At 43.2% G+C, this 72,089-nt stretch overlaps 1 protein-coding gene across 1 annotated transcript; it reads right to left on the reverse strand.

Moving 5' to 3' along the window:
• Positions 1-45,670: 45,670 nt before the first annotated feature.
• LOC127341062 (probable leucine-rich repeat receptor-like protein kinase At1g68400) lies at positions 45,671-48,215 on the reverse strand. The gene is made up of 2 exons (XM_051366836.2): positions 46,680-48,215; positions 45,671-46,582 (listed from the first exon to the last, which is right to left on the reverse strand). Exons 1-2 carry the CDS (start codon positions 48,004-48,006, stop codon positions 45,915-45,917), a joined length of 1,995 nt encoding a protein of 664 aa, XP_051222796.1. The 5' UTR covers positions 48,007-48,215; the 3' UTR covers positions 45,671-45,914.
• Between the last annotated feature and the right edge of the window lie 23,874 nt (positions 48,216-72,089).

Here is a 72,089-nt window from a genome sequence, read left to right on the forward strand (position 1 = left end):
CTAAAGGGGATGGATGCATGGCTTCACGTCGTCGTCACTTTCATCGTCAGTATCTTCGTCGTCTGAGTAGTAGTACTTCCTGCACATTGTTCCGTCGAACACCTTCACTGTGAGCACATCATCGCCTTCATATTTGAAGTGTACGTAGCAGCCGAAATCCACACCGTGCGCGATGGCGAAATTCTCCCAGCCCTTGTCGAGATACATCCGGCCTTGTCCGTCAAATAGGACCTCCACGGTCCAGAGACGAGGACCGCGATCATTGCTCGCAGATACACCTTAGCCGGCTCTGGCCGTCAAGATAGTCCGCAAACTTTTTTGGGAGTGCCTGCAAAGAGATCGAGCGCCGATCGTTTGAAATTAAAGGTTTTTTAGAACATGCCCATAATTAATCACATGCATCATATATGTGGGAACGCATACGTACCTTCTTGACCAAAGGGTCTTCATAGATGACGATGAAGAACTCCTCTATGATCAATGGCAGTGTTGACGACGGTGGTGGTGGCAATGATGATGATCCACCACCCCGGCCGCCCCTTCCCCTTCCCCTTCCCCTTCCCCTTCCCCTTCCCCTTCCCCTTCCGTTCCGCGTCCGAGACGTGGAAGCCATGGCAATGGATGATCAACTGTATGTGAACGAAGAAGAGAGAGGCAGAACCTATTGACACAAGGGATGGCCGTTGTGGGTGTTTATAAGGGAGAGATGACCGTTGTAGGGGTTTACACAATAAATTAAGGAGGAGGTGACCGTTGTGGGGGTTTACACAATAATTTAAGGACGAGATGACCGTTGTGGGGGTATATATCTCAACAAAAAAGTAATGCGGACTATCTTGACGGAAATGGAACTTCGTGATATAGTTTATCATTTTACCGTGAAAAGTAATGCCTAAAAGAAATGGTAATTCGTGATAGTTTATCATTTACCGTAATGGCTACAACAAATCGTTGATGGTTTATCATTTTTTGCGTGAAAAGTAATGGCTACAAGAAATGGGTGATGGTGTATCATTTTTTGCGTGAAAAGTAATGGCTACAACAAAATCGGTGATGGTTTATCATTTTTTGCGTGAAAAGTAATGGCTACAAGAAATGGGTGATGGTGTATCATTTTTTACATGAAAAGTAATGGCTACAACAAAATCGGTGATGGTTTATCGTTTTTTGCGTGAAAAGTAATGGGTACACGAAATGGGTGACGGTGTATCATTTTTTTTGCGTTAAAAGTAATGGCTACAACAAAATCGGTGATGGTTTATCGTTTTTTGCGTGAAAAGTAATGGCTACAAGAAATGGGTGATGGTGTATCATTTTTTGCGTGAAAAGTAATGGCTACAACAAAATCGGTGATGGTTTATCGTTTTTTGCGTGAAAAGTAATGGCTACAAGAAATGGGTGATGGTGTATCATTTTTTGCGTGAAAAGTAATGGCTACAACAAAATCGGTGATGGTTTATCGTTTTTTGCGTGAAAAGTAATGGGTACACGAAATGGGTGATGGTGTATCATTTTTTGCGTGAAAAGTAATGGCTACAACAAATCGGTGATGGTTTATCATTTTTTGCGTGAAAAGTAATGCCTAAAAAGAGTTTATAATTTAGCTCGTGAAAAATAATGCAGAAAACCAAACTTTGCGTGAAGCTAACCGACGACAGAGAGAGAGAGAGAGGGTGGTGGCCCCGACCAGAGAGAGAGATAGGGGTTATCCTGCCCGTTAGATCATACGATCAACGGTCGGCGGGCACGATCCGCGTGACATGGGCTAGACCAATCAGGGCAATGTTGGGCGTCTGTGAGAGTTTGTGAAGGGAGAGGGCAAAACTGAGTACTATCAAGAAACCAAGGGCACCCGAGTAGTAAATAGACTAAGGGATTCAAATATGAGATTTAAAAAATGGAAAATGCGTGTTTTGTACAATGAAACCCATCTTGGCCTACCTCAAACTATTTGCAATACAAATCTACATCAGTGTGAGAATTGTGGCCTCATTCAGACAAAGTATGTTTTGGGGAAAGCTGTTTTGGGAAGGGCTTATTATGGAAAACCATGCACCTTCATAGCTACTAGGTGATTTGAGAAGTGGCAATTTGTGGTGAAACTTGATTTATCTAGGATTTATCTATGATTTGAGAAGTGGCAATTTGTGGTAAAGACTCCATGAGTAAGTGCCACTCTTTTTCGGATTTTTTTGCACATTAAATGACTCATTTAACTAGTTAATCCCATTTGTTGACTCTCTGTTGACCAGCCACTTGAGGGTAAAACTGAGTATATTGCACTAGCCAGTATTAGCACTCGAGGGGAAAATTGAGCACACAAAAAATGCTAGTATAAGACTCGAGGGTATACCTGAGTATATCTAAATTTCCAGGGTTAGACCCGAGGACACGTGCAATTGTTGACGCGTAGACGCGGGTCGCGGTGGAGAAGTCTAGACGTGCAATCGTGGACGCATGTCGCGTTGCAGAAGTCCAAGACATGCAGACGTGCACCTGTGCACGCGTAGGACGCGGGTCGCATTAACCACCCTTCGCCTTTATAGACGCCTCCTCGCACTCTCTCTGTCACTCTCACTCGCTCACGCATCGCCAACTCTCTCACGTCCCATCATCTTCTCCAAAGCAAAAAAACCCTCTCCCTCTTCCTCTTCATCCGCCGGAGAGATGGACAAGGAGAATGCCAATCCCATCATCGAGGTAGGCTCGAAGCGCGACGCCTCCATCTTCGGCGCCGTCCCCTCTACGGACGTCGCCTCCGCCGCCGCCGTCGCCGGTGCATCGGAGGCTGCTGCCGCCGGTGGCAGTCAGATCCCGGCGGGATGGGACCCCTACGACCCCGTGCCGTACGTCCCGCCCCCGAACCCCTACGACACCTCCCTGGAGGACCCATGGAACGAGGTAACTACGGTTTGCTTCCTTTTTTGTTCCCCATTCCTTTTTGAACCCTATTTTTGCTGGTGTAGATGGATCTGTAGATGGATGAGTATTGGGCTAATATTTGCGCCGATTTTATTCCATTTTGTTTTGATCACTTCTTGATTTCGTTTAAGATTTGGGGTTCGGCTGTTCGGTTAATTTATGCAAGTAATATTGGATCTCAATCAGTTAATTTATGCAAGTAATCATGGGATCTCAAGCAGTTATTTTATGCACTAATCAAAAGATATCAACCGTTTAATTTTGCAAATAATCTCGAATGTGTTCAAGTTCAGATCTAGTTCAGATCTAGAATCTGTTTCTTTGCCTATGATGAATGGTTGGGCACAAATTTTTACAGGGAGGGTTCAGCGAACCATTGCTGTGTACAAATCTGTTGTGCATGAGCTTTAGTTCGCTTACACCTTCCCTGTAGATATATAATCATGTCCACTCTAACTGAGGCTGACTCTGTTTTTCTTAACTTTGTTATCATGTACGTTAGTCATCGTTGCAACTCATTGACTAGTTTCGTTTGATATGGATCGGATGTCCGGCAGCGACGTCGGCAGCGACGAGGAGGAGGAGGACGTCAAGACTCGCCAGTGCCGCGGAGGCTGCAGTCGGTCGGCCAAGACATCTCCTACTTCGCCAAGGAGGTCTACAGTGCCCCTTCGCACCAGGAGACTCGGCGCCACGGACTTCAATCGCCTCGTCACGCATGCTGAGAACATCAGCACCACCTTCCCCAAGGTCGGCACGACGGTGAACGTCCACTCCTTCCGCGCCAAGCACAGGGCGCTCGGCATGCACCTCCGCAGCTTGCAGCGGGTGGAGATCTCCGCCGGGCGCATGCCTCCGCTCAAGCCCAAGGCTCCCAAGGGGAGCAAGAGCAACAAGTGGAGGCAGAGCCAGATGGGGTAGGCGGAGGCCGGGACGTGTCTTCGCTGCTGCCTCCTAGTTTGTTGTTGGGATCCCTTTGTTGTTAGCTAGGGATCCCTTGTTGTTATGTTAGTATGATGGTGCTGTGAAGAACCTGTTACTATGTTGGCTGCTGTGTATGCAGCTTATTATCTATCCATATTATCTAGGGATTATCTATCCCTAGTCTACTATATTTTGTTGGCCGTACTTAGTTTTCTTGATTTACTTTGACTGTGAATTTATCGTACATTATCCTGGAGATTTGCTTCTAGATTTAACTACATACATATGGACCAGAGGGAGTACTGATTTGCTGCCATATTGGGCAAACAACGAGGGTCAAAAGGCACAAATAATTGAAGAAAGTCAGAAATGCAAGCTTCTCTAGATTTTATACTAATTTGGTGAAAAGGACAGAGAGAAAGAGGGGAAAAAGGTGCACTTAATAATGCCAATTTGGGGCCGAGAGAGACAGAACCCAGCTCCTGCTCACGTGCAACCAAACGCTTCTCGTCCTGTCCCACGCGGTCCCTTTCTACCAGCCCCACGCGACGCGGGCCCACACGACGCGGCCCCACACGATGCGGCCCCACACGTGACAGAACGGTCAACTAAACGGGAATCCTGCCGTCTGAGCTGCTTCTGCGGGTTTCAAACAAGGGCTTGGGGAAAACTGAGGAAAAACTAAGGAGCTGGGGAAAACTGAGTACAACTAAGGACCTGAGGGCACGAAAATAGAAATCCCTTTTTATTATTATAGTGCCTCTTACTTGTTGCTCAACTATTAGTTTGTTGCAAGTGTTAAGCTTATTTTTCTATCTATGATCTATTGCAAATGTTTGAGTTTTAAATGGTAATGAGGAAGTGAGGATTCCATGTTATGCATATTGTATTCAAATGCAACATTTTATTTTATGCATGTACCTTGGGGAGCGTCCTCATTTGATTTAGAGCACTATCTTTTGGTGATCATTAGAGTTTGATTCACTTGGTATCTTTTGTTTTTTGAATGATATTATGGGAGTGATGATTCCATGTTTGTGCACTTTATACTCCAATGCAAATTGTGTAGTTTTGTGCACAAATCTTGGGGAGCTTCCTCATATTATTTAGAGTAATCTTCTTAATCTTATCATAATATCTATCTTTCTTTTGGTATCTTCTTTGTGGTTCATTTGGTTGCTTGCTTCATTTGTTGAAGCTTCTAGTCTTTGTTATCTTTTTGCAATCTTTGATCCTATCTAAAGTGTGATTCCTTCCGAATATTCGTCATTGGATACGTGCATTTGATTCCACTCAAATTATGAGAAATGCACACGCTATGGAGGAACTCTCACTATATTGGCCTTCTAAATTTTTCACCCATTTCGGCAATTGGTGCCAATGGGGGAGAAGTTTGGAGGGTTTAAGGGAATTTGGTTATGTCTTTGCTTTGTGCTTAAGCATGTGCCTTTATTGCATTGCATCTTGTTGCTTTGCATAGTTGAATAGTTAGAGGAAACTCCACTAGGCTTTGAATGCCAATATATGCAATGAAAGTCAAGATCATTCACACACGCATATATTATGGGGGAGTTTTCTCTATATATTCAACTTGTTTGTTACTTCAATTCCTTATATAAACCCTCTCAAAGATATTGTCATCAATTACCAAAATGGGGGAGATTGAAAGTGCATGGAACCCCCATGTGTGGTTTTGGTAATTAATGACAATCCATATGGACTAATGTTTGCATTGAGTTATATTTGTAGGAGGTGTCCATAGGCAATTCTTGAACCATATGTTGGTTTCAAGGTTGCAATAAGAAGAATTTTATGAAGGATATCAAGTGTCAAGTTGAAAGTGCATGGAGCCCCCATGTGTGGTTTTGGTAATTAATGACAATCCCTATGGACTAATGTTTGCATTGAGTTATATTTGTAGGAGTTGTCCATAGGCAATTCTTGAACCGTATGTTGGCTTCAAGGTTGCAATAAGAAGAAATTGATGAAGGATATCAAGTGTCAAGTATGTCTTGAAGATGAAGATGAAGTGAGCCCTCAAGTTACTTCAAGACATCAACATGATGAAGTGCAAGTTCAAGATGAGCCAACTCGAAGAGTTCATAAGCTTGAAGCTTGCCATGGAGAAATGAAGTGCAAGTTCAAGATGAGCCATCTCGAAGAGATCCTTTGCTTGAGTCTTGCCATCCATATGGTGATCATGGATATGTGAAGATGCGCCGAAGAAGAAGCTCTCTCATGGTGGATTATGGGGAGCAATCCACATGGTGGTCATGGTTATGTGAAGATGCGCCGAAGAAGAAGCTCTCCCATGGTGGATTATGGGGGAGCAATCCACAAGACTTCGTCAAGCAAGCACAATCAAGAAAGGCATTCCATCTTGTTGCGGTCAAGACCATCATCATCAAGCTCAAGTGGAATGCGCAAGGTTAAGGTTTGCTCTTGATAGGGTTTCTTTCTCACCGGTCTCATGGTGTAGTTGGAGACCGGTTTATAGTTTAGTTGCCGTACTATCAAGAGGGCTCTCGAGTGAGTAACTCGATCGTATCGTTCGGAGAGAGCTCAAACCTTTGCATCCTTGCATCATCTTTCTTGGTTGTTATTTGGATCTTATCCATGTGATGTTTTAGAGCTTGGGCTTATTTTCATGACAAGCTCTAGTTCATCGAAAACGGATTTCGCATAGATCACTTGTTGCGTTTTCGAGTTTGGTTCATCATCATATTTCTTGTTTGTTATTTGGATCTTATCCATGTGATGTTTTAGAGCTTGTGCTTACTTCCATAGCAAGCTCTAGTTTATCGAAAACGGATTCCGCATGAATCACTTGTTGCGTTTTCGATATTGGAGTTTTTCTCGGTTTCTCGTATTGAGAGGTTTCACTCTAAAATACATAGAAAAACCTACCCCAGTTGTTCTTAATCTTTTCACTCTTTGTGGGGTATCTCTTGTCATCCCCTTTACAAAAAAATTGGTTTCACATAAATCCGAGTTTCCTAACTCAACTTGTTGCATTTTCGAGGTTGAAGGTTTTACCGGTATGTCCTTTTTAGATAGGTCAAACCTTTCGTATTTTATTTCTATCCTACCTTACTGGACTATGATGGTTCCATACATGATCTTGTAGAGCTTGTTACTAGCTTCGAAACGAGCCCAAGATCATCAAAATCGGAGTCCGGATGCAAAAGTTCTTGAGGTTTTCGTATCGGGTGTTTGGAAAAAAACAGGGGGGCCGGAACTGCCGCCGGGAACACCCCGGCACTGCCGCCGGGCCGGCACTGCCGGTGGAAAAAGGCTAGCACTGCCGGCCACCCGGCACTGCCGATGGAACAAGGCCGGCACTGCCGGCCTGTCGCGATTTTGGCCCCAACGGGCAGAAATCTAAGACCCATATTTAAGGCCTTCTTCCTCCTCTTTCTCCCCACTTCTTCTTCCTCCTTTTGCTCTCCACCATTGTTGACCTTGAGAGCTTCCCACATCCCTCTACTCCTCCAATGATTCTTGAATCCATTTGAGGGAAAAGGAAGAGGAGATCTAGATCTATATTTCTACCAATCAAATCCATCTCTTTGTGAGTGGAACTCTCTAGATCTTGATCTTGGTGTTCTTTGTGAATTCCTTTGTTCTTCCTCTCTTATTCCCCCAATAGCTTTTGTAGCTTTGTTGGAATTTGAGAGAGAAGGACTTGAGCATCTTTGTGGTGTTCTTGCCATTGCATTTGGTGCATCGGTTTGAGTTCTCCACGGTGTTTCGTGGAGTTGAAAGCAAGAAAGTTGTTACTCTTGGGTTCTTGGAACCCTAGACGGATTCTAGACCTTTGTGGTGATTTGTTGGGAGCCTCCAGTTAAGTTGTGGATGTGTGCCCCAACCTTTGTGTAAGGCCCGGTTTCCGCCTCGAAGGAAATCCCTTAGTGGAACCGTGACCTAGGCCTTTGTGGCGAGGGTCACCGGAGATTTAGGTGAGGCGCCTTCGTGGCGTTCGGTGTGTGGTGTGAGTACCGCATCTTGGGGTGAGGCCTTTGTGGCGTTGGTGTGCATCGAGCAACCACACCTCAAGGTGAGCCTCTTGTGGCATTCGGGAGCACTAAGCAACCGCACCTCTCCACCGGAGATTAGCACTCGCAAGAGTGTGAACTCCGGGATAAATCATCGTCTCCCGCGTGCCTCGGTTATCTCTATACCCGAGCTCTTTACTTATGCACTTTACCTTGTGATAGTCATCGTGCTTGAAGTTATATATATCTTGCTATCACATACTTGCTTGTATTGCTTAGCATAAGTTGTTGGTGCACATAGGTGAACCATTGCTTAGAATAAGTTGTTGGTGCACATAGGTGAACCATAGTATATATGCTTTGGGCTTGACAAAGTAAACGCTAGTTTTATTCCGCATTTGTTAAGCCCATCTCGTAAAAGTTTTAAATCGCCTATTCACCCCCCCCCCTCTAGGCGACATCCGTGTCCTTTCAATTGGTATCAGAGCAAGGTCTCTCATTCTTAGGCTTCACCGCCTTGAGAGTAATGATGTCGGTTAGGGGATTAGTGCACAATAACTTGTTTATATTTGATGGAACAAATTATGCTCTATGGAAAATTTATGTGCTTAAAATTTTACGGGGTATGTCCCCGGACATGGAGCGATTTCTTGACATGGGTTTTTCTTCTCCTAAGGATCCTCAAAATTTATCTCTTGAGGAGGAGAAAAACTCTTGCCTCGATGCTCTTGCTTCTCATGTGTTTTCCATTGTTGTGAGCAATGTAGTTACTTCTTCAATCATGCCTTTTGGGAGCTCTCATGAATTATGGACAAAGCTTCAAGACAAATATGATGTGTCCAATATTATTAAGGATGATTGTATTGCTTCCACTTCCGGCCGTGATGAGTTCTCATCTTCATCCACTTCACCAAAGTGTGTCAAGACACAAGGTAATGATATGGTGAGTGGTGATGAAAATTGCAATGTTGATATTGAGCTTTTTATTGATGATTCTTCATCTCTATCTCATCGCAATGTTTCATCTACGGACTCAAACACATCTAGCACTAGAAATGATTTACATGCTTGTGTTGATAGTCCTTGCATATCATGTGTAAGTTGCTTGAAAAAATCTAATGATGATATGCTTGCATTGTCTTGTGGCCATGATAAAAATGATTCTATTTCCTCTAGTTGTTGTGTGTCTAACAATGTAGAGGAAACCAAATATTCTATTGGTCAAGACAAGATCTTGAAAGGAGCCTCAAGTAACTCCTCATCTTTATCTCACGGTTCTCATATATGCCTTATGGCCAAGGGTTCCACGGTACATCCTACCATGGAACCTAATATTTCTCGTGGGGATAAGGATGAGGAGGAATATGAAGAAGATGATTGGGTTGTCTCTCTACGCGATAAGTGTAAGAGTGTATTCAAGGTTCTTTGCAAAGATAAAATTGCTAGCTCTCACTTCTTTGAAATCTTGACTACCGCTATTGAGAGCCAAAAACTTATTTGGATGCATGAGAACACCATTGATAAAATGGGTGCTCTTGAACGAGAGTATGCCAATGATGTGGCATCTCTAAAGGATGAACTTGAAGAAGAACAAACCACCAAGGAAGCTCTTGAGGAAACCTTTGCTCTAGAATTGTCTAGAGAAAAGGAAAACCATGATAGAGCTCTTGAGGTGGCAAATGAACTAAAGCTAAAAAATGATTAGCTTGTGTTTGTTAATGCTAAACTCCTTGAGGATTTTGAGCAACTCAAAAAGGGCTCAAGGGTTATTGAGAGTGCGCTCACCAAACTCACCGAGTCGCATGAGCAACTTAAAGCTTCTTATCTAAAAGAGCATGACAAATATCCTTCTCCCATTGCTATTAATAATGATGTGTGTGCTACTAACTCTACTTCTTGTGAAGCATCTATCTTGAAGGAGAATGTTGAGCTAAGGGCTCAACCTAAATTGCTAACTAGCAATTATGGGAAATTGGAAGAAAATCATGGAAAGCTTTCTAGCTCCTATGAGGATCTTCTAGCCTCTCATGATAGGCTAAAGTTAGCTTATGAGGCTATAATATCTAAGGCAACACCTTGTGAGCCTCATGTGGGTACTAGCACTACTACTCAAAATGTTATATTGGCATGTGCTAGTCCTACTAATTCATCCACTCATAATATTGCTAAATCTTGTGATGAATCATCTTCCTTGCCTTGTTGCTCTAATAATGAAGGTTCTACTTCCTCTAGTACTTGTGTTGTTACTAACCATGTAGAGAAAATCAAAGAGCTCAAGGCCCAAGTCTCTTCTTTGAAGAACGACTTGGTAAAGGGTCATGAAGGGAAATGCAAACTTGACAAGATGTTAAGTGTGCAACAATCCCCCAATGACAAGAGTGGACTTGGATTCAACTCCAACAACAAGAACAAGTCCAAGAACAACAAGATTAAGAAGGGCCAATTACAAGTCAAAGACCCGGCCAAGATTGTTTGCTTCAAGTGCAAAATTGAAGGGCACCATGTTAGATCTTGACCTTTGAACAAGAAGCAAAAAGGGAAGTGGCCTCAAGCTCAAACTCATATTCAACCTCAAGTTGAAGAAATGCCACTTCCCAAGAAGAATCAAGCCAATGCTCCCATTGTGGAGAAATCTAGTGAGAAGAAGGAGAAGAAAAGAACTTGCTACATATGTCGTGAGAAGGGCCACATCTCCTCCTTTTGCACTATTGGTACCTCATCCAACTCTATCACCATTGATGATGTTTATTCTCTTCGTAAGGATGAGGGTGGCAATGTGTTTGCCAAATATGTTGGTGCTCAAAGTGGTGTCAAGAAAAGAACCATTTGGGTTGCCAAGCCTATTGTGACTAACCTCTTAGGACCCAACTTAGTTGGGGACCAACAATCCAAAACTTGATCAATAGGTGCTTGTTGGAGGGCATTGGAGACTTGGCTACATCATGAAGAATTAAGGGATCTTCATCATTTATATTATCTCAAGCCAAGTCTTGGTTATCTTGATTCTATCATATATTCAATGTTCCTCCTTGCGGTAACATGTTCTCAACTCATTTATATTGAAAGTTACTCGCCCCTTTGCATGTGTTAGTTTTGTTCCTAACATGTGTTTGTATATGTTGTGCTTACTAATGGTTTTGCTTGAGAAATCAAGTCTATGCATGTTGGCTTGCACACCATGTATTTGTGTTTGTGTTGGAGCCTCTTTGCATCTTGTTGTATCTTTTATGGCTCTTATGAGCGATTAATGGACAATCCCATTTTGAAGGAGTGATATTCCTTTGGGAATTTCATGATCCTAAACAATGTGTGTACATGAGGAATATCACTTAGAATTGATATTGCGAGATTATCTAGTCGCTATGTGGTATGTCATCTTCATGAGAAATTCAAATTCTAATGTCCATTAATATCTCTACTTGGATCTTATTTGCCTCTTGTGAAAATAATTTCCTTATCACATTATGGGGGAGTAATAAGCTTTGTGCATATTACAAGCCTAGAAAATGTGAACATTTGAGGTTGTGTCACATAGAATTGATACCGTAAATCATCTCTCCCCTATGTGGCATGTTTGCTCAAACAAGCTCCAATTTGCTTAAATAGCTTCATTGCTAATATCTTTATGGATCTTATTTGTGAAAGTTTTTCTTGGCATGGTTTTTCACAACGTGTCCCTCAATACATTTTTGGAAAACCATGTGCTTCAAGTCATACTATTAATTGCTTTGCATGTTGGTATGAATACTATTAATTGCTTTGCACGTTGGTATGACTAATTGAAGCTATCAAGAAACTCTCTTTGCATGATGGTTAACTCTTATCTTTTACCATATGCTTTATTTGTTGTAAATATGATCTTTCGTATACTTACAAACTACCGCCGGGAAATATTTCCTAAAATCTCTTGTCCAAGGACAATTGGTAATCTATTATGAGGTAGATTTTTATTGATCATATTTAAATTGGCTCTTGTGTTCAAATTGCCTTATTTATTGCCATGAATTTGTTTTGCTTTGACTCCCATGTGTCTTCCTTGCATCTTATGGATCTAATGTGTCTATTCAAACTTTCTTAGCATTTTAGTAGATATAGGTAGTGTGATGATCCTAGTGTTTGTGCATTTTGTATTCATATGAAAAATCCTAGATAATGCACTAATCTTGGGGGAGCTCTTCTATATTTGTTAGAATGCTTAACATCTCTTGATCATTATCAAAAATTTGGTTTTGGGAGACTGCTTGCGCACAATTGATGTGGCGTAGTAGCTTCCTTGTGACGGTAAAGCACTCGTTCGTTGGGAACCCCAAGAGGAAGGTATGATGTGTACAGCAGCAAGTTTTCCCTCAGTTAGAAACCAAGGTTTATCGAACCAGTAGGAGCCAAGAAGCACGTTGAAGGTTGATGGTGACGGAGTGTAGTGCGGCGCAACACCAGGGATTCCGGCGCCAACGTGGAACCTGCACAACACAACCAAAGTACTTTGCCCCAACGAAACAGTGAGGTTATCAATCTCACCGGCTTGCTGTTACAAAGGATTAGATGTATAGTGTGGATGATGATTGTTTGCAGAGAATAGTAAAACAAGTATTGCAGTAGATTGTATTCGATTAAAAGGAATGGACCGGGGTCCATAGTTCACTAGAGGTGTCTCTCCCATAAGATAAATAGCATGTTGGGTGAACAAATTACAGTTGGGCAATTGACAAATAGAGAGGGCATGACAATGCACATACATGATATGATGAATATTGTGAGATTCAATTGGGCATTACGACAAAGTACATAGACCGCTATCCAGCATGCATCTATGCCTAAAAAGTCCACTTTCAGGTTATCATCCGAACCCCTTCCGGTATTAAGTTGCAAGCAACAGACAATTGCATTAAGTATGGTGCGTAATGTAATCAATAACTATATCCTCGAACATAGCATCAATGGTTTATCCCTAGTGGCAACAGCACATCCACAACCTTAGAACTTTCTCACACGTCCTGCATTTAATGGAGGCATGAACCCACTATCGAGCATAAATACTCCCTCTTGGAGTTACTAGTAAAAACTTGGCCAGAGCCTCTACTAACAACGGAGAGCATGCAAGATCATAAACAACACATAGGTAATAGATTGATAATCAACATAACATAGTATTCTCTATCCATCGGATCCCAACAAACACAACATATAGCATTACAGATAGATGATCTTGATCATGATAGGCAGCTCACAAGATCCGACAATGAAGCACATGAGGAGAAGACAACCATCTAGCTACTGCTATGGGCCCATAGTCCAGGGGTGAACTACTCACTCATCAATCCGGAGGCGACCATGGCGGTGTAGAGTCCTCCGGGAGATGAATCCCCTCTCCGGCAGGGTGCCGGAGGCGATCTCCTGAATCCCCCGAGATGGGATTGGCGGCGGCGGCGTCTCAGTAAGGTTTTCCGTATCGTGGCTCTCTGTACTGGGGGTTTTGCGACGGAGGCTTTAAGTAGGCGGAAGGGCAACGCGGGGGGCCACACGAGGGCCCCACACGCCAGGGCCGCGCGGCCAAGACCTGGGCCGCGCCGCCCTGTTGTGGCGGCGCCTCGTGGCCCCACTTCCTTCCCCCCTCGGTCTTCTGGAAGCTTCGTGCAAAAATAGGACCCTGGGCGTTGATTTCGTCCAATTCCGAGAATATTTCCTTACTAGGATTTCTGAAACCAAAAACAGCAGAAACAAAGAATCGGCTCTTCGGCATCTCGTTAATAGGTTAGTGCCGGAAAATGCATAATAATGACATATAAAGTGTATAAAACATGTGAGTATCATCATAAAAGTAGCATGGAACATAAGAAATTATAGATACGTTTGAGACGTATCAAGCATCCCCAAGCTTAGTTCCTACTCGTCCCGAGTAGGTAAACGATAACAAAGATAATTTCTTAAGTGACAATGCTACCAACATAATCTTGATCAATACTATTGTAAGCACATGTAATGAATGCAGCGATTTGAAACAATGGTAAATGACATGAGTAAACAATTGAATCATAAAGCAAAGACTTTTCATGAATAGTACTTAAAGACAAGCATCAATAAGTCTTGCATAAGAGTTAACTCATAAAGCAATAATTCAAAGTAAGGGTATTGAAGCAACACAAAGGAAGATAAAGTTTCAGCGGTTGCTTTCAACTTGTAACATGTATATCTCATGGATATTGTCAATGTAAAGTAATATAATAAATGCAATATGCAAGTATGTAGGAATCAATGCACAGTTCACACAAGTGTTTGCTTCTTGAGGTGGAGAGAGATAGGTGAACTGACTCAACATAAAAGTAAAAGAAAGGCCCTTCGCAGAGGGAAGCAGGGATTAAATCATGTGCTAGAGCTTTTTAAGTTTTGAAATCATATAGAGAGCATAAAAGTAAAATTTTGAGAGGTGTTTGTTGTTGTCAACGAATGGTAATGGGTACTCTAACTACCTTATCAACCAGACTTTCAAGAGCGGCTCCCATGAAGGACGTTATCTCTACCAGCAAGGTAGATCATCCCTCTTCTCTTTTGTTTACACATGTATTTTAGTTTCATTATTGATGACACTCCTCCCAACCTTTTGCTTACACAAGCCATGGCTAACCGAATCCTCGGGTGCCTACCATCAATCTCATACCATGGAGGAGTGTCTATTTGCAAAATTAAGTTGCTTACTGATGAATCAGAGCAAAACATGTGAAGAGAATTATTAATGAAGTTTGATTAATCGGGGCTGGGAACCCCATTGCCAGCTCTTTTTGCAAAATTATTGGATAAGCGGATGTTCCACTAGTCCATTATGAAAGTCTGTCAAAAGTAAATGACAAGGTTGAAAGATAAACACCACATACTTCCTCATGAGCTATAAAACATTAACACAAATTGAGAAGCATTTTGAAGGTTTAAAGGTAGCACATGAAGCAATTTATTTGGAATGGCAGGAAATACCATGTAGTAGGTAGGTATGGTGGACACAAATGGCATAGTGGTTGGCTCAAGGATTTTGGATGCATGAGAAGTATTCCCTCTCGATACAAGGTTTAGGCTAGCAAGGTTATTTGAAACAAACACAAGGATGAACAGGTGCAGCAAAACTCACATAAAAGACATATTGTAAACATTATAAGACTCTACACCGTCTTCCTTGTTGTTCAACCCAATACTAGAAATTATCTAGACCTTAGAGAGACCAATTATGCAAACCAAATTTTAGCAAGCTCTATGTATTTCTTCATTAATAGGTGCAAAGTATATGATGCAAGAGCTTAAACATGAGCACAACAATTGCCAAGTATCACATTATCCAAGACATTATAGCAATTACTACATGTAGCATTTTCTGTTTCCAACCATATAACAATTTAACGAAGCAGTTTCAACCTTCGCCATGAAAATTAAAAGCTAAGAACACATGTGTTCATATGAACCAGCGGAGCGTGTCTCTCTCCCACACAAGCATTTATTCAAATAAAAACAAAAACAAACACAAACAGACGCTCCAAGTAAAGCACATAAGATGTGACCGAATAAAAATATAGTTTCAGGGGAGGAACCTGATAATGTTGTCGATGAAGAAGGGGATGCCTTGGGCATCCCCAAGCTTAGACGCTTGAGTCTTCTTGATATATGCAGGGGTGAACCACCGGGGCATCCCCAAGCTTAGAGCTTTGACTCTCCTTGATCATAGTGTATATCATCCTCCTCTCTTGATCCTTGAAAACTTCCTCCACACCAAACTCAAAACAAACTCATTAGAAGATTAGTGCATAATCAAAATTCACATATTAAGAGGTGACACAATCATTCTTTATACTTCTGGACATTGCACAAAGCTACTGAAAGTCAATGGAACAAAGAAATCCATCTAACATAGCAAAACAGGCAATGCAAAATAAAAGGCAGTATCTGTCAAAACAGAACAGTTCGTAAAGACGAATTTTTAACAGGCACCAGACTTGCTCAGATGAGAAAACTTAAAACTAATGAAAGTTGCGTACATATCTGAGGATCACTCACGTAAATTGGCATAATTTTCTGAGTTACCTACAGAGAATTTTACCCAGATTCGTGACAGCAAAGAAAACTGTTTCTGCGCAGTAATCCAAATCTAGTATCTTACTTCTATTAGAGACTTTACTTGGCACAACAATGCAATAAAACTAAGATAAGGAGAGGTTGCTACAGTAGTAAACAACTTTCAAGACTCAAATATAAAAACAAAAATACTGTAGTAAAAACATGGGTTGTCTCCCATAAGCGCTTTTCTTTAACGCCTTTCAGCTAGGCGCAGAAAGTGTGTATCAAGTATTATCAAGAGATGAAGCATCAACATCATAATTTGTTCTAATAATAGAATCAAAAGGTAACTTCATTCTCTTTCTAGGGAAGTGTTCCATACCTTTCTTGAGAGGAAATTGATATTTAATATTACCTTCCTTCATATCAATGGTAGCACCAACAGTTCGAAGAAAAGGTCTTCCCAATATAATGGGACAAGATGCATTGCATTCAATATACAAGACAACAAAATCAACGGGGACAAGGTTATTGTTAACGGTAATGCGAACATTATCAACTCTCCCCAAAGGTTTCTTCGTAGAATTATCAGCAAGATTAACATCCAAATAACAATTTTTCAATGGTGCCAAGTCAAGCATATCATAAATTTTCTTAGGCATAACAGAAATACTTGCACCAAGATCACATAAAGCATTACAATCAAAGTCATTGACCTTCATCTTAATGATGGGCTCCCAACCATCTTCTAACTTCCTAGGAATAGAAGTTTCGCGATTTAGTTTCTCTTCTCTAGCTTTTATGAGAGCATTTGTAATATGTTTCGTGAAAGCCAAATTTATAGCACTAGCATTAGGACTCTTAGCAAGTTTTTGTAAGAACTTTATAACTTCAGAGATATGACAATCATCAAAATCCAAACCATTATGATCTAAAGCAATGGGATCATTGTCCCCAATGTTGGAAAAAATTTCAGCAGTTTTTTCACAGGCAGTTTCAGTAGTTTTAGCAGTTTCAAGCAGTTTTTCACGCTTTGCATTAGAAGTGGAAACATTGCTAACACCAATTCTTTTATTATTATTAGTAGGAGGTGCAGCAACTTGTGTAGCATTAGCATTGCTAGTGGTAGTAATAGTCCAAACTTTAGCTACATTATTCTCTTTAGCTAGTTTTTCATTTTCTTCTCTTTCCCACCTAGCATGCAGTTCAGCCATTAATCTTATATTCTCATTAATTCTAACTTGGATGGCATTTGCTGTAGTAATAATTTTATTTTTATTATCCCTATTAGGCATAACTTTCAATTTCAAAAGATCAACATCAGCAGCAAGACTATCAACTTTAGAAGCAAGTATATCAATTTTCCCAAGCTTTTCTTCAACAGATTTGTTAAAAGCAGTTTGTGTACTAATAAATTCTTTAAGCATAGCTTCAAGTCCAGGGGGTGTGTTCCTATTATTGTTGTAGGAATTCCCATAAGAATTACCATAACCGTTACCATTATTATAAGGATATGGCCTATAGTTGTTACTAGAATTGTTCCGATAAGCATTGTTGTTGAAATTATTATTTTTAATGAAGTTTACATCAACATGTTCTTCTTGTGCAACCAATGAAGCTAACGGAACATTATTAGGATCAATATTTGTCCTATCATTCACAAGCATAGACATAATAGCATCAATCTTATCACTCAAGGAAGAGGTTTCTTCGACAGAATTTACCTTCTTACCTTGTGGAGCTCTTTCCGTGTGCCATTCAGAGTAATTAATCATCATATTATCAAGAAGCTTTGTTGCTTCACCAAGAGTGATGGACATAAAGGTACCTCCAGCAGCTGAATCCAATAGGTTCCGCGAAGAAAAATCCAGTCCTGCATAAAAGGTTTGGATGATCATCCAAGTAGTCAGTCCATGGGTTGGGCAATTTTTAACCAAAGATTTCATTCTTTCCCATGCTTGTGCAACATGCTCAGTATCTAATTGTTTAAAATTCATTATGCTACTCCTCAAAGATATAATTTTAGCAGGGGGATAATATCTACCAATAAAAGCATCCTTGCATTTAGTCCATGAATCAATACTATTCCTAGGCAGAGATAGCAACCAATCTTTAGCTCTTCCTCTTAGTGAGAAAGGGAACAATTTTAATTTTATTATGTCACCATCTACATCTTTATACTTTTGCATTTCACAAAGTTCAACAAAATTATTGAGATGGGCAGCAGCATCATCAGAACTAATACCAGAAAATTGCTCTCGCATAACAAGATTCAGTAAATCAGGTTTAATTTCAAAGAACTCCGCTGTAGTAGTGGGTGGAGCAATAGGTGTACATAAGAAATCATTATTATTTGTGGTTGTGAAGTCACACAACTTAGTATTCGCAGCAGTATTCATTTTAGCAACAGTAAATAAAGCAAACTAGATAAAGTAAATGCAAGTAACTAATTTTTTTTTGTGTTTTAATTTAGTGCAGCAAACAAAGTAGTAAATAAAATAAAGCAAGACAAAAACAAAGTAAAGAGATTGGGATGTGGAGACTCCCCTTGCAGCATGTCTTGATCTCCCCGGCAACGGCGCCAGAAAAAGAGCTGCTTGCGCACAATTGATGTGGCGTAGTAGCTTCCTTGTGACGGTAAAGCACTCGTCCGTTGGGAACCCCAAGAGGAAGGTATGATGTGTACAGCAGCAAGTTTTCCCTCAGTTAGAAACCAAGGTTTATCGAACCAGTAGGAGCCAAGAAGCACGTTGAAGGTTGATGGTGACGGAGTGTAGTGCGGCGCAACACCAAGGATTCCGGCGCCAACGTGGAACCTGCACAACACAACCAAAGTACTTTGCCCCAATGAAACAGTGAGGTTATCAATCTCACCGGCTTGCTGTTACAAAGGATTAGATGTATAGTGTGGATGATGATTGTTTGCAGAGAATAGTAAAACAAGTATTGTAGTAGATTGTATTCGATTAAAAGGAATGGACCGGGGTCCATAGTTCACTAGAGGTGTCTCTCCCATAAGATAAATAGCATGTTGGTGAACAAATTACAGTTGGGCAATTGACAAATAGAGAGGACATGACAATGCACATACATGATATGATGAATATTGTGAGATTCAATTGGGCATTACGACAAAGTACATAGACCGCTATCCAGCATGCATCTATGCCTAAAAAGTCCACTTTCAGGTTATCATCCGAACCCCTTCCGGTATTAAGTTGCAAGCAACAGACAATTGCATTAAGTATGGTGCGTAATGTAATCAATAACTATATCCTCGAACATAGCATCAATGTTTTATCCCTAGTGGCAACAGCACATCCACAACCTTAGAACTTTCTGTCACTGTCCCAGATTTAATGGAGGCATGAACCCACTATCGAGCATAAATACTCCCTCTTGAGTTACTAGCAAAAACTTGGCCAGAGCCTCTACTAACAACGGAGAGCATGCAAGATCATAAACAACACATAGGTAATAGATTGATAATCAACATAACATAGTATTCTCTATCCATCGGATCCCAACAAACACAACATATAGCATTACAGATAGATGATCTTGATCATGATAGGCAGCTCACAAGATCCGACAATGAAGCACATGAGGAGAAGACAACCATCTAGCTACTGCTATGGACCCATAGTCCAGGGGTGAACTACTCACTCATCAATCCGGAGGCGACCATGGCGGTGTAGAGTCCTCCGGGAGATGAATCCCCTCTCCGGCAGGGTGCCGGAGGCGATCTCCTGAATCCCCCGAGATGGGATTGGCGGCGGCGGCGTCTCAGTAAGGTTTTCCGTATCGTGGCTCTCTGTACTGGGGGTTTCGCGACGGAGGCTTTAAGTAGGCGGAAGGGCAACGCGGGAGGCCACACGAGGGCCCCACACGCCAGGGCCGCGTGGCCAAGACCTGGGCCACGCCGCCCTGTTGTGGCGGCGCCTCGTGGCCCCACTTCCTTTCCCCCTCGGTCTTCTGGAAGCTTCGTGCAAAAATAGGACCCTGGGCGTTGATTTCGTCCAATTCCGAGAATATTTCCTTACTAGGATTTCTGAAACCAAAAACAGCAGAAAACAAAGAATCGGCTCTTCGGCATCTCGTTAATAGGTTAGTGCCGGAAAATGCATAATAATGACATATAAAGTGTATAAAACATGTGAGTATCATCATAAAAGTAGCATGGAACATAAGAAATTATAGATACGTTTGAGACGTATCAGAGACATAAAATTTTCCTTTTGGTACTTTGTGCCATCATAAAAAAATGTTGAGGGTTTGGTTTATTTGTTGGAACCTTGCTCTCTTGGGAGTTGGTTATCTCATTCCTTGTGTTTAGGTTTAATTAGCTTCTTATAATGAGATAAGTATTTGGAGTCAATCTTTTGTTGATTTGATTCTTTGATATAATTTGGGCAACCATTGTCTCTTGATTTATTTGGTGTTTTGTCCAAATTGTATCTTCCTTTGGTTCTTGAAAGTATTGTGCATGCATATTTAATATATGTATATCTTATGGCATGTGTTACTTTCTTTGATCCAATATATAGGGTAAACTTCATCAAATCCTAATTTGATTAAGATGTGCATGAAATTCAATTTCATATCTATATGCACATAATATTGTGAAGTTTATCCTATATGTTGTAGTGTGTCTAACTACTTCAGACCCAATTAGTTTGGGGACATTTTGTACTTACCTTTGTGTTAGGTACAATGGATATGCATTGGATGCTTGTCTCACTCTTGGAAAGAAGTGGTGACTCAATGGTAACTTGAGGCAAGCTAGGATGGTCAACGAACACATATCTACTACATCCACACCAATGCTATCTTGGTAACAAGTATCTTCTCATGTATACTTTTCTTGTATCCAACCTTATGGTTGCATCTTGGCATGAATCTCTTGATTTGCAAATAGTGTGCTTCTTACAAAAGTCTTAATGAAACCTCTTTTTTGTGAATGTGAGTAATTTGAGATGAGTGCATTTGTTGGGAAGTATATTAAATCATGCTCATGATTCATCCATCCCAACTATGCCTATCTAGCAATTTTATTGCATATCAATTCCTCAAGGCTCTCACATGTGCAATATAGATGAAAGTGCAAATTTAGTTATTTCTTTTGGTATCCTCGTTTGTGATACTTGTTGACTTTCTCAATGCATCCCAACTATCTTCTTTCCCTTGTTGATATTTGTGATGTATTTTAGATGTTTGTGGTTGAAGTTCATGAATGTACAATAAGATAAAACTGAGCCTTTGGCCATGCTATTAAGCAAAAATTCTTATTGGTATATTGCATGACTTCGTCTTGGATATCATGCTATATTTGTTGCATATCTATTTTTTGTGTGCATGTTTCTTTGTGGATAAATATCTTTGTGATATTACCCACTTAGAGAAACTTATACACATAAGAGATGATACATCTCCTTTTGATATCTTATTTATTTATTGCGTGTTGATTGGTCATGCTAAGCAATATAATTCATTGAAGACTATGATGATGCTTTTTGCTCATCCTTGTAATAGTCTTATAATATGCTTTATCATGCCTTTCACATATCCTCTTGGTTGAGCCTTTTAATTATGGTGCCTCTTACTTGTTGATCAACTATTTGTTTGTTGCAAGTGTTTAGCTTATTTTTCTATGTATGATCTATTACAAATGTTTGTGTTTTAAATGAGGAAGTGAGGATTCCATGTTATGCATATTGTATTCAAATACAACATTTTAATTTATGCATGTACCTTGGGGAGCTTCCTCATTTGATTTAGAGCACTATCTTTTGGTGATCATTAGAGTTTGATTCACTTGGTATTTTTTTTAATGATATTATGGGAGTGATGATTCCATGTTTGTGCTATTTATACTCCAATGCAAGTTGTCTAGCTTTGTGCACAAACCTTGGGGAGCTTCCTCATATTATTTAGAGTAATCTTCTTGATCTTATCATAATATCTATCTTTCTTTTGAAATATTCTTTGTGATTCATTTGGTTGCTTGCTTCATTTGTTAAAGCTTCTAGACTTTGTTATCTTTTTGCAATCTTTGATCCTATCTATAGTGTGATTCCTTCCGAATATTCGTCATTGGATACGTGCATTTGATTCCACTCAAATTATGAGAAATGCACACGCTATGGAGGAACTCTCACTATATTGACCTTCTAATTTTTTCACCCATTTCGGCAATTGGTGCCAATGGGGGAGAAGTTTGGAGGGTTTAAGGGAATTTGGTTATGTCTTTGCTTTGTGCTTAAGCATGTGCCTTTATTGCATTGCATCTTGTTGCTTTGCATAGTTGAATAGTTAGAGGAAACTCCACTAAGCTTTGAATGCAAATATATGCAATGAAAGTCAAGATCATTCACACACGCATATTTTATGGGGGAGTTTGCTCTATATATTCAACTTGCTTGCTACTTCAATTCCTTATATAAACCCTCTCAAAGAGATTGTCATCAATTACCAAAATGGGGGAGATTGAAAGTGCATGGAGCCCCCATGTGTGGTTTTGGTAATTAATGACAATCCCTATGGACTAATGTTTGCATTGAGTTATATTTGTAGGAGTTGTCCATAGGCAATTCTTGAACCGTATGTTGGCTTCAAGGTTGCAATAAGAAGAAATTGATGAAGGATATCAAGTGTCAAGTATGTCTTGAAGATGAAGATGAAGTGAGCCCTCAAGTTACTTCAAGACATCAACATGATGAAGTGCAAGTTCAAGATGAGCCAACTCGAAGAGTTCATAAGCTTGAAGCTTGCCATGGAGAAATGAAGTGCAAGTTCAAGATGAGCCATCTCGAAGAGATCCTTTGCTTGAGTCTTGCCATCCATATGGTGATCATGGATATGTGAAGATGCGCCGAAGAAGAAGCTCTCTCATGGTGGATTATGGGGAGCAATCCACATGGTGGTCATGGTTATGTGAAGATGCGCCGAAGAAGAAGCTCTCCCATGGTGGATTATGGGGGAGCAATCCACAAGACTTCGTCAAGCAAGCACAATCAAGAAAGGCGTTCCATCTTGTTGCGGTCAAGACCATCATCATCAAGCTCAAGTGGAATGCGCAAGGTTAAGGTTTGCCTTGATAGGGTTTCTTTCTCACCGGTCTCATGGTGTAGTTGGAGACCGGTTTATAGTTTAGTTGTCGTACTATCAAGAGGGCTCTCGAGTGAGTAACTCGATCGTATCGTTCGGAGAGAGCTCAAACCTTTGCATCCTTGCATCATCTTTCTTGGTTGTTATTTGGATATTATCCATGTGATGTTTTAGAGCTTGTGCTTATTTTCATGACAAGCACTAGTTCATCGAAAACGGATTTCGCATAGATCACTTGTTGCGTTTTCGAGTTTGGTTCATCATCATATTTCTTGTTTGTTATTTGGATCTTATCCATGTGATGTTTTAGAGCTTGTGCTTACTTCCATATCAAGCTCTAGTTCATCGAAAACGGATTCCGCATGAATCACTTGTTGCGTTTTCGATATTGGAGTTTTTCTCGGTTTCTCGTATTGAGAGGTTTCACTCTAAAATACATAGAAAAACCTACCCCAGTTGTTCTTAATCTTTTCACTCTTTGTGGGGTATCTCTTGTCATCCCCTTTACAACAAAATTGGTTTCACCTAAATCCGAGTTTCCTAACTCAACTTGTTGCATTTTCGAGGTTGAAGGTTTTACCGGTATGTCCTTTTTAGATAGGTCAAACCTTTCGTCTTTTATTTCTATCCTACCTTACTGGACTATGATGGTTCCATGCATGATCTTGTAGAGCTTGTTACTAGCTTCGAAACGAGCCCAAGATCATCAAAATCGGAGTCCGGATGCAAAAGTTCTTGAGGTTTTCGTATCGGGTGTTTGGAAAAAAACAGGGGGGTCGGAACTGCCGCCGGGAACACCCCGGCACTGCCGCCGGGCCGGCACTGCCGGTGGAAAAAGGCCAGCACTGCCGGCCACCCCGGCACTGCCGGTGGAACAAGGCCGGCACTGCCGGCCTGTCGCGATTTTGGCCCCAACGGGCAGAAATCTAAGTCCCATATTTAAGGCCTTCTTCCTCCTCTTTCTCCCCACTTCTTCTTCCTCCTTTTGCTCTCCACCATTGTTGACCTTGAGATCTTCCCACATCCCTCTACTCCTCCAATGATTCTTGAATCCATTTGAGGGAAAAGGAAGAGGAGATCTAGATCTATATTTCTACCAATCAAATCCATCTCTTTGTGAGTGGAACTCTCTAGATCTTGATCTTGGTGTTCTTTGTGAATTCCTTTGTTCTTCCTCTCTTATTCCCCCAATAGCTTTTGTAGCTTTGTTGGAATTTGAGAGAGAAGGACTTGAGCATCTTTGTGGTGTTCTTGCCATTGCATTTGGTGCATCGGTTTGAGTTCTCCACGGTGTTTCGTGGAGTTGAAAGCAAGAAAGTTGTTACTCTTGGGTTCTTGGAACCCTAGACGGATTCTAGACCTTTGTGGTGATTTGTTGGGAGCCTCCAGTTAAGTTGTGGATGTGTGCCCCAACCTTTGTGTAAGGCCCGGTTTCCGCCTCGAAGGAAATCCCTTAGTGGAACCGTGACCTAGGCCTTTGTGGTGAGGGTCACCGGAGATTTAGGTGAGGCGCCTTCGTGGCGTTCAGTGTGTGGTGTGAGTACCGCATCTTGGGGTGAGGCATTTGTGGCGTTGGTGTGCATCGAGCAACCACACCTCAAGGTGAGCCTCTTGTGGCGTTCGGGAGCACTAAGCAACCGCACCTCTCCACCGGAGATTAGCACTCGCAAGAGTGTGAACTCCGGGATAAATCATCGTCTCCCGCATGCCTCGGTTATCTCTATACCCGAGCTCTTTACTTATGCACTTTACCTTGTGATAGCCATCGTGCTTGAAGTTATATATATCTTGCTATCACATACTTGCTTGTATTGCTTAGCATAAGTTGTTGGTGCACATAGGTGAACCATTGCTTAGAATAAGTTGTTGGTGCACATAGGTGAACCATAGTATATATGCTTTGGGCTTGACAAAGTAAACGCTAGTTTTATTCCGCATTTGTTAAGCCCATCTCGTAAAAGTTTTAAATCGCCTATTCACCCCCCCCCCCTCTAGGCGACATCCGTGTCCTTTCACAAGTATGTCTTGAAGATGAAGATGAAGTGAGCCCTCAAGTTACTTTAAGACATCAACATGATGAAGAATGAAGAAATGAAGTGCAAGTTCAAGATGAGACAACTCGAAGAGATCATAAGCTTGAAGCTTGCCATGAAGAAATGCTTGAACCATATGTTGGCTTCAAGGTTGCAAGAAGAAGAAATTGATGAAGGATATCAAGTGTCAAGTATGTCTTGAAGATGAAGATGAAGTGAGCCCTCAAGTTACTTCAAGACATCAACATGATGAAGAATGAAGAAATGAAGTGCAAGTTCAAGATGAGCCATCTCGAAGAGATCCTTTGCTTGAGTCTTGCCATCCTTATGGTGATCATGGATATGTGAAGATGCGCCGAAGAAGAAGCTCTCCCATGGTGGATTATGGGGGAGCAATCCACAAGACTTCGTCAAGCAAGCACAATCAAGGAAGGCGTTCCATCTTGTTGAGGTCAAGATCGTCGTCATCGAGCTCAAGTGGAATGCGCAAGTATAAGGTTTGATCTTGATAGGGTTTCTTTCTCACCGGTCTCATAGTGTAGTTGGAGACCGGTTTATTGTTTAGTTGCCGTACTATCAAGAGGGCTCTCGAGTGAGTAACTCGATCGTATCGTTCGGAGAGAGCTCAAACCTTTGCATCCTTGCATCATCTTTCTTGGTTGTTATTTGGACCTTATCCATGTGATGTTTTAGAGCTTGTGCTTATTCTCATGACAAGCTCTAGTTCATCGAAAACGGATTTCGCATAGATCACTCGTTGCGTTTTCGAGTTTGGTTCATCATCTTTCTTGGTTTTACTTGGATCTTATCCATGTGATGTTTTAGAGCTTGTGCTTATTCTCATGACAAGCTCTAGTTCATTGAGAATGGTTTTTACATGCGCAACTTGTTGCATTTTCGAGATTGGAGGTTTTACCGGTATGTCTTTTTTAGATAGGTCAAACCTTTCATTATTTGTTTCTATCCTCCCTTGTTGGACTATGATGGTTTCCTGCATGATCTTGTAGAGCTTGTTCCTAGCTTCAAAACAAGCCCAAGATCATCAAAATCGGAGTCCGGATGCTAAAGTTATGCCCGTTTTAGTTTTGGTGTTTCTGCAGTTTTCTGGGGTGCGGATAATCCGGCCCGAATGCCAATTCCGGACAAATATCCGGCCAAATATCCGGCCCGAGTCCAGGGGCGTTTTCGGGGGGCGGATAATCCAGCCCGGGGGCGGATTTTCCGGCCTGGGAAGTCCCAAACGGTCATATTTCGTTGGGAGGGGGTATATAAGACCCCCTTCTTCCTCCTTGGGCTGGTGGTTCACTCTCTCTCTCCCCTCCATTGTTGTCCTTCAAAGCTTGCCCTAGTTCTTGATTCCTCCCATGATTCTTGCATATTCTTGAGGGAAAAGAGAGAGGAGATCTAGATCTACATTTCTACCAATCAAATCCATCTCTTTGTGAGTGGAACTCTCTAGATCTTGATCTTGGTGTTCTTTGTGAATTCCTTTGTTCTTCCTCTCTTATTCCCCCAATAGCTTTTGTAGCTTTGTTGGAATTTGAGAGAGAAGGACTTGAGCATCTTTGTGGTGTTCTTGCCATTGCATTTGGTGCATTGGTTTGAGTTCTCCACGGTGATTCGTGGTGGTGAAAACAAGAAGGTTGTTACTCTTGGGTTCTTGGAACCCTAGACGGATTCTAGGCCTTTGTGGCGATTTGTTGAGAGCCTCCAATTAAGTTGTGGATGTTGAAAGGACACGGATGTCGCCTAGAGGGGGGGGGGGGTGAATAGGCGATTTAAAACTTTTACGAGATGGGCTTAACAAATGCGGAATAAAACTAGCGTTTACTTTGTCAAGCCCAAAGCATATATACTATGGTTCACCTATGTGCACCAACAACTTATTCTAAGCAAGAGTTCACCTATGTGCACCAACAACTTATGCTAAGCAATACAAGCAAGTATGTGATAGCAAGATATATATAACTTCAAGCACGATGGCTATCACAAGGTAAGGTGCATAAGTAAAGAGCTCGGGTATAGAGATAACCGAGGCACGCGGGAGACGATGATTTATCCCGGAGTTCACACTCTTGCGAGTGCTAATCTCCGGTGGAGAGGTGCGGTTGCTTAGTGCTCCCGAACGCCACAAGAGGCTCACCTTGAGGTGTGGTTGCTCGATGCACACCAACGCCACAAAGGCCTCACCCCAAGATGCGGTACTCACACCACACACCGAACGCCACGAAGGCGCCTCACCTAAATCTCCGGTGACCCTCGCCACAAAGGCCTAGGTCACGGTTCCACTAAGGGATTTCCTTCGAGGCGGAAACCGGGCCTTACACAAAGATTGGGGCACACATCCACAACTTAATTGGAGGCTCCCAACAAATCGCCACAAAGGCCTAGAATCCGTCTAGGGTTCCAAGAACCCAAGAGTAACAACTTCCTTGCTTTCACCTCCACGAATCACCGTGGAGAACTCAAACCGATGCACCAAATGCAATGGCAAGAACACCACAAAGATGCTCAAGTCCTTCTCTCTCAAATTCCAACAAAGCTACAAAAGCTATTGGGGGAATAAGAGAGGAAGAACAAAGGAATTCACAAAGAACACCAAGATCAAGATCTAGAGAGTTCCACTCACAAAGAGATGGATTTGATTGGTAGAAATGTAGATCTAGATCTCCTCTCTCTTTTCCCTCAAATGGGGGCAAGAATCATGGAGGGATTGAGAGATAGAGCAAGCTTCTCTAGTTCAACAATGGAGGAGAGAGAGAGTGAGAGAAGCACAGCCCAAGGAGGAAGAAGGGGGTATTTATACCCCCAAGAAAATCGAGCCGTTTGGGCAAAAACAGGGCCGGATATTCCGGCCCAAGTTGGGGCCGGATTATCCGGGGCCGGATAATCCGGCCTCAGGGACAAAACCTGGACAAAATCCGGCCAAAATCCGGCCCCTATCCAGAGCTGCTTTTCTTCCGGTCCTTAGACGATTTCGGGGGCCGGATATTTCCGAAATATCCGGCCCGGATAATCCGGCCCGGATATTTCCAAAATATCCGGCCTAAGAAAACTGCAGAAACACCAAAACTAAAACGGGCATAACTTTTGCATCCGGACTCCGATTTCGATGATCTTGGGCTCGTTGAAATCACAACAATGAGCTCTACAACAATATGCATAGAAACATCATAGTCCAGCAAAGGAGGATAGAAACAAATGAAGAAAGGTTTGACCTATCTCAAAAAGACATACCGGTAAAACCTCCAATCTTGAAAATGCAACAAGTTGCCCATGGAAAAACCATTCTCAATGAACTAGAGCTTGTCATGAGAATAAGCACAAGCTCTAAAACATCACATGGATAAGATCCAAATAAAACCAAGAAAGATGATGAACCAAACTCGAAAACGCAACAAGTGATCTATGCGAAATCCGTTTCGATGAACTAGAGCTTGTCATGAGAATAAGCACAAGCTCTAAAACATCACATGGATAAGGTCCAAATAACAACCAAGAAAGATGATGCAAGGATGCAAAGGTTTGAGCTCTCTCCGAACGATACGATCGAGTTACTCACTCGAGAGCCCTCTTGATAGTACGGCAACTAAACTATAAACCGGTCTCCAACTACACTATGAGACCGGTGAGAAACAAACCCTATCAAGAGCAAACCTTATACTTGCGCATTCCACTTGAGCTCGATGACGACGATCTTGACCTCAACAAGATGGAACGCCTTTCTTGCTTGTGCTTGCTTGACGAAGTCTTGTGGATTGCTCCCCATAATCCACCATGGGAGAGCTTCTTCTTCGGCGCATCTTCACATATCCATGATCACCATATGGATGGCAAGACTCAAGCAAAGGATCTCTTCGAGATGGCTCATCTTGAACTTGCACTTCATTTCTTCATTCTTCATCATGTTGATGTCTTGAAGTAGCTTGAGGGCTCACTTCATCTTCATCTTCAAGACATACTTGACACTTGATATCCTTCATCAATTTCTTCTTATTGCAACCTTGAAGCCAACATATGGTTCAAGAATTGCCTATGGACAACTCCTACAAATATAACTCAATGCAAACATTAGTCCATAGGGATTGTCATTAATTACCAAAACCACACATGGGGGCTCCATGCACTTTCAATCTCCCCCATTTTGGTAATTGATGACAATCTCTTTGAGAGGGTTTATATAAGGAATTTAAGTAACAAATAAGTTGAATATATAGAGCAAACTCCCCCATAATATATGCATGTGTGAATGATCTTGACTTTCATTGCATATATTGGCATTCAAAGCCTAGTGGAGTTTCCTCTAAATATTCAACTATGCAAAGCAACAAGATGCAATGCAATAAAGGCACATGCTTAAGCACAAAGCAAAGACATAACCAAATTCCCTTAAACCCTCCAAACTTCTCCCCCATTGGCACCAATTGCCGAAATGGGTGAAAAATTTAAAAGGCTAATATAGTGAGAGTTCCTCCATAGCGTGTGCATTTCTCATAATTTGAGTGGAATCAAATGCACATATCCAATGGCGAATATTCGGAAGGAATCACACTATAGATAGGATCAAAGATTGCAAAAAGATAACAAAGTCAAGAAGCTTCAACAAATGAAGCAAGCAACCAAATGAACCACAAGGAAGATACCAAAAGAAAGATAGATATTATGATAAGATCAAGAAGATTGCTCTAAATAATATGAGGAAGCTCCCCAAGGTTTGTGCACAAAACTAGACAATTTCCATTAGAGTATAAAGTGCACAAACATGGAATCATCACTCCCATAATATCATTCAAAAATAAAAGATACCAAGTGAATCAAACTCTAATGATCGCCACAAGATAGTGCTCTAAATCAAATGAGGAAGCTCCCCAAGGTACATGCATAAATTAAAATGTTGTATTTGAATACAATATGCATAACATGGAATCCTCACTCCCTTATTACCATTTAAAACACAAACATTTGCAATAGATCATAGATAGAACAATAAGCTTAACACTTGCAACAAACAAATAGTTGAGCAACAAGTAAGAGGCACCATAATAAAAAAGGCTCAACCAAGAGGATATGTGAAAGGCATGATAAAGCATATTATAAGACTATTACAAGGATGAGCAAAAAGCATCATCATAGTCTTCAATGAATTATATTGCTTGGCATGACCAATCAACATGCAATAAATAAAAAAGATATCAAAAGGAGATGTATCATCTCTTATGTGTATAAGTTTCTCTAAGTGGGCAATATCACAAAGATATTTATCCACAAAGAAACATGCACACACAAAATAGATACGCAAGAAAAATAGTATGATATTCAAGACGAAGTCATGCAATATACCAATAAGAATTTTTGCTTAATAGCATGGCCAAAGGCTCAATTTTATCTTATTGTACATTCATGAACTTCAACCACAAACAACTAAAATACATCACAAATATCAACAAGGGATAGAAGATAGTTGGGATGCATTTGAGAAAGGCAACAAGTATCACAAACGGGGATACCAAAAGAAGTAACTAAATTTGCACTTTCATCTATATTGCACATGTGAGAGCCTTGAGGAATTGATATGCAACAAAATTGCTAGATAGGCATAGTTGGGATGGATGAATCATGAGCATGATTTAAAATACTTCCCAACAAATGCACTCATCTCAAATTACTCACATTCACAATAAAGAGGTTTCATTAAGACTTTTGCAAGAAGCACAACATTTGCAAATCAAGAGATTCATGCCAAGATGGAACCATAAGGTTGGATACAAGAAAAGTATGCATGAGAAGATACTTGTTACCAAGATAGCATTGGTGTGGATGTAGTAGATATGTGTTCGTTGATCATCCTAGCTTGCCTCACGTTACCATTGAGTCACCACTTCTTTCCAAGAGTGAGACAAGCATTCAATGCATATCCATTGTACCTAACACAAAGGTAAGTACAAAATGGTCCCCAAACTAATTGGGTCCGAAGTAGTTAGACACACTACAACATATAGGACAAACTCCACAATTCTATGTGCATATAGATATGAAATTGAATTTCATGCACATCTTAGCCAAATTAGGATTTGATGGAGTTTACCCTATATATTGGATCAAAGAAAGTGACACATGCCATAAGATATACATATATTAAATATGCATGCACAATACTTTCAAGAACCAAAGGAAGATACATTTTGGACAAAACACCAAATAAACCAAGAGACAATGGTTGTCCAAATTATATCAAAGAATCAAATCAACACAAGATTGACTCCAAAGACTTATCTCATTATAAGAAGCTAATTAAACCTAAGCACAAAGGAATGAGATAACCAACTCCCAAGAGAGCAAGGTTCCAACAAATAAACCAAACCCTCGACACTTTTTATGATGGCACACAGTACCAAAAAGAAAATTTATGACTCCCAAAACCAAATTTTTGATAAAGATCAAGAGAAGTTTATATAACAAATATAGGAGAGCTCCCCCAAGATTAGTGCATTATCTAGGATTTAGAATATGGATACAAAATGCACACAACTAGGATCATCACACTACCTATATCTACTAAAAAAAGCTAAGAAAGTTTGAATAGAAAAAAGAACACATGGGAGTCAAAGCACAACAAATTCATGGCAATAAATAAGGCAATTTAAACACAAGATCCATAAGATGCAAGGAAGACACATGGGAGTCAAAGCACAACAAATTCATGGCAATAAATAAGGCAATTTAAACACAAGAGCCAATGTAGATATGATCAATAAATATCTACCTCATAATTGATTACCAATTGTCCTAGGACAAGAGGTATTAGGAAATATTTCCCGGTGGTAGTTTGTAAGTATACATAAGATCATATTTACAACGAACAAAGCATATGGTAAAAGATAAGAGTTAACCATCATGCAAAGATAGTTTCTTGATAGCTTCATTTAGTCATACCAACATGCAAGGCAATTAATAGTATTCATACCAACATGCGAAGCAATTAATAGTATTCATACCAACATGCAAAGCAATTAATAGTATGACTTGAAGCACATGGTTTTCAAAAATTGTATGTCTGGACACGTTGTGAAAAACCATGCCAAGAAAAACTTTCACAAATAAGATCCACAAAGATATTAGCAATGAAGCCATTTAAGCAAATTGGAGCTTGTTTGAGCAAACATGCCACATAGGAGAGAGATAAATTACGGTATCAATTCTATGTGACACAACCTCAAATGTTCACATTTTCTAGGCTTGTAATATGCACAAAGCTTATTACTCCCCCATAATGTGATAAGGAATTTATTTTCACAAGAGGCAAATAAGATCCAAGTAGAGATATTAATGGACATTAGAATTTGAATTTCTCATGAAGATGACATACCACATAGAGACTAGATAATCTTGCAATATCAATTCTAAGTGGTATTCCTCATGTACACACATTGTTAGGATCATGAAATTCCCAAAGGAATGTCACTCCCCCAAAATGGGATTGTCCATAAATCGCTCATAAGAGCCATATAGGATACAACAAGATGCAAAGAGGCTCCAACACACACACAAATACATGGTGTGCAACCTAACATACATAGACTTGATTTCTCAAGAAAAACTAGTAGGATGCACAACATATACAAACATATGTTAGGAACAAAACTAACACATGCAAAGGGGCGAGTAACTTTCAATATAAAAGAGTTGAGCACATGTTACCGCAAGGAGGAACATTGGATATATGATTGTAGCAAGATAATCAAAAGACTTGGCTTGATATAATATAAATGATGAAGATCCCTTAATTCTTCATGATGTAGCCAAGTCTCCAATGCCCTCCAAAAAGCACCTATTGATCAAGTTTTGGATTGTTGGTCCCCAACTAAGTTGGGTCCTAAGAGGTTAGTCACAATAGGCTTGGCAACCCAAATGGTTCTTTTCTTGACACCACTTTGAGCACCAACATATTTGGCAAACACATTGCCACCCTCATCCTTACAAAGAGAATAAACATCATCAATGGAGATAGAGTTGGATGAGGTACCAATAGTGCAAAAAGAGGAGATGTGGCCCTTCTCACGGCATATGTAGCAAGTTCTTTTCTTCTCCTTCTTCTCACTAGATTTCTCCACAATGGGAGCATTGGCTTGATTCTTCTTGGGAAGTGGAATTTCTTCAACTTGAGGTTGAATATGAGTTTGAGCTTGAGGCCGCTTCCCTTTTTGCTTCTTCTTCAAAGGGCAAGATCTAACATGGTGCCCTTCAATTTTGCACTTGAAGCAAACAATCTTGGCCGGGTCTTTGACTTGTACTTGGCCCTTCTTGTTGTTGTTGTTCTTGGACTTGTTCTTGTTGTTGGATTTGAATCCAAGTCCACTCTTGTCATTGGGGGATTGTTGCACACTTAACATCGTGTCAAGTTTGCATTTCCCTTCATGACTCTTTACCAAGTCGGTCTTCAAAGAAGTGACTTGGGCCTTGAGCTCTTTGATTTCCTCTACATGGTTAGTAACAACACAAGTACTAGAGGAAGTAGAACCTTCATTGTTAGAGCAACAAGGCAAGGAAGATAATTCATCACAAGATTTAGCAATACTATGAGTGGATGAATTACTAGGACTAGCACATGGCAATATAGCATTTTGGGTAGTAGTGCTAGTATCCACATGAGGCTCACAAGGTGTTGCCTTCGATATGATAGTCTCATGAGCTAACTTTAGCCTATCATGGGAGGCTAGAAGATCCTTATGGGAGCTAGAAAGCTTTCCATGATTTTCTTCCAATTTCCCATAATTGCTAGTTAGCAATTCAAGTTGAGCCCTTAGCTCAACATTCTCCTTCAAGATAGATGCTTCACAAGAAGTAGAGTTAGTAGCACAAGCATCATCACAAGACATATTAAGAAGAGAAGGTAACATAGCATGCTCTTTTAAATATGAAGCTTGTAGTTGCTCATATGACTTGGTGAGGATAGAGTGTTCGCTCTCCAAGGCCTTGTGGGCCTTGTCTAGATCATCTAGATCCTTAACAAGTTTATCATGGCCAACACCAACTTTGAACTTTTTCATTTTTAAGCAATTTTAATTTAGCTTTAGCATGGTCTCTTTCTTTAGTGAGTTTAGCAAATATTTCATTTTGAGACACCTCAAGGGTTTGAAGTTGCTCCTCAAGAGAGGCTACGGTCTCTTGTTCTTCTTCAAGATCATTCTTTAAAGATGCTACATCATCGGCATACTCTCGTTCAAGAGCACCCTTTTTATCAATGGTGTTCTCATGCATCCAAATAAGTTTTTGGCTCTCAATAGCGGTAGTCAAGATTTCAAAGAAGTGAGAGCTAGCAATTTTATCTTTGTAAAGAACCTTGAATACACTCTCACCTTTATCGCGTAGAGACAACCCAATCCTCTTCTTCATATTCATCCTCATTCTTATCACCACGAGACATATTAGGTTCCATGGTAGGAGGTACCGTGGAACCCTTGGCCATAAGGCATATATGAGGACCGTGAAATAAAGATGAGGAGTTACTTGAGGCTCCTTTCAAGATCTTGTCTTGACCAATAGAATCTTTGGTTTCCTCTACATTGTTAGACACACAACAACTAGAGGAAATAGAATCATTTTTATCATGGCCACAAGACAATGCAAGCATATCATCATTAGATTTTTTCAAGCAACTTACACATGATATGCAAGGACTATCAACACAAGCATGTAAATCATTTCTAGTGCTAGATGTGTTTAAGTCCAAAGATGAACCATTGCAATGAGATATAGATGAAGGATCATCAATAGTAAGCTCAATACCAACATTGCAATTTCCATCACCACTCACCATATCATTACCTTGTGTCTTGAAACACTTTGGTGAAGTGGATGAAGATGAGAACTCATCACGGCCGGAAGTGGAAGCAATACAATCATCCTCAATGATATTGGACACATCATATTTATCTCGAAGCTTTGTCCATAATTCATGAGCGCTCCCAAAAGGCATGATTGAAGAAGTAACTACATTGCTCACAACAATGGAAAACACATGAGAAGCAAGAGCATCGAGACAAGAGTTTTTCTTCTCCTCATAAGATAAATTTTGGGGATCCTTAGGAGAAGAAAAACCCATGTCAAGAAATCGCTCCATGTTCGGGGAAATACCCGCAAAATATTAAGCACATAAATTTTCCATAGATCATAATTCGTGCCATCAAATATAAACAAGTTATTGTGATCTAATCCCCTAACCGACATCTTTACTCTCAAGGCGGTGAAGCCTAAGAATGAGAGACCTTGCTCTGATACCAATTGAAAGGACACGGATGTCGCCTAGAGGGGGTGAATAGGCGATTTAAAACTTTTACGAGATGGGCTTAACAAATGCGGAATAAAACTAGCGTTTACTTTGTCAAGCCCAAAGCATATATACTATGGTTCACCTATGTGCACCAACAACTTATTCTAAGCAAGAGTTCACCTATGTGCACCAACAACTTATGCTAAGCAATACAAGCAAGTATGTGATAGCAAGATATATATAACTTCAAGCACGATGGCTATCACAAGGTAAGGTGCATAAGTAAAGAGCTCGGGTATAGAGATAACCGAGGCACGCGGGAGACGATGATTTATCCCGGAGTTCACACTCTTGCGAGTGCTAATCTCCGGTGGAGAGGTGCGGTTGCTTAGTGCTCCCGAACGCCACAAGAGGCTCACCTTGAGGTGTGGTTGCTCGATGCACACCAACGCCACAAAGGCCTCACCCCAAGATGCGGTACTCACACCACACACCGAACGCCACGAAGGCGCCTCACCTAAATCTCCGGTGACCCTCGCCACAAAGGCCTAGGTCACGGTTCCACTAAGGGATTTCCTTCGAGGCGGAAACCGGGCCTTACACAAAGATTGGGGCACACATCCACAACTTAATTGGAGGCTCCCAACAAATCGCCACAAAGGCCTAGAATCCGTCTAGGGTTCCAAGAACCCAAGAGTAACAACTTCCTTGCTTTCACCTCCACGAATCACCGTGGAGAACTCAAACCGATGCACCAAATGCAATGGCAAGAACACCACAAAGATGCTCAAGTCCTTCTCTCTCAAATTCCAACAAAGCTACAAAAGCTATTGGGGGAATAAGAGAGGAAGAACAAAGGAATTCACAAAGAACACCAAGATCAAGATCTAGAGAGTTCCACTCACAAAGAGATGGATTTGATTGGTAGAAATGTAGATCTAGATCTCCTCTCTCTTTTCCCTCAAATGGGGGCAAGAATCATGGAGGGATTGAGAGATAGAGCAAGCTTCTCTAGTTCAACAATGGAGGAGAGAGAGAGTGAGAGAAGCACAGCCCAAGGAGGAAGAAGGGGGTATTTATACCCCCAAGAAAATCGAGCCGTTTGGGCAAAATCAGGGCCGGATATTCAGGCCCAAGTTGGGGCCGGATTATCCGGGGGCCGGATAATCCGGCCTCAGGGACAAAACCTGGACAAAATCCGGCCAAAAATCCGGCCCCTATCCAGAGCTGCTTTTCTTCCGGTCCTTAGACGATTTCGGGGGGGCCGGATATTTCCGAAATATCCGGCCCGGATAATCCGGCCCGGATATTTCCAAAATATCCGGCCTAAGAAAACTGCAGAAACACCAAAACTAAAACGGGCATAACTTTTGCATCCGGACTCCGATTTCGATGATCTTGGGCTCGTTGAAATCACAACAATGAGCTCTACAACAATATGCATAGAAACATCATAGTCCAGCAAAGGAGGATAGAAACAAATGAAGAAAGGTTTGACCTATCTCAAAAAGACATACAGGTAAAACCTCCAATCTTGAAAATGCAACAAGTTGCCCATGGAAAAACCATTCTCAATGAACTAGAGCTTGTCATGAGAATAAGCACAAGCTCTAAAACATCACATGGATAAGATCCAAATAAAACCAAGAAAGATGATGAACCAAACTCGAAAACGCAACAAGTGATCTATGCGAAATCCGTTTTCGATGAACTAGAGCTTGTCATGAGAATAAGCACAAGCTCTAAAACATCACATGGATAAGGTCCAAATAACAACCAAGAAAGATGATGCAAGGATGCAAAGGTTTGAGCTCTCTCCGAACGATACGATCGAGTTACTCACTCGAGAGCCCTCTTGATAGTACGGCAACTAAACTATAAACCGGTCTCCAACTACACTATGAGACCGGTGAGAAACAAACCCTATCAAGAGCAAACCTTATACTTGCGCATTCCACTTGAGCTCGATGACGACGATCTTGACCTCAACAAGATGGAACGCCTTTCTTGCTTGTGCTTGCTTGACGAAGTCTTGTGGATTGCTCCCCCATAATCCACCATGGGAGAGCTTCTTCTTCGGCGCATCTTCACATATCCATGATCACCATATGGATGGCAAGACTCAAGCAAAGGATCTCTTCGAGATGGCTCATCTTGAACTTGCACTTCATTTCTTCATTCTTCATCATGTTGATGTCTTGAAGTAGCTTGAGGGCTCACTTCATCTTCATCTTCAAGACATACTTGACACTTGATATCCTTCATCAATTTCTTCTTATTGCAACCTTGAAGCCAACATATGGTTCAAGAATTGCCTATGGACAACTCCTACAAATATAACTCAATGCAAACATTAGTCCATAGGGATTGTCATTAATTACCAAAACCACACATGGGGGCTCCATGCACTTTCAGATGTGTGCCCCAATCTTTGTGTAAGGCCCGGTTTCCGCCTCGAAGGAAATCCCTTAGTGGAACCGTGACCTAGGCCTTTGTGGCGAGGGTCACCGGAGATTTAGGTGAGGCGCCTTCGTGGCGTTCGGTGTGTGGTGTGAGTACCGCATCTTGGGGTGAGGCCTTTGTGGCGTTGGTGTGCATCGAGCAACAACACCTCAAGGTGAGCCTCTTGTGGCGTTCGGGAGCACTAAGCCACCGCACCTCTCCACCGGAGATTAGCACTCGCAAGAGTGTGAACTCCGGGATAAATCATCGTCTCCCGCGTGCCTCGGTTATCTCTATACCAAGCTCTTTACTTATGCACTTTACCTTGTGATAGCCATCGTGCTTGAAGTTATATATATCTTGCTATCACATACTTGCTTGTATTGCTTAGCATAAGTTGTTGGTGCACATAGATGAACCATTTCTTAGAATAAGTTGTTGGTGCACATAGGTGAACCATAGTATATAGGCTTTGGGTTTGACAAAGTAAACGCTAATTTTATTCCGCATTTGTTAAGCACATCTCGTAAAAGTTTTAAATCGCATATTCACACCCCCTCTAGGCGACATCCGTGTCCTTTCACCGGGGTCTTCCAGAGTTTAGTCCACTGTTTTTCCGTATGAGACGTATCAGAGGTAGCTGCTCTTCCTTCGAGCCAATCCTCCCTCCTCTCCCTCGTCATGATCAACATATTGTACACCGACCTCACCGTGAATAAACCACGCCGGTCGTAATGCCATGCCCAAATATCATCTTGTCGCCGGGTACTAATGGGTATATTTTGAATCTAGTCGACCCACTAGGCCACCGCGCTAGCGCAAATTAACTTTGGGCCTAAAATTCTGGCTTCCCGTTCACTCTCGGCATAAAACAACGATCCAAATGATCTGTTTTTGTCTATTTGGATCGGCTGGCAGACAAAATTCTGCAGGTGGTTCGGCCGGCCAGGCCACTACGTCCAGTGGCGCGACCCGTTGTGTCCGCTCTTCCATTTCGGCTCGTCGGCACGGAAAATAAATCCATGAAAAAATGAAAACACCACGCATAAACTGATATTTTCATTGAAATTTCATTATATGTTATACGTTTGAATGAAAAGCAACTAAATTTAAAATGGAAATAACCCTCCTACTTGCCGTCGATAGGCGAGCACGGCGGCCTAGCTTCGCCGTCGTTCTTCGCCCCAGCATACTCCCTCGCACAGAGGCCGCTAGCTGGATCATCGTGAACCACCATCTCATGGTGAACTCCGTGTTCATGGTGAGTCGCTCATCTTCGCGGCGGGTTTCCTCGACGAGGGTCTGAGCGTTTAGCTCAAGTATCATTTGTCCCTCGTCTCCGTGAGGAGCTGCCCAGCATCCTAGGTAGGCAACCACTTGCGGGGGACTGCCATGACGCATTTGGAGGAGGTGCTGGTTAGCCTGATCTAGGGTGTGGGCGGCGTTACTCCGCTCGTGCACCAGCCGGAAAGACTAGTATCGCCGCCTGGGCCGGATCGGTCACTCGCTCCTGCTCCTCCTCGGCCACTTCGCATTCCGTGTCGACCTCAAACTACGTGTCCAGGAGGATGGACTCCGCTATGTCGGCCTCGCTGAGGCCATCGTTAAAGATGTCTGGCGGGCTCCAGCTGGGCTCCGGCTCCAGAGGAGGAGGAGGTGCAGGATGTTGTGCGTCCGTTGCGCCCCAACATAGAGTAGGTGGTGGCCTTGCAGCGAGGTGTGTTGGCTACACAGCGGCGATGCTTGGGGGTTGAGGAGTTTGGTGGTGATTAGCACGGCGGAGGCCGCGCTTAAAAAGGCCGAGGGCATTGGATGTCGGCGAGGAGCTCGAGCCGTCGGCATTGATGGATGAGACAGCGCATGCGATTGTGGCAGTGGCTTTGATGGCCATGGCTGCAGCCGCCGGTTAGCCTTCTGCCGTCAGTTCGTGTCTAGCGTCAGCATTGATGGCCGGTGTCGCTTGCAAACGGGCCCGAGCCACAAGGCTGGACACGAGCATTGTCCGTGCAGCATCCACGCAGACGTACCGGTTCCCTAAATTTTGTGGTCCGATAGATTGCGTCGAACGGGTCCATCCGGAGCATGCGCAGCTGGTCTGCCTATCCACGCAAACAGATTCATACAGGTCAGGTCTTCATGACCGATAGATAACCTAGAGATGCTCTAAAAACAAATGGAAGTGAGAGTGGTGATAGTACAACTCTGCCATGATCATTCTGGACTGGCTTGTAGATAGTACGTGCCCGCATGATATTAGATCTTTTAACTGAGATGCGAGGTGGATCCAGAGGATCTTGCGAGTGATTGCTTTGCTTACTCCGTACCGCACCTAACTAATTGGTAGAGCAGGGCAGGTAACCAATATCGAACTCATCAATGTGTCAATTGCGATGGATCCGGGGAAGTGCATGCTCGCAACGTTTAGAGGTCCACGTTTCACATGGACGCAAGGTTTGAATACCCGACCAAAATATCAAGAGCAGCACCCTCCCGTGTTGCCCCAGTTCAGCCTGCACCGGAGCGCCCAACCCTAGCAGCGGCTGCCCCCATCCCCTCTCTCTCCTCCTCTCCCTCTCGCCTTCGTCAAAGGACGTAGCGGAGCAAAGCTCGCACCGCCGCCGATGGGGGCAGGGATTCTCCCCCGTTGCGCCTCGTCGTAGTGGGGAGGGGGGCCTCATGTGGGCTTCAGTGGGCATGTGTGGTCTTCGGTCATCGGGGCATGATGTTGGTGTGTGGAGTTCTTCTTCGGCATGCTGCGTGGAAGCTGCAGCCGTGGTGGTTGGCCAGCATGGGGGCTCCTCTCTCGATACCATGCCGGTCGTGCCGGTGGACTCAGCGGCGACATCGAGGTGTTGAGGCGGCGGCATTGCAATCTGACGAGGGCGATGTGCTGCTCCAAGGCTTGGTGTGAAGGGATGATAGGCGCACGTTTGGCCGATCCTAAGATTTCGAGGGTCAGGGGCAAGATTAGAAATTAGGGCCCTTAATACATTTATTAATGTTATGATAGTTGGATAAAAAAGTACTAATACCAAATATAATATATATATTACATTAAAATTTCTTCGAACACAACTAGATGCAAACCCACTCGTGATGGTATTACCCTTAGTGATGATCATAGTGACTCTGTACGTCGAATGGTGTCATGGAGGCTTTTCAACTTTGGCTGAAGATTCAGTGGAGGTATCGTCCCAAATGGTTCGTCTCCGACGGTAGCAACTCTGCTCCAACGGCCAAGTTTGTTGGCATCCTGCGGTCGAGAACTTTATGGCTTTTTTCACTATTCTCTTTGGGGTCCTTTGTATTCAAGTACATCTCCTTTTTTAACCGTTTGTTTTTTTTGAACCTATTTACAAGTTGTATTCCCACCGCTAAAATTAAGTCCTTTGGGACCCGATACTTGTTCAGAACTGGTTCTTGCATGCTGACAAGGAAAGCTCGTAGTAGTCAGCGAAGTTGTACGGTACACATGTAATCCAACAGGACACTGCACGCGAAGCACTTCAGGTTGCACAGCATGGCGATTGGCGCCGATGACCCGCAAGTTTGCAACAACGCTAAAAGCCCTCCACTCCCTACCGACCCCACTTATTATCCCAACGGTCGACCATGACGATAACAAAGAAACAATTTTCTATGCTCACAAATAAGAACCCCATGGATACATCCCCCTCTCGCGATAACCCCTGTCCCCTCCCTATCCGGTCTCTCTCCTCCTTTTCCAAGCGGCTACGATGGCCGGTGACTAGGGAAGGGAGGGAGGTTCGGTTACTTTCTCTTTCATTCGTCTGCAGGTTTAGTATCTCAAATAATGTAGATCTAGTGTTTGTGTTCATTTTCTCCCTCCATGGGGTGTCCCTCGTGGCCACAGTGAGGGGAGATCAAGCCCCTCTTGGTTGATGCTCCGTCTCCCCCGTGCCCCTATCCTAGAAGGCGCTCATCTCACTAGTCCCCTCGGCTAGGAGTTCCAGCGGCACTTGCTGTGGAGGTAGGCTATGGTCGGTGAGGCCACCGTTGCTCCGACCACGGTGCAAGAATATGGAGTTGGGGGAGGGCCGGGTCTACTATCCTGTGCTACCTCGTACCTGGAGCTCATCGATGTGCTCAAAGCCAATGGCGTCCACCTTATCTTCAAGGTCTCCCTTTGCAGTCCAACGACCAAGAAGTTGTAGGTTTTCTACATATGGGGCTCGAATCGTTTTTTGCGCTTTATTCATCTGCGTGGAATTGGTGATGAAGGTTATGAAGTTGGTGCATTTCATTAGGACACACACCTAGGAGGTCCAACTAAGGCATGTTCTTGGAATTTTGGGAGATCAAATTATATTTTTTTTCTCAAAGATGGTTCTGGTTTTTGAGGTTGATCAACAATGTGTCGCCACAACATCAATCCGTGTTCTAGACTGTGTTGCGTTGCCATCATGGTGGTGGCGAAAAGCTCAGATTATGTATGTTTGAAGATTTGGGGTGGCATAATTGAGGCGGGTGCTTTAAATTTTCATTTGGCCTCAATGCAAATTAATTGAACAAGTTCATCCTAAATGTGCTTAGACCACTTTTACACACCAACGATGTTATACTTAGTCCTTTAATATGCTTTGACCATATTAGAACTTACTTTACGTTTCATTCTAAGTAATATATGGTTTGATGCAATTGAAATCTCAATAGTTAGGAGGGTGGTTGTACCCCTAGTCCACCAGAGTTCAAACCCCAGGTTTGACATCTGTGTGTCTCATAAAGGCGGAATATTCATTCAGTGGGAGGCGACGTTCCCGTCGACAGCGAGGCGCCTGTGGTGACTTCGTCAATTTCAAGATCCAATCTGCCAGCTCAGTCTTTCGGAGATGCTCATAGGGTAGGGTGTGCGTGTGTGCGTTCATAGGGGTGAGTGTATGCGCGTGTATATGAGCGTTTGCGTTTGTACTGTGTTTTTCAAAAAAAAAAATCTCAATACCCGTCTCTACGTACCTGGTATCAATTATCCTACCGTCTCTTATGTAAAAAAACACCATTTCTTTTTTCTTTAAAAAATCATTTGGAAATTGTGGTTATAATTAAATTGATATTAGTGGACCAAACAAGGTCATATTAGAATATAATACAACTCCATAGCATATCACATCTGACAAGAGAGAATGATGGATGTAATTCAATATATTTATTTAGGGCATATTCAACCCCCGACGCGAACGAACATTTTGTGTTCATTTCGGTCTACATGGACAAAAAGAGAGTCTGCCTCAGGTCACCGGCTCGACGCAAAGTGACCGGCATATCTGTTTACTCCTGGAAATTTTTTGTTGCAAGTTTGCGTCCAAGCGAACACTGCCCGTGGGTCCCTATGTCCGCCTCCTCCCCAAATTACATGGGACATACGGTCTGCCCTTGCCTGGATATGTGTCGACCACACAAAATGTAACTTCCTCCATGTCCTCCCATAATTAATGCATGACCCATACGGTTTGCCCTTGCATATGCCAGATGCGGTTAAAAAGTGACAGGAACTGCTGGGCAGGGGTATACACAAATAGATAAGTTGAAAAAAAGCTAATTTTGTGTCTGTTGCGCAATGCAAATGAATGTATTTGGTTGGGCATTCAAAGAGATACCAATAATATGAAAATATATTTTCTGAGGTTTTTTGCTAAATCTAGCTGCGCCCATGAAAAAACTCTACCTAGCTTGAATGGGTGGAGTATATGGCACGGTTCAAGAGAATAAAATAGTAAATATCTATATGATTTTGAGTATATTTATGACAGACCTCTATGTATTTGGTTGAGCATTCAAAGAAATACCAATAATATGAAAATATATTTTCTAAGGTTTTTTGCTGAAGGTTGCGCCTTCAGGTGTCGAAGAGTTGGTCTCGCTATGATAAATTTCCAATAACAGGTCAACTTGGACCGAGACACTCCGATTTGCCGATGAAGAGTTCACCCTTTAGATCGAGGAGATTCTATTTTTGTAAAAAATTACTCATCGATATATAAATTGATTATCAATATAAACAAATAGTGTTTATATTTTTATTTTAAGAAAAATATTTGTACCCTAAACAATGCACCAATTCGGAGTTGAAGTACGCCGTTCATATTTTGAATATACCATATTTTAGAAGAGTGTCATGTATTTTAAACGGATATAGCAGATAAGCTGAAGAAAGTTCCACATAAAGCAATAAAAAATTCTCCTCAGTTCCTTATCCTACCAATAAGAAATGATAGCTTATCTTTTACTAATTGCCTCATAAACAAATAACTTTACTATTCTATTCAGAAAATCATTCCTCTTTAAAAGAAAACTTTGTCCATTAAAGATGACAAATATAACGTAGACCTATTTTTCAGAAAAAGAATACAATCATGCCCTCGCATTTGCGAGGACCATTCATTGAAACAAAGGTTTGGCTCCCCTCCGACCGGAGGGAGTAGCACCTCAACGAGTTTTCAATGAGATAAAGAATGGGAGAGACTGCAGCTCAGTCGACTGAGATTTTATAAATCTCAGTCGCTGACGTCACTTAATTATCATGGCACCTCTTACAAACGTGCTCAGTCTGCTGTTTGTTGTTTCGACGTTAGCCTGTAGCGAATTGCCTAGGGGCTCTTTGACATACTACAAACTAGAAGACTATGGAAGCTGGCACAATTATTATTTTAAACGTGAGGACCATGATTTTCTTGTTACACCTTACGTAAAGTATATAAGAGAAAAAAGAATAAATCTCCGTACTTGCATCTTTTTTGATGTAAAAAACTAGAAAAATACTCAATTACAACCCGTGTGAAACTGGAAAGTGCAACCCACACAGCTGCCACCCACATGAAACTACAAAAATTTCAATTGCAAACTACATGCAACTGAAGAAAATCAATCACACCCTTGTGCAACTAGAAGATATGAGTTGCGACCCACATGCAACTATAATATTCTCAGTTGCGATCCACATGCAACTAAGAAAATCTCAATTACGACTCACGTGCAACTGGAAAAAATATCCATTACACTCTTTGCAACAAGAAAATCTTAGTTGCGACCCACATGCAACTGAAAAATTCCCAGTTACAACCCACATGCAACTAAGAAAATCTCAATTGCTCCACAAATGCAACTGGAAAAAATATCCATTACACTCTTTGCAACAAGAAAATCTCATTTGCGACCCACATGCAACCGAAAAATTCCCAATCCACATGCAACTAAGAAAATCTCAATTGCGACCCACATGCAACTAGAAAAAATATCCATTACACTCTTTGCAACAAAAAAAACTCAATTACAACTCACGTGCAACTGCAAAAATATCTGTTACACCCTGTGCAACTGGAATCTCAGTTACAACCCCAATGCAAAGTGAAAAATCTCAGTTGCGAGCCACATGCTACTGTTGCGACCTATATGCAACTGAAAAAAAAAATCTGCAACTAGGAAAAATCTTAATTATGACCCACATTCAATCGGGAGAAATCACAGTTACGACCCACGCGCAACTCGAAAAAATCTCGAATAATTACGTAATTCAATAGTCCGGATTTTTTTTCTTAGCTACAACACATGTGTCGCTTTTGAATAAAAAAAAGAACAAAATCAAAGCACACAAAAAGAAAAGAAAAAAATATGCTAAATTACACAGTACAGGTAAAGAAGCAGAGGAAAGGAGCACATGACAAAAGCAACAGCGCATAGTTGCGGCAGCCCATGGCCAAAAATGTCAGCGTGCAGCCCAAGTTAGAAAAAGTATGATGGTAAAACAGGAAGCTTGCACAAATCTTAATGTACTTAATCTAATGGAGGATGAGGTGACTGTAAATCTCAGGCGCCTGATTTCTAGCAATTCCGATAAAGAATACTACATGCCTATTACAATAATGCTCCCCCACAAAACCGGAAGTACAGTTCAAAGCAACTGTCTCCGATGGAAAAGAACCAGCAAATTTCGTGATGCAGATGCAGTTTTACCATGATCAATCCACTCAAATTTGGGCTACACACGCACAATCCGACTATACTAATCAGGGCACCATCATCAGCCATGTACAAAAAAACACAGCACCAGCAGAAGATCCAACGGGCCACGCACTAATCTGGAGGGATCCTCTGAGCAAACGAATGAAACCAAGTCACAACCCAACAAAAGTCCAAGTCACACACTAATCTGTTGTCTGTCCTGAAGTCAAGTCACTGGCTGACGGCGCCGCCTTCCGACACGGCGGGCGAGTCGGAGACGGCGGAGGACTCGTCCATGGACGACTCGCGCGACGGCGACGACGCGCCGCCGCAGGACGCCGCGCGGACCTCGTCGATCATCCGCACGACGTGCGCCACCTTGGGCCGCTGGCCGGGCTCGGCCGCCGCGCAGCTCAGCGCCAGCTGCAGCATGGCCACCATCTCCTCCTCGATGCCCTTGTCCTTCATCAGCTCCAGGTCGAACACCTCCGACGTCCACTCCTCCCGCACCACCGACTGCACCCACCGCGGCAGCTCCTCCGCCGCCTCGCCGCCGGGGAGCCGCCCCGTGAGGAGCTCCAGGAGCACCACCCCGAACGCGTACACGTCGCCCTTCTGCGACGCCCACGGCCGCGACGGGGGCGCCTCCGGCGCGCGGTACCCCGCCGAGCTCGACGACGAGCCGCTCAGCTGCGCCAGCCCGCAGTCCGCCAGCCGCGCCTCGCCGGACCGGTCGATGAGGATGTTCGTGCTCTTGACGTTGCCGTGCGCCAGCTTCGGCGTCCCGCTCCCGCCGCGCCGGCTCGCGTGGTGGATGAAGGCCAGCCCGCGCGCCGCGCCCGCCGCAATGTGCACCCGCGCCGCCCAGTGCAGCGGCGTGCGCCCTGGGCCTCGGTTACCTGCGTGCGACGACACACGTTTCCACATTCAGTTTACCAGCAACAACGACAGCAAGTGTTCGACGAAATTAATGGCGAGAGGCAGGTGAGGAATTACCGTGGAGGAGGGAGAAGAGGCTGCCGTTGGGCATGAACTCGTAGACGAGCAGCTTCTCGTCGCGGGCGTAGTAGTACGCGTTGAGCGGCACGACGTTGGGGTGGCGGAGCCGGCCGAGCACGGCCATGTGGTGCTCGAACTCCTTCTTGCTCCCCGCCGACGCGGACCCGGGCGCCGCGTCGCGGAGCCGCTTGACGGCGACGACGCTGCCGTCGTCGAGCACGGCCTTGTAGGCGGTCCCGCAGCCGCCCTTGCCGAGCATCTCCGCGGACGCGCGCAGCAGCTCCTCCAGCTCGAACCGCCTCCCGCCGCCGCCGGGCCCCTCCAGAAACACCATCTTGCCCCGCTCGAACGTGCCAGCGCCGGCGGCCGCCGCCGCGACCGCCCCCGTGGCGCCGTACGGGCTGGAGGAGAACACGATCTTCTCCCCCTCGCGGTGGCGCCGCCCGGAGAGGCGCGGCCAGAAGTAGCAGAAGAGCAGCCCGGCCACGAGCCCGACCACCGCGAAGTCCGCGGCCACAATAGCCGCCACTGCCCCGCGGCTCATCTTCCCCTTGTTTTCCGATGGTTTCGACGAGGGCGACGACGCCGCCATGGCCGCGGCCGGCGGGCACGTGGAGGACGCGTTTGACTCCACGCATGGCGGGAGGGGGGTGCCGCAGAGGCCGGCATTCCCGCCGAACGCGGCGGCCGGGAACGCGGACATGGCCACGGGAATCTTGCCGGAGAGGAGGTTGTTCGACACGTTGAAGTCCTGGAGCCTCGGCAGCGCAATGCGGTCGACCCCGCCGGTGAGCCGGTTGGAGTCCAGCCTCAAGGTGAGCAGCCTGTCGAGCCGGCTGAGGTCCGGGGGGACGGCGCCGGAGAGGTTGTTGGAGGAGAGGTCGAGGCGGTAGAGCCGGTAGAGCGCGCCGAGCGAGGGCGGGATCTCGCCGGAGAGCGCGTTGCGGGAGAGGAAGAGCAGCTTGAGCCCGAGCAGCGGGGAGAGGTCCGGGACGGCGCCGGAGAGCGCGTTGCCCTTGAGGCTGAGCACGCGGAGCGCGTCGAGGGCGGCGAGCGGCCGGAGCGCGTCCGCGCCGGACAGGCCGAGACCTTCCAGCACCAGCCGCGTCACGCGGCCGCCGCCGCAGGTGACGCCGCGCCACGCCGGGATGCCGCACGGGGACGGGGTGGTGGAGAGGTTCCAGCTCGCCAGCGCGCCGGAGCGGTCCGCGGCGAGGCGGAATTCGGTGAGTGCCGCGGCGTCGGAGTCCAGCGAGGCGGCATTGGCGTGGACGGAGACGGCGAGCAGCAGCAGGGCAGTGCAGCTGGTGCTGGAAAGAAGCATTCTTTTTTCGCTCCTGGTGGACGGAGTGGTCGCTGGGAGCCGAAGTAGCAAGAGGGACAAGGGCAAGAGGAAGGGGGTAGTGGCTGTGTGATCTGAATCTCTGTGTCTCTACGCATGTCCCTTTCTTCTCGCTCTCATCTATCTTGGGCTTGGCCAGCTTTTACAACGGCATAGTAAAAGTAGCTCACTGCTCACTGCGGCGTCAGGGCTAGGCTCGTGCAGCGATCGGTGGACGGTGGTCGAAGACGAGGGTGAGAGCAAGTCCAAGAGACACCCTATAGCTTCCCCAATCCTAAATGTAGGGGAGAAAGAGGAGAAAACACCCTCCAACAGGTCCCCTACACATGCCCCCAATAAATCTGCATCTCCAACCCACCCCTCCTTCTTCCCTATACATTGGGGTGGTGGAAGCCTCCCCTATACAAGTAATAATAGACTTAGTGCCTACTTAGGCCATTGATGATCTATTCTTTGTGAAGTTAGGTACAAAATATTCTTAAAATATAGGTGAATGTGGTATAGGGAAGAGAGTATGGGGGAGCTGTTGGAGATGAGCAAAATTTAGGGGAAGAATCTTTATAGGGGAAGCCCCTACAGGAAGATATAGGGGGAGAAATATTGGGGAGCTGTTGGACTTGCTCTGAGCAGGGTGGTGGGGGATTTCAGATTTTTGATCGATGTGGACATGTCAGAAGCAAAAGGTTAAAGGCGATGGGGAATTGTTTGGGCATCATCTCCGTCCGAGTGCTGGTGGAGCTTTATTAGCTTTGGCTAATTATTGTTGCATGAATTGGGGAGCCTCCCGGCGACCTAGGGCTGTGGGAAATGCAGGGCTCCTTTTGGGCTCAACCCCATCGGGATCATCATGGCGCCAACAACAACACGCGGCGCGCACCAAAAGAATTTACTCCTCGGAGTGATTGTTTGACGCATGGCTGAGCGTCTAGGCATTGCTTTATCATCGTCGGATTACCGGGGAAGAAGGGGATTAATGGAAAAATGTCAAAGCGGAGAACTAGTTTGCGTGTTACCGTGCGCTGCATGCCGAGCTAGTCGTTGTTTTCTCCGTGACCTGGGCCTGCGGCACTGTAAGCCTATTCAAAAGCCTTTCAAAAAACGACATACCAGCCAACAGTGCATGTAATCAAAGAAAACGATAACGAAAATAGCTTTGAGCAATGCTTATAGTTATAGGATGATACACTTAAATATATGATCGTATCCCACTGATTTCGATCAAATAATGCAAACCACCAAACACACATAGGATAAAACATAGTTTCCAACATATATCTTACATGGCACAAAGTTTTTACATAGCAAAGAAATAGTCGGTATAAACTGGATATTTAGCTAGGTCACCAGTACCGGTGGAAGGCCAAAAGGCCGCCTTGTTTACCCGATTTCTTTGATGTAGCTTGCCACCCGGTAGCGCTCGTGAGACTAGGCGCGGTTGTGCATATTGGCCACCACGGACCAGACACTCGACGTCTGAATCGATTTTGCAACTGCTTTAACGACGATATTGCATTCTGCCATCAATAGCACGATTTAAGCAGTGCATACAACATCCCGCATCCTCGTTCTCACGGAAAACCCCGTCAAAGTGGCCTTCGTTACGTGGTAGGACATATTCATGTATTTTTTGGGAGTCGCAATGAGTGGAAATAAATAAAATTATTTATACTAAACTACCAATTTCTTATAACTCATTTTTATCTATTTCTACCTAGAACCTAGACATAATATGTTGTGCTAAACTTAAACCTTACTTTAGGATACAGGTTTTATTAGTTTTTTATACATATCTTCATTATTTTTCATACATCAAGACTAAAACACTATTTATACTAAATCCTCTTGAAAATGGAAAAGTAGGAAAGCACATTACATGCATGCTCATATTAATTTGTGTCTCTTCATGAATATAGTGTATATATATATGTATTTGTGTGTGCATCTTTACCTATCTTGGCCGAGATCTATAAATGAAATGTTTTTAGAATTATGATTAAGTGCACTTAGATGGAAAAATCTAGAGCATATACGGTATTTAAAATGATCTTTTCATCTAAGCATTAGACTACTATTTTCATTTCTCGTGTCATGCAGATAACAATGTTAATGACTGCATCTGTTGTGTACTTACCAACCAAAAAAATAGCGCGCTATTTTGGCGTTATAGCTGCGCTATAGCGTATGTGAAAAGTGAATGCTACGCTATGCATATTTAGCTCGCTATGACGCTAATCACACTATTAGCGGCGCTATGCACGCTATTTTTCATATCGTTATAGCGGGGCTATTTTTATAGCGTTGTAGCGGTGCTATTTTTATGGGTTAATCGAGCAGCCGACTAGTTATTTTGGATCTTTTGGCCCACGAGCTTCCTAAATTCCCATTCTAACCGTAGTCATTCAACCCGCTGGAAACCACAGAAGCATATCGACAATTCCTACTCCTACTCACACGACGCGTACATGTTGAAGAAGAAGAAGAATCAACATCACAATGAGTAAGAGCTAGTGATCCAATCTACCTAAGAAGAAGAAGTTGCTTCTTGGTTTTTATTATAATGAGCTGCAATATGTGGTTCTTTTTCTGAATCAGATGATGACTGAATGCATTATCTATCTAGTTTATCTCATTTTGATTAATTACTAATTCTACTTGTAGTTGGCTCTTTAATTGTTTGCATGTTGACAGATTAATTAGATATCTACTTGTCCACTAGTTTACTTCTTAGACTAACAAATCTTTATCTTTCAGTGCGATCAGGACTTTGTCAATTTAATTTGTTGATTGTTGTGATGTGGATAATTTTTTAGCTTCTGAAATCCTTAGTACATATACTACATTTGTTATTTTTAATTTTTTTATGAAACACTATTTTGTAAAATAGCGCCCTATTAGGGTGTTATAATCTTCATACCCAATTTTGGAAGGTCACCCTATTTTACTTAGCGCACTATTTTTTTCCTTGGTACTTACCATCTCTCTAGCTGACATAGGCATCCCCAATGGGCCTGCCGAAGATAGTACCCGGGGTTTACTGAAGGCCCACATATCGAAGAATAAGAAGATTCGGAAGCCCAAGATGTTATTATGGAAAGCTAGAGTTGTAATAGGAAGTGTAATTTGTAATCTTGCGGGATGGGTCAGAAACCCTCCCGGACTCTGTAAACTTGTGTACTACGAATCCCTCGGCTCCGCCTCCTATATAAGGGGGAGTCGAGGGACAAAGAAAGGATCGAATCATTGTTTCTCGAACCCTAGCTTTTACATCGTCGAGTACTTTTCGGCTGAAACCTTCGAGATCTACTTGCCCTCTACATCCAATGAAACCCTAGTCTACTACCTGTAGGCATTGATAAGTTAAACCCTTGTCAATTGGCGCCGTCTGTGGGGATTTAGATGCGACAAGGAGCTGATCTCGATGGCACGTTCAAGATCGTCGACTTCGTCGATAGCAAGCAACATCATGGACAGAGGTAAACAGATCGAAACTGGTCTCGTTGATTTTGTTCCTCACCCGCCCTCCCGTTTGGATGCATATGCATATCTGGAGGAGCCCATGGAGATGACGTTCGGAAGGTTCCACTTCCGCGTCGAGAAAGAAGGAGCGTACCGTCTCGAAGTTCCGATCTCGCCGGGATTATCGGCGGTCGACCCTGACTTTTCAAGCTCAGCATCATCCGTCGAGTCAGGCGATGAGGAGATTTCGTCGCCACGCTTCATCAGCACCAGGGCAAGCGAAAAACTCGCTAAGATCTTCAGCGACATGTCCTTCGAGTCATCCGCGGACTCCTATATAAGCGATGACTCGAGTAGCATCGACAGCTTCGACTTCATCGACAAGTCCATCACTGTTGGAAAGGTCTTCACCAATCTCTATGATGGTGTCACCAAAACCAGCAAGGTGCAGAATTCAAAATATCATCAAATCTACGCCATTGGAGAAGCAAGTCGCGATCAGGAGGAAACATCAAAGGCTTTCGACGATTTGGGAAATCCATATGTCGATCCCTCTGACCTAAGGCGAGGTTTGGGCAATAAATATGTCGGGCCTACACCACGAATCAGGGTTCAACTCCCACAAGCAGCATGGGATAGAGCCGCAAGAGCTATGGATGGTTCAGAACCAATGGCGACAACTGCTACGACTGAAGAATTGCAGGCTTACCAATATAGGCTCGCTCGAGGCGGAAGAGAATTGGAAAAACAGACAGCCGCTTTGAACAGGAGAAGGGAGGCACCTTCCGCATCAAGCAGGCGAAGAGCGGATTTGAGTCGACAGTCAGGAACTTCGGGAGATAGTCACAGGGAAGCTCGAAGGAGAGCAAGATCTCGGCTGCAAAATATACCTGAAGCTGAAAGAGAGACTTTAGTTCAAAACCTCGACATGTCTTTTATGTCGATAGACACGAGAGGGAACATTATTCCCAAAACACCGGAAGCTGGGTATATGGCGACACAAGCCTTTATCCTCGCGTCTAGGCCACCTCCCGGAGATCCAAGAGAGGCGTTGTACAACATGGCCATGGCGGGATGCGGAGCCATGGGAGCAGCATTCGCAGCCACACCTCCCAAAGAACCTGTAAGACAAAATAGCCCGAGACCTACCGCAGCAGTGCAAGATCCACCAAGAGCAAGTGGAGTCAGAGATACGGCAACTCAGGCCAGGGTAGATAGAGCACGACAAGAGAGAAGAGAACATCGGCGTTCACCAGAACTTGGCGAAGAAGATATGTGTGGACTCCCGTGTTTTACGCGACGGGTCCGGAAAACTCGAGTCCCATCAGGATTCAAGTTACCCGATAACTTCAAAAAGTTTGACGCCCTTCAAGATCTAGAGGATTGGTTAATCGATTACCTCGAGACGGTGAAGCTGATAGGAGGAACCAGAGAAAAAGCCATGCAAAGCATCCAAGTACACCTGAGTGGAGCCGCGAGGTCTTGGATAAAGAAGCTTTCCCCAGGTTCCATCGACAGCTGGGACAGTTTTGAGGATGTGTTTGTCAAGAACTTCCGATCAACCTGCAAAAAGGCTGTGACACTTGAGGAATTAAGATCATGTCGACAGAAGCATGATGAATCAATGAGGAAGTACATCCAAAGGTGGAACATCATCAAAAACTCGGCAGAAAATATATCTGACGAGAGAGCGATAGACGCGTTTGTTGCAGGAGTTCGACGAGGAGATTTTGTGGAGGACTTGGGAAGAACTAACCCAAGGACAGTATCAGCATTAATGGAAATAGCAAACAGATGGGCAGATGGCGAGGATACTGTGCATAATAAACGACACAGGTCACCAGAGGAGGACCGCAGTCAAAATTTTCAAAATAGACGACGATTTTCCCGACAATTTTCAGGCTATGATGCACCTGGCCAAATTTCGGCTAGGTTTTGAGCAAGCGCTGGAGGAAACAATAGAGATGAGTATCAAAGGAGCAACGAGCAGCGAGGCGACAATAGAGATGATTCCCGAAACAACAGGCCAAAAATGGGCCTAGGTTTCAGAGACCCTTCGTGTCCCCTGAGGATATGATGAACGGCCCGTGCCAGATGCATTTCTATGTCGACAATAACGGGAAGAGGCAGTCGGGGCATCTGCAGAAAGATTGCCGACACTTTCAAGCAATGTTGAGATTCGCCGGACAAGCCAATACTCAGGCAGCGAGTCGAAACCCTCAGGGACCTAGGAGTGAGATCCACCTACCACCTCCTCCCGCAATTACGGACGAAAATCGACATCAGCACAGAATTGCGGCTGCACCAACGCCACCACCTTACATTGATCCTAACTCCCATGGAGCGGTCTCGATGATTTAGAAAGGCAGACCATCCAATAGAGCGCAGAAAGTAATTTCGCGACAGGTGTTCATGGCAGAGAAGATGCCTCCACCAACAGTCGAGTACCTCAATTGGTCAGGACAGGATATTGGCTTCACAATTGCGGATCACCCGCAGCAAGTTCCTCGACCAGGGCAGTCAGCACTTATTTTACCAGCAGTAATTGCAGGATTCGATGTATCTCGAGTGTTCATTGATGGAGGCAGCAGTTTAAACCTTATGTACGCAGACACATTAAGGAAGATGAACATATCCTTGGCAAACCTCAAGCCAACGGACACACGTTTCCACGGCATCACACCAGACAAGCCAAGTTACCCACTGGGGAAGATCAACCTCGACGTTCAGTTTGGCACTCGAGAAAACTACAGGATAGAGAGGTTGGAGTTTGAAGTCGTGGACTTCCCATCGCAGTACCACGCTCTGTTGGGGTGCCCAGCATACGCCAGGTTTATGGCGGTACCACATTATACATACTTGTTGTGGAGGATGCCTGGACCTAAGGGGCCAATTACAGTGAAAGGAAGCTTCGCGCTAGCCGATAAATGTGACAAGGATTTTCATCGGCTCTCAGAAACTTTCGTGATGCAAGCAGAATACATGGAGTCAAGGCTTACGACAGACTACGATGTACTGCCAGATGTAGGGAGGCCTAATAAGGAATCAACTTTCAATACTGCAAAGGATTCAAAGGAAGTGCAGATTCACCCCGACAGATCCGAAGAAGACGACGTCCATCGCGACAAATATGGACCTCGCATAGGAAAGCGCGCTCGTCGAGTTCCTCCGTGAGCACTGGAAAATCTTCGCATGGTGTCCAGCTGACATGCCAGGAGTACCCAGGGAACTTGCCGAGCACCACTTAAACTTGGATCCAATAGCGAGACCAATCAAACAACCTTTGCGGCGTTTTTCGGAACCAAACCGCAAGGCTATGCTGTCGGAAATTGATAGACTCGGAGAAGCTGGTTTCATCAAGGAATTACATACAGAAGCCACGTGGGTAGCTAACCCAGTGTTGGTGCCGAAGAAAAACACGAAAGTCCTTCGCATGTGCGTCGACTTCACGTGTCTCAATAAACATTGTCCAAAGGATCACTTTCCCCTCCTGAGGATCGATCAATTTATCGACTCCACGGCAGGATGCGAACGTCTTTCCTTCCTGGATGCTTACTCTGGTTATAACCAGATCAGATTAAAAGAAGAAGACGAGGTCAAAACAGCATTCATCACACCTTACGGCGTGTTCTGCTATCGAACAATGCCCTTCGGTTTGAAAAACGCGGGAGCAACATATCAGCGGATGATGCAGAAATGCTTAGCAACACAGATTGGGAAAAACGTACAAGTATACATCGACGATGTCGTCATAACATCAAAAAAGGGGGACACGCTAATCGAAGATTTGAAGGAAACTTTCGACAATCTCGATAAGTTCTGTCTCAAGTTGAACCCGACAAAATGTTCTTTTGGCGTCCCTGTAGGAGAACTTCTCGGGTTGTTAGTCTCAGTAAGAGGGATTGAAGCAAATCCCGAAAAAATCCAGGCCATCGTAACAATGAGAAAGCCAACAAAGTTAAAAGAAATACAGCAGCTAACCGGGCGAGTCGCAGCTTTAAGCAGATTCGTCGCCAGATTGGAGGAAAAGGCGTTACCATTTTACGCCTTGATCAAGCAGGGAGAGAAGTTCCAGTGGAACGAAGAGGCAGACAGAGCCTTTGAGGATCTCAAACGCAAAATCTTGACACCACCAATCTTGGTGGCGCTGAAAGAAAAGGAACCTCTGCTGTTATACATTGCGGCCACACCTCAGGTGGTAAGTAGAGCACTTGTCGTTGAAAGAGAGGAAGAAGGAAAACTCCATGGAGTGCAGAGGCCAGTATACTTCGTCAGCAAAGTTTTATCGCCTTCAAAACAGAGGTATCCTCAGTATCAAAAGCTAGCGTATGGAGTGTTTACAACCGCAAGAAAATTGCGACACTATTTTTCGGCACACCCGATAATAGTGCTCAATGAGGCGCCCTTGTCCAATATACTCAACAACCCAGAAGCTACGGGTCGTGTCTCCCTTTGGGGAATAGAACTTTCCCCTCGGGACATCACGTATGAAAAAAGAAAGGCAATAAAGTCGCAGATTCTACCAGACTTCATCGCAGAGTGGATGGAGTTACAAAATACAGGACCACCGGATTTATCGAGAACTTGGACTATGAACTTCGACGGGTCCAAGAGATTAGAAGGAGCTGGAGCAGGCGTGATACTAATATCACCTGAGGGCGACAAGCTGAAGTATGTCTTGAGGATGACGTTCCCAAACGCATCTAACAATGAGGCAGAATACGAAGCTCTCATACACGGGATGAAGATGGCGAAAGCTTGTGGCGCAACTCGACTAAAAATCTTCGGCGACTCGCAGTTGGTGGCTCAGCAAGTCATGAACCAATGCGATGCAGTCAATGACAGTATGATAGCGTACAAGGAAGTGTACAATGAGCTCGAGAAGTTGTTTGATGGATGCGAAGTAAATCACATCAGCAGGCTGAGCAATGATGAAGCCGACGTTCTCGCAAACATCGGGTCACAATGCCTTGCAATTCCACCAGGCGTATTTTGGGAAGAGATAGCAGAGAGATCTACGAAGTCGACAAAACCAAAAAGGAAGGAGAAGGACAAGAAACCCTCGGGGGCTACCAAAGAAGCACCAGAGGAAGAAGAAGAGGAACAGGACTTGGTGATGATGGTGCAGATACCTTGGATGCAGGTATACGTATCATACATCCTAAGGCAAGAGATACCCGACGATCCAGTGGAAGCAAGGCGAGTTATTAGGCGACCGAAGGCCTTTACTGTGGTTAAAGGGGAGTTATACAAACAAAGTATTTCGGGAGTACTACAAAGATGCATTACACCCGAAGAAGGAAGGATGATCTTGAAGGATGTACACGAAGGAATCTGCGGCCACCACGCAAGCAGTCGAGCTATTGCAGCCAAGGTTTTCAGAGCCGGATTTTATTGGTTGAAAGCAATAGAGGATGCAAAGGAGATAGTACGAACTTGCGACGCGTGCCAGAGATTCGCCGCGAAACCTCATTCTCCGGCAGCAGAACTGATGCCAATACCATTGTCTTGGCCCTTTGCTCAATGGGGCCTCGATATGGTGGGGAAGTGATACGTCTCCGACGTATCGATAATTTCTTGTGTTCCATGCCACATTATTGATGATATCTACATGTTTTATGCACACTTTATGTCATATTCGTGCATTTTCTGGAACTAACCTATTAACAAGATGCCGAAGTGCCAGTTCCTGTTTTCTGCTGTTTTTGGTTTCAGAAATCCTAGTAAAGAAATATTCTCGGAATTGGACAAAATCAACGCCCAGGTTCCTATTTTGCCCGGAAGCATCCAGAACACCCGAGAGCCGCCAGAGAGGGGGCACAGGCCCACCAGACCATAGGCCGGCGCGGCCAAGGGGTGGCCCGCGCCCCCCTATAGTGTGGGCCCCCCAGAAGTCCACCGACCTTGCCCTTCCGCCTACTTAAGGTCTCCGTCGCGAAAACCCTACCACGTTCGACGAAACCCGCAGAAACCTTCCAGAGCCGCCGCCATCGCGAAGCCAAGATCTGGGGGACAGGAGTCTCTGTTCCGGCACGCCGTCGGGACGGGGAAGTGCCCCCGGAAGGCTTCTCCATCGACACCACCGCCATCTTCATCACCGCTGCTGTCTCCCATGAGGAGGGAGTAGTTCTCCATCGAGGCTCGGGGCTGTACCGGTAGCTATGTAGTTCATCTCTCTCCTATGTACTTCAATACAATAATCTCATGAGCTGCCTTACATGATTGAGATTCATATGATGATGCTTGTAATCTAGATGTCATTATGCTAGTCAAGTGGGTTTTACTTATGTGATCTCCGGAGACTCCTTGTCCCACGTGTGTAAAGGTGACAGTGTGTGCACCGTGTGGGTCTCTTAGGCTATATTTCACAGAATACTTATTCACTGTTATGAATGGCATAGTGAAGTGCTTATTTATATCTCTTTATGATTGCAATGTGTTTTGTGTCACAATTTATCTATGTGCTACTCTAGTGATGTTATTAAAGTAGTTTTATTCCTCCTGCACGGTGTAATGGTGACAGTGTGTGCATCCGTGTTAGTACTTGGCGTAGGCTATGATTATGATCTCTTGTAGATTATGAAGTTAACTATTGCTATGATAGTATTGATATGATCTATGCCTCCTTTCTTAGCATGAAGGTGACAGTGTGCATGCTATGTTAGTACTTGGTTTAGTCGTATTGATCTTTCATGCACTCTAAGGTTATTTAAATATGAACATTGAATTGTGGAGCTTGTTAACTCCGGAATTGAGGGTTCGTGTAATCCTACGCAATGTGTTCATCATCCAACAAGAGTGTAGAGTATGCATTTATCTATTCTGTTATGTGATCAAAGTTGAGAGTGTCCACTAGTGAAAGTGTAATCCCTAGGCCTTGTTCCTAAATACTGCTATCGCTGCTTGTTTACTTCGTTTTTCTTTGCGTTACTCTTTGTTGCGTTACTACGCTTGTTCTTGTCCTAGGCAAAGCACTTTTCTGGTGCCATTGCCACTGCTCATATATATTCATACCACCTGTATTTCACTATCTCTTCGCCGAACTAGTGCACCTATTAGGTGTGTTGGGGACACAAGAGACTTCTTGCTTTGTGGTTGCAGGGTTGCATGAGAGGGATATCTTTGACCTCTTCCTCCCTGAGTTCGATAAACCTTGGGTGATCCACTTAAGGGAAACTTGCTGCTGTTCTACAAACCTCTGCTCTTGGAGGCCCAACACTGTCTACAGGAAAAGGAGGGGGCGTAGTCATCAAGCTATTTTCTGGCGCCGTTGCCGGGGAGGAAAGGTAAAAGGTACTCACACTCTGGATCTCGGCTACTAAGCTATTTTCGCCGTTGTAAGTACTCGAAGCTATTTCCTTTAGATCCTGCAATTGCATCTTTTTGTTTCTTGTTTACACTAGTTTGGCATAATGGACAAGAATGAGCTTCTTATCCTATTTCCTGATTTAAAACATGAATTGTTTGATGCGAAAATTAAAAAACCTATGGAATCTTATTTGCATGCTGGTAGTAATATTAGTATGAACGCTTTGAACACCATTGTTGATAATAATATAGAAAGTTCTAAGCTTGGGGAAGCTGGTTTTCATGATCTTTTTAGTTCCCCAAGCATTGAGGAGAAAATTTACTTTGATGATACTTTGCCTCCTATTTATGATGATGATAGTAGTCTTTTAGTACCACCTGTTATGGAGGATAAATTTGATTATGATTACAATATGCCTCCTATATTTGATGATGAGAATAATAATGATAGCTACTTTGTTGAATTTGCTCCCACTACAACTAATAAAATTGATTATGCTTATGTGGAGAGTAATAATTTTATGCATGAGACTCATGATAAGAATGCTTTATGTGATAGTTATATTGTTGAGTTTGCTCATGATGCTACTGAAAGTTATTATGAGAGAGGAAAATATGGTTGTAGAAATTTTCATGTTACTAAAACACCTCTCTATGTGCTGAAATTTTTGAAGCTATACTTGTTTTATCTTCCTATGCTTGTTACTTTGCTCTTCATGAACTTGTTTATTTACAAGATTCCTATGCATAGGAAGCATGTTAGACTTAAATATGTTTTGAATTTGCCTCTTGATGCTCTCTTTTGCTTCAACTACTATTTCTTATGAGTGCATCATTAAAACTGCTGAGCCCATCTTAACGGCTATAAAGAAAGAACTTCTTGGGAGATAACCCATGTGTTATTTTGCTACAGTACTTTGTTTTATATTTGTGTCTTTGGAAGTTGTTACTACTGTAGCAACCTCTCCTTATCTTAGTTTTGTGTTTTGTTGTGCCAAGTGAAGCCTCTAATCGAAGGTTGATACTAGATTTGGATTTCTGCGCAGAAACAGATTTCTATCTGTCACGAATCTGGGCTGTTTTCTCTGTAGGTAACTCAGAAAAATATGCCAATTTACGTGCGTGTTCCTCAGATATGTACGCAACTTTCATTAGTTTTGAGTTTTCTGATTTGAGCAACGGAAGTATTTATTAAAAATTCGTCTTTACGAACTGTTCTGTTTTGACAGATTCTGCCTTTTATTTCGCATTGCTTCTTTCGCTCTGTTGGGTGGATTTCTTTGTTCCATTACCTTCCAGTAGCTTTAAGCAATGTCCAGAAGTGTTAAGAATGATTGTGTCACCTCTGAACATGTGAGTTTTTGATTATGTACTAACCCCTCTAATGAAGTTTATGAAAAATTTGGTGTGAAGGAAGTTTTCAAGGATCAAGAGAGGAGGATGATATACTATGATCAAGAAGAGTGAAAAGTCTAAGCTTGGGGATGCCCCGGTGGTTCATCCCTGCATATTTCAAGAAGACTCAAGCATCTAAGCTTGGGGATGCCCAAGGCATCCCCTTCTTCATCGACAACATTATCAGGTTCCTCCCCTGAAACTATATTTTTATTCCATCACATCTTATGTGCTTTGCTTGGAGCATCGGTTTGTTTTAGTTTTTGTTTTGTTTGAATAAAATGGATCCTAGCATTCTTTGTGTGGGAGAGAGACACGCTCCGCTGTAGCATATGGACAAGTATGTCCTTAGGTTCTACTCATAGTATTCATGGCGAAGTTTCTTCTTCGTTAAATTGTTATATGGTTGGAATTGGAAAATGATACATGTAGTAAATTGCTAAAATGTCTTGGATAATGTGATACTTGGAAATTGTTGTGCTCATGTTTAAGCTCTTGCATCATATACTTTGCACCCATTAATGAAGAAACACCTAGAGCTTGCTAATTTGGTTTGCATATTTGGTTTCTCTAAAGTCTAGATAATTTCTAGTATTGAGTTTTGAACAACAAGGAAGACGGTGTAGATTCTTATAATGTTTACAATATGTCTTTTATGTGAGTTTTGCTGTACCAGTTCATCCTTGTGTTTGTTTCAAATAACCTTGCTAGCCTAAGCCTTGTATCGAGAGGGAATACTTCTCATGCATCCAAAATCCTTGAGCCAACCACTATGCCATTTGTGTCCACCATACCTACCTACTACATGGTATTTTCTGCCATTCCAAGTAAATACTTCATGTGCTACCTTTAAACAATTCAAAATGCTTCTTAATTTGTGTCAATGTTTTATAGCTCATGAGGAAGTATGTGGTGTTTTATCTTTCGATCTTGTCATTTACTTTTGACAGACTTTCACAATGGACTCGTGGCTTCCCCGCTTATCCAATAATTTTGCAAAAAGAGCTGGCAATGGGGTTCCTAGCTCCAATTAATTACAACTTGCATTAATAATTCTCTTCACATGTTTTGCTCTGATTCATCAGTAAGCAACTTAATTTTGCAAATAGACACTCCTTCATGGTATGTGAATGTTGGAAGGCACCCGAGGATTCGGTTAGCCATGGCTTGTGTATGCAAAAGGTTGGGAGGAGTGTCATCAATAATGAAACTAAAATACATGTGTAAACAAAAGAGAAGAGGGATGATCTACCTTGCTGGTAGAGATAACGTCCTTCATGGGAGCCGCTCTTGAAAGTCTGGTTGATAAGGTAGTTAGAGTACCCATTACCATTCGTTGACAACAACAAACACCTCTCAAAATTTTACTTTTATGCTCTCTATATGATTTCAAAACTTGAAAAGCTCTAGCACATGATTTATCCCTGCTTCCCTCTGCGAAGGGCCTTTCTTTTACTTTTATGTTGAGTCAGTTAACCTATTTCTCTCCACCTCAAGAAGCAAACACTTGTGTGAACTGTGCATTGATTCCTACATACTTGCATATTGCACTTGTTATATTACTTTGCATTGACAACTATCCATGAGATATACATGTTACAAGTTGAAAGCAACCGCTGAAACTTAATCTTCCTTTGTGTTGCTTCAATGCCTTTACTTTGATTTATTGCTTTATGAGTTAACTCTTATGCAAGACTTATTGATGCTTGTCTTGAAGTGCTATTCATGAAAAGTCTTTGCTTTATGATTCAGTTGTTTACTCATGTCATTACCATTGTCTTGGATTGCTGCATTCATTACATATGATTACAATATGATCAAGTTTATGATGGCATGTCACTCCAGAAATTATCTTTGTTATCGTTTACCTGCTCGGGACGAGCAGAAACTAAGCTTGGGGATGCTGATACGTCTCCGACGTATCGATAATTTCTTGTGTTCCATGCCACATTATTGATGATATCTACATGTTTTATGCACACTTTATGTCATATTCGTGCATTTTCTGGAACTAACCTATTAACAAGATGCCGAAGTGCCAGTTCCTGTTTTCTGCTGTTTTTGGTTTCAGAAATCCTAGTAAAGAAATATTCTCGGAATTGGACGAAATCAACGCCCAGGTTCCTATTTTGCCCGGAAGCATCCAGAACACCCGAGAGCCGCCAGAGAAGGGGCACAGGCCCACCAGACCATAGGCCGGCGCGGCCTAGGGGTGGCCCGCGCCCCCTATAGTGTGGGCCCCCCAGAAGTCCACCGACCTTGCCCTTCCGCCTACTTAAGGTCTCCGTCGCGAAATCCCTACCACGTTCGACGAAACCCGCAGAAACCTTCCAGAGCCGCCGCCATCGTGAAGCCAAGATCTGGGGGACAGGAGTCTCTGTTCCGGCACGCCGCCGGGACGGGGAAGTGCCCCCGGAAGGCTTCTCCATCGACACCACCGCCATCTTCATCACCGCTGCTGTCTCCCATGAGGAGGGAGTAGTTCTCCATCGAGGCTCGGGGCTGTACCGGTAGCTATGTGGTTCATCTCTCTCCTATGTACTTCAATACAATAATCTCATCAGGTGCCTTACATGATTGAGATTCATATGATGATGCTTGTAATCTAGATGTCATTATGCTAGTCAAGTGGGTTTTACTTATGTGATCTCCGGAGACTCCTTGTCCCACGTGTGTAAAGGTGACAGTGTGTGCACCGTGTGGGTCTCTTAGGCTATATTTCACAGAATACTTATTCACTGTTATGAATGGCATAGTGAAGTGCTTATTTATATCTCTTTATGATTGCAATGTGTTTTGTGTCACAATTTATCTATGTGCTACTCTAGTGATGTTATTAAAGTAGTTTTATTCCTCCTGCACGGTGTAATGGTGACAGTGTGTGCATCCGTGTTAGTACTTGGCGTAGGCTATGATTATGATCTCTTGTAGATTATGAAGTTAACTATTGCTATGATAGTATTGATATGATCTATGCCTCCTTTCTTAGCATGAAGGTGACAGTGTGCATGCTATGTTAGTACTTGGTTTAGTCGTATTGATCTTTCATGCACTCTAAGGTTATTTAAATATGAACATTGAATTGTGGAGCTTGTTAACTCCGGCATTGAGGGTTCGTGTAATCCTACGCAATGTGTTCATCATCCAACAAGAGTGTAGAGTATGTATTTATCTATTCTGTTATGTGATCAAAGTTGAGAGTGTCCACTAGTGAAAGTGTAATCCCTAGGCCTTGTTCCTAAATACTGCTATCGCTGCTTGTTTACTGTTTTACTGCGTTACTACTGCTGCGTTACTACTGCTTGTTTACTGTCCTGGGCAAAGCACTTTTCTGGTGCCGTTGCCACTGCTCATATATATTCATACCACCTGTATTTCACTATCTCTTCGCCGAAGTAGTGCACCTATTAGGTCTGTTGGGGACACAAGAGACTTCTTGCTTTGTGGTTGCAGGGTTGCATGAGAGGGATATCTTTGACCTCTTCCTCCCTGAGTTCGATAAACCTTGGGTGATCCACTTAAGGGAAACTTGCTGCTGTTCTACAAACCTCTGCTCTTAGAGGCCCAACACTGTCTACAGGAAAAGGAGGGGGCGTAGACATCAGGAAGTTACATAAAGCTTCGCCAGGAGGATACGAGTACATGCTCGTCGCTGTCGATAAATTCACCAAGTGGATAGAAGCCAAGCCGATAAATTCACCAGACGGAGCGTCTGTCGTCAAATTCATGAAAAGCATCGTCTTCAGGTTTGGAGTGCCTAATAGCATCGTCACGGACAATGGTAGCAACTTCACATCCAAGGAATTCAAGGCATATTGTGCAGAGGTAGGCATTAAACTACACTTTGCATCAGTTGCGCAACCGCAAACCAACGGTCAAGTCGAAAAAGCCAATGGTATCATCTGCAACGGTATCAAGAAGCGCTTGTTAGGACCACTGGAAAAAGCTCGACACACCTGGCCAGAGGAGTTTCCGAGTGTATTGTGGAGTATCCGAACAACACCAAATACGGCGACATAGGAAACGCCGTTCTTCCTGGTCCACGGAGCTGAGGCAGTGTTACCAATTGAAATAGAGCATGATTCCCCAAGGGTCACAGAGTACGACGAGGAAACTTCAAGAAAAGCATTGGAGGACGATGTCGATGCACTCGATGAAGCTCGAGATGAAGTACTATCACGGGTCACCAAGTATCAACAAGACTTGAAAAATTATCATAGTCGACGTTTGAGACCAAGGTCCTTTCAGGTGGGAGATCTAGTTCTACGGCTCAATCAACAAAGTACTGAAAAACTCGAGTCACCATGGCTTGGTCCTTACATCGTCACGGAAGTCATCGAAGGAGGAGCATACAGAATCAAGGATAAGAAGTCAGGGGCTCCCGAGAAAAACCCCTGGAACGTGGCACAGCTAAGGCGTTTTTACGCCTAGTGTCGAAATATAGTCCTTCTTGTAAAAATACAATGTACTGAAACGCCCGCGAGTTTTCAGACGCACTCTTTTCCTTTTTCGGGGCACCGAGTGGGGCTGGAAAAGGTTTTTAATGAGGCGGGCTCGCGGTGCTGCAATATAATAAAGATAGTTGAGACATATATTTCTTCGACAGGCCCGGGGGCTTGTGCTTAAGACTTGCAATACATATCTCCGAAAATATTTTGCCTTGGTGCGAAAACACCTCGCAAAATAAACAAAGATACAAGATAGCGATCAACAAAACAAGGCACGGGGGCTTGTAGCCGCAAATATAGTATATTCAATATAATTTAGTTGCCTTGGTTCAAAACCTCGCACATACAATAAAGAATTTCACCACCAAGACACTCGGGGGCTTGATGAGGAAATATAAAAATATTTATTGACTTTACAATATAGAACATGTTCACAACATACAAGAGACAATTCCCGAGAAAAACTCAACGTGACCAGAGAAAAAGAAAAATCAACTATGCCCTAGTATATTGTCTATGGTCATCCGATTTACAGTACGAGTACTATGTTCAGCATAGCTGCCCTTCACGAAGAACTCAGAATCCATCCGAAGAAGTTCATCCATCATATCTTCGGCAACAGCGGTCACATGATCATCAATCTTGCTAATGATGTCTACGGGAGCTTCTATTCTTGTAGACAGTGTTGGGCCTCCAAGAGCAGAGGTTTGTAGAACAGCAGCAAGTTTCCCTTAAGTGGATCACCCAAGGTTTATCGAACTCAGGGAGGAAGAGGTCAAAGATATCCCTCTCATGCAACCCTGCAACCACAAAGCAAGAAGTCTCTTGTGTCCCCAACACACCTAATAGGTGCACTAGTTCGGCGAAGAGATAGTGAAATACAGGTGGTATGAATAAGTATGAGCAGTAGTAACGGCACCAGAAAAGTGCTTGCTGGCGTGTAGTTGATGGTGGTAATATTGCAGGCAGTAGAAACGCAGTAAAACAGTAAACAAGCAGCGATATCAGTATTTAGGAACAAGGCCTAGGGATCATACTTTCACTAGTGGACTCTCTCAACATTGATCACATAACAGAATAAATAAATAGATGCTAGACTCTACACTCTCTTGTTGGATGATGAACACCACTAACTGTGTAGGATTACACGAACCCTCAATGCCGGAGTTAACAAGCTCCACAATATTCGATGTTCATGTTTAAATAACCTTAGAGTGCATGACAGATCAACATAACCAAACCAAGTACTAACATAGCATGCACACTGTCACCTTCACGCTACGAAAGGAGGCATAAACTACTTTAATAACATCACTAGAGTAGCACACAGATAAATTGTGATACAAAACACATTGCAGTCATAAAGAGATATAAATAAGCACTTCACTATGCTCTTCATAACAGTGAATAAGTATTCTGTGAAATATAGCCTAAGAGACCCACACGGTGCACACACTGTCACCTTTACACACGTGGGACAAGGAGTCTCCGGAGATCACATAAGTAAAATCCACTTGACTAGTACAATGACATCTAGATTACAAGCATCATCATATGAATCTCAATCATGTAAGGCAGCTCATGAGATTATTGTATTGAAGTACATAGGAGAGAGATTAACCACATAGCTACCGGTACAGCCCCGAGCCTCGATGGAGAACTACTCCCTCCTCATGGGAGACAGCAGCGTTGATGAAGATGGCGGTGGTGATGATGGAGAAGCCTTCCGGGGGCATTTCCCCGTCCCGGCGGCGTGCCGGAACAGAGACTCCTGTCCCCTAGATCTTGGCTTCGCGATCGCGGCGGCTCTGGATGGTTTCTCGTACCGTGGCTCTTCCATCTCGAGGTTTTAGGTCGAGGGGGCTTAAATAGGCGAAGAGGCGGCGTCAGAGGGTCGAAGAGGCGGCGAGGGGGTAAGGCGGCGCGGCCAGGGCCTGGGCCGCGCCGGCCACCCTCCTGGGCCCACCAGGCCTCCCCTCTGGCGACTCTCGGGTGTTCTGGAAGCTTCGTGGAAAAATAGGATGCTGGGCGTTGATTTCGTCCGATTCCGAGAATATTTCCTTACTAGGATTTCTGAAACCAAAAACAGCAGAAAACAAGAACTGGCCCTTCGGCATCTCGTCAATAGGTTAGTTCCGGAAAACGCATAAATATGACATAAAGTGTGCATAAAACATGTAGATATCATCAATAATGTGGCATGGAACATAAGAAATTATCGATACGTCCGGAGACGTATCAGCATCCCCAAGCTTAGTTCCTGCTCGTCCCGAGCAGGTAAACGATAACAAAGATAATTTCTGGAGTGACATGCTACCAACATAATCTTGATCATACTATTGTAAAGCATATGAGATGAATGCATCGATCAAAACAATGGTAAATGACATGAGTAAACAAATGAATCATAAAGCAAAGACTTTTCATGAATAGTACTTCAAGACAAGCATCAATAAGTCTTGCATAAGAGTTAACTCATAAAGCAATAATTCAAAGTAGAGGTATTGACGCAACACAAAGGAAAATTAAGTTTCAGCGGTTGCTTTCAACTTGTAACATGTATATCTCATGGATAGTTGTCAATGTAAAGTAATATAACAAGTGCAATATGCAAGTATGTAGGAATCAATGCACAGTTCACACAAGTGTTTGCTTCTTGAGGTGGAGAGAAGTAGGTGAACTGACTCAACATAAAAGTAAAAGAAAGGCCCTTCGCAGAGGGAAGCAGGGATAAATCATGTGCTAGAGCTTTTCAAGTTTTGAAACATATAGAGAGCATAAAAGTAAAATTTTGAGAGGTGTTTGTTGTTGTCAACGAATGGTAATGGGTACTCTAACTACCTTATCAACCAGACTTTCAAGAGCGGCTCCCATGAAGGACGTTATCTCTACCAGCAAGGTAGATCATCCCTCTTCTCTTTTGTTTACACATGTATTTTAGTTTCATTATTGATGACACTCCTCCCAACCTTTTGCTTACACAAGCCATGGCTAACCGAATCCTCGGGTGCCTTCCAACATTCACATACCATGAAGGAGTGTCTATTTGCAAAATTAAGTTGCTTACTGATGAATCAGAGCAAAACATGTGAAGAGAATTATTAATGCAAGTTGTAATTAATTGGGGCTGGGAACCCCATTGCCAGCTCTTTTTGCAAAATTATTGGATAAGCGGATGAAGCCACTAGTCCATTGTGAAAGTCTGTCAAAAGTAAATGACAAGATCGAAAGATAAAACACCACATACTTCCTCATGAGCTATAAAACATTAACACAAATTGAGAAGGATTTTGAATTGTTTAAAGGTAGCACACGAAGTATTTACTTGGAATGGCAGAAAATACCATGTAGTAGGTAGGTATGGTGGACACAAATGGCATAGTGGTTGGCTCAAGGATTTTGGATGCATGAGAAGTATTCCCTCTCGATACAAGGTTTAGGCTAGCAAGGTTATTTGAAACAAACACAAGGATGAAGCGGTGCAGCAAAACTCACATAAAAGACATATTGTAAACATTATAAGACTCTACACCGTCTTCCTTGTTGTTCAAACTCAATACTAGAAATTATCTAGACCTTAGAGAGACCAATTATGCAAACCAAATTTTAGCAAGCTCTATGTATTTCTTCATTAATAGGTGCAAAGTATATGATGCAAGAGCTTAAACATGAGCACAACAATTGCCAAGTATCACATTATCCAAGACATTATAGCAATTACTACATGTATCATTTTCCAATTCCAACCATATAACAATTAACGAAGCAGTTTCAACCTTCGCCATGAAAATTAAAAGCTAAGAACACATGTGTTCATATGAACCAGCGGAGCGTGTCTCTCTCCCACACAAGCATTTATTCAAACTAAACAAAAATGAAAACAAAAGCACACAGACGCTCCAAGTAAAGTACATAAGATGTGACCGAATAAAAATATAGTTTCAAGAGAAGGAACCTGATAATTTGTCGATGAAGAAGGGGATGCCTTGGGCATCCCCAAGCTTAGATGCTTGAGTCTTCTTGAAATATGCAGGGATGAACCACCGGGGCATCCCCAAGCTTAGACTTTTCACTCTTCTTGATCGTAGTATATCATCCTCCTCTCTTGACCCTTGAAAACTTCCTCCACACCAAACTCGAAACAAACTCATTAGAGGGTTAGTGCATAATCAAAAAATCACATGTTCAGAGGTGACACAATCATTCTTAACACTTCTGGACATTGATCAAAGCTAATGGAAGTCAATGGAACAAAGAAATCCATCCAACATAGCAAAAGAAGCAATGCGAAATAAAAGGCAGAATCTGTCAAAACAGAATAGTCCGTAAAGAAGAATTTTATTGAGGCACCAGGCTTGCTCAAATGAAAATGCTCAAATTGAATGAAAGTTGCGTACATATCTGAGGATCACTCACGTAAATTGGCATAATTTTCTGAGTTACCTACAGAGAATTTTTTCCCAGATTCGTGACAGCAAAGAAATCTGTTTCTGCGCAGTAATCCAAATCTAGTATGAACCTTACCATCAACGACTTTACTTGGCACAACAAAACACAAAACTAAGATAAGGAGAGGTTGCTACAGTGGTAAACAACTTCCAAGACACAAATATAAAACAAAGTACTGTAGCAAAATAACACATGGGTTATCTCCCAAGAAGTTCTTTCTTTATAGCCATTAAGATGGGCTCAGCAATTTTAATGATGCACTCGCAAGAAATAGTAGTTGAAGCAAAAGAGAGCATCCAGAGGCAAATTCAAAGCACATTTAAGTCTAACATGCTTCCTATGAAAAGGAATCTTGTAAATAAACAAGTTCAAGAAGCATAATGCAACAAGCATAGAAAGATAAAACAAGTGTAGCTTCAAAAATTTCAGCACATAGAGAGGTGTTTTAGTAACATGAAAATTTCTACAACCATATTTTACTCTCTCATAATAATGTCCAGTAGCATCATGAGCAAACTCAACAATATAACTATCACATAAAGCATTCTTATCATGAGTCTCATGCATAAAATTATTACTACTCCCAACATAAGCATAATCAATTTTATTAGTTGTAGTGGGAGCAAATTCAACAAAGTAGCTATCATCATTATTATCATCATCAAATATAGGAGGCATATTGTAATCATAATCAAATTTATCCTCCATAACAGGTGGAACCAAAAGACCAATATCATTATAATCATCATAAATAGGAGGTAAAGTATCATCAAAGTAAATTTTCTCCTCCATGCTTGCGGGACTAAAAAGATCATGCTCATCAAAACCAGCTTCCCCAAGCTTAGAATTTTCCATATCATTAACAACAATAGTGTTCAAAGCGTTCATACTAACATGTTCCATGGGTTTTTTAATTTTCGGATCAAACCATCCATGTCTTAAATCAGGAAATAGAATAAGAAGCTCATTATTGTCCATTATGCCTTACTAGTGTAAACAAGAAACAAAAAGATGCAATTGCAGGATCTAAAGGAAATAGCTTCGAGCACAAACACAATGGCGCCAGAAAAGTACTGTTACCTGGAACCGAAGTATGAGTGCCTTTTACCTTTCCTCCCCGGCAAGGGCGCCAGAAAATAGCTTGATGTCTACGGGAGCTTCTATTCTTGTAGACAGTGTTGGGCCTCCAAGAGCAGAGGTTTGTAGAACAGCAGCAAGTTTCCCTTAAGTGGATCACCCAAGGTTTATCGAACTCAGGGAGGAAGAGGTCAAAGATATCCCTCTCATGCAACCCTGCAACCACAAAGCAAGAAGTCTCTTGTGTCCCCAACACACCTAATAGGTGCACTAGTTCGGCGAAGAGATAGTGAAATACAGGTGGTATGAATAAGTATGAGCAGTAGTAACGGCACCAGAAAAGTGCTTGCTGGCGTGTAGTTGATGGTGGTAATATTGCAGGCAGTAGAAACGCAGTAAAACAGTAAACAAGCAGCGATATCAGTATTTAGGAACAAGGCCTAGGGATCATACTTTCACTAGTGGACTCTCTCAACATTGATCACATAACAGAATAAATAAATAGATGCTAGACTCTACACTCTCTTGTTGGATGATGAACACCACTAACTGTGTAGGATTACACGAACCCTCAATGCCGGAGTTAACAAGCTCCACAATATTCGATGTTCATGTTTAAATAACCTTAGAGTGCATGACAGATCAACATAACCAAACCAAGTACTAACATAGCATGCACACTGTCACCTTCACGCTACGAAAGGAGGCATAAACTACTTTAATAACATCACTAGAGTAGCACACAGATAAATTGTGATACAAAACACATTGCAATCATAAAGAGATATAAATAAGCACTTCACTATGCTCTTCATAACAGTGAATAAGTATTCTGTGAAATATAGCCTAAGAGACCCACACGGTGCACACACTGTCACCTTTACACACGTGGGACAAGGAGTCTCCGGAGATCACATAAGTAAAATCCACTTGACTAGCACAATGACATCTAGATTACAAGCATCATCATATGAATCTCAATCATGTAAGGCAGCTCATGAGATTATTGTATTGAAGTACATAGGAGAGAGATTAACCACATAGCTACCGGTACAGCCCCGAGCCTCGATGGAGAACTACTCCCTCCTCATGGGAGACAGCAGCGTTGATGAAGATGGCGGTGGTGATGATGGAGAAGCCTTCCGGGGGCACTTCCCCGTCCCGGCGGCGTGCCGGAACAGAGACTCCTGTCCCCTAGATCTTGGCTTCGCGATGGCGGCGGCTCTGGATGGTTTCTCGTACCGTGGCTCTTCCGTCTCGAGGTTTTAGGTCGAGGGGGCTTAAATAGGCGAAGAGGCGGCGTCAGAGGGTCGAAGAGGCGGCGCGGCCAGGGCCTGGGCCACGCCGGCCACCCTCCTGGGCCCACCAGGCCTCCCCTCTGGCGACTCTCGGGTGTTCTGGAAGCTTCGTGGAAAAATAGGATGCTGGGCGTTGATTTCGTCCGATTCCGAGAATATTTCCTTACTAGGATTTCTGAAACCAAAAACAGCAGAAAACAAGAACTGGCCCTTCGGCATCTCGTCAATAGGTTAGTTCCGTAAAACGCATAAATATGACATAAAGTGTGCATAAAACATGTAGATATCATCAATAATGTGGCATGGAACATAATAAATTATCGATACGTCGGAGACGTATCAGCTAACATCCCATTTCCTTTTCGCCATCTTGGCCATGCATTTGGAAACAATCTGGCTCATGTCAAACTTGGGATAACATATTTTTATCATCATCATAGCAAACCTGGCGCCAGAAGAAAGTTGCGCCCGAACAAAGCCATGGATTTGCGGAGCATCTCGAAATTTCTCCATCAAGCCAAGAAGAGTATCAGGTGCCTCGTTCCGAGGAAACATCGTCTTGTAAACCAGAGACAATGTTCTAGTGCAGAAATCCAGGAAATCGCGAACCTGATAGGCGCGGTCTTGAAATCTG

The sequence above is a fragment of the Lolium perenne genome, chromosome 3, assembly GCF_019359855.2.
Source record: "Lolium perenne isolate Kyuss_39 chromosome 3, Kyuss_2.0, whole genome shotgun sequence".
Lineage (NCBI taxonomy): Eukaryota > Viridiplantae > Streptophyta > Magnoliopsida > Poales > Poaceae > Lolium > Lolium perenne.

Bases quoted from the DNA above. Each gene is read 5' to 3' on its own strand.
- LOC127341062 (XM_051366836.2), bottom strand. From the start codon at position 48,006: ATGCTTCTTTCCAGCACCAGCTGCACTGCCCTGCTGCTGCTCGCCGTC. The intron at 46,583-46,679 runs GTAATTCCTCAC...CGTCGCACGCAG, and splicing joins CCTCTTCTCCCTCCTCCACG to GTAACCGAGGCCCAGGGCGC.